Source organism: Saccostrea echinata, unplaced genomic scaffold, assembly GCF_033153115.1.
Source record: "Saccostrea echinata isolate AGI-Se365-2 ecotype Australia unplaced genomic scaffold, CSIRO_AGI_Sech_v1 ptg000058l, whole genome shotgun sequence".
NCBI lineage: Eukaryota > Metazoa > Mollusca > Bivalvia > Ostreida > Ostreidae > Saccostrea > Saccostrea echinata.
This window is the reverse complement of record NW_026889807.1, coordinates 6,261,351-6,333,439: the sequence shown is the minus strand read 5'-3', so window position 1 is coordinate 6,333,439 and position 72,089 is coordinate 6,261,351. Positions and strand designations below refer to the sequence as shown.

The 72,089-nt window shown below is 33.6% G+C and overlaps 1 protein-coding gene across 1 annotated transcript; it reads right to left on the bottom strand.

The window, feature by feature from the left end:
- Positions 1 to 15,291: 15,291 nt before the first annotated feature.
- Positions 15,292 to 53,214, bottom strand: LOC133174662 (NALCN channel auxiliary factor 2-like). The gene is made up of 3 exons (XM_061309752.1): positions 52,244 to 53,214; positions 17,262 to 17,433; positions 15,292 to 16,171 (listed from the first exon to the last, which is right to left on the bottom strand). The coding sequence occupies exons 1-3, from the start codon at positions 52,742 to 52,744 to the stop codon at positions 15,915 to 15,917; spliced, it is 930 nt and encodes a 309-aa protein (XP_061165736.1). The 5' UTR covers positions 52,745 to 53,214; the 3' UTR covers positions 15,292 to 15,914.
- Between the last annotated feature and the right edge of the window lie 18,875 nt (positions 53,215 to 72,089).

Below are 72,089 nucleotides of genomic sequence, written 5' to 3'. Positions count from 1 at the left end.
TTATCATTTGCAATAAAAACAACAGTATCCACTTGCTGAAACTCTTATCCCAAGATTTGTATTTACGATATGGTCTCAGGCCAATTGTGGAAATAACAGTGGGACGGACAACTTCGGAATGGACATTTTTCCGAACTTGCGCACCCTTTTCCTTTAAAGCTATTATCTTAGGATTTTTTTTAAATGGTGGGGTTTTTATATTTAAATTGATTTATGAAATAAAAAATCCAACATTTTTAGCTAGTTTTTGAGATATTAAGTGGCAAAGATAAAAATCCCATGGGGAAACATGTACTTAAAATTACCCCATGAAAAACCCCACAAAAACCCCATGGGGTTTAAAATTTTCCCCATGGGGGAAATAAACCCATATAATCTTTCGTGGGGTTTTTAAACCCATATATGACTAAAAATTACATGTGGGTTTTTTTCCCCCACGTTTTTGTTACTTAGGGTAAAAAAACCCCATGTAATCTTCATTATATATCTTTGATTTCATGAGAATTGGAATGGAGACATTAATTATTGACTTGTCTTATTTTCAAACTTATTTCCAAGATATAATAATTTCAGACATGTCTGCTCCTCATTTTTTTCAATATTTTTGAAACCTTGTTAGTATAGCAAAATCATTTGTTCTTAGAGATAACAAATTCTGTTTATTAATTAATTCATAAATTATCTTGGTATGTCCCACTTCCCTTGGATCCCCAACTCATAAGAAGAGACCGTTGAATCCACCAATAAATTCTTTGAATCTATGTATGATTCATGTTACATAGATATATTTTCTATATGACTTATTCATATAAAGAATACACTTTCTTATCTCCCATACAGAAGAGTACCATTGCTATATATATTTCAATATTTATTTCATATTTCTTTTTTTTCCTTCATATTTCCCCTTGGATCCCCAAATAAACTGGATCCTTGGATCCATCACTTATTTCTATGGAGCTATTTAACTCATTCATGTTAAGCTTAAGTTATGTACGTGTACTTGATATCATTTTGTTGAAATCAAAAAATAATTTATATTATCAGATAAAGGTATGTTCCTCTCACTTTCAATCAACAGCCTGAACATAAAACATTTATTCTTGAGACCTGATTAACATATTAAAATCATTTACTTTAAAATAAATATACTTTTAATATCTCAAACTTTTTAATTCATAAAATATTCCCCACTCCCCTTGGATCCCCCTCTCAAAAGATTAGATTCCTGGATCCACCACAAAATTCTCTGGATCTATATGTTTGAATATTTTTTTCTTCAAATTAAATCAATACATATATGATTAGATAAAGTTCTTCTTCCTTTGGATCCACAACTTAATTAAAATTTAATTGATCCCTATTATTTGTTATCAAATTGTAAGCACATGTAATATCTTTGTTTTCAAATATAAGGATATGCAAATGCTGTTTATAAATTAATTAAAAAATTATGTCCCATTCCCCTTGGATCCCCCAGTCAAAAGAATAGACTCTTGGATCTACCACTAAATTCTTTGAATCTATATATATAATTCAAACCTATATATAATATATGACTCATTCATATAAAGGATAAATTTTCTTATCTCCCATACAGAAGAGTTACATAGCTATATTTCAAATTTTCTTTCATGAATATCTATTTCTTTTTTTTAAATTGAGAAATTATTCCCCACTCCCCTTGGATCCCTCATTCAAAAACCTGGATCCTATGATCCATCACTTAATTCTTTGGATCTATATAACTCACTTATATTGAGCTTAAAGTTATGTAACTTTGACATTATGTTTAAAACAAAACTTCATATTATAAGATAAATCTACATTCCTCTCCCTTTCGATAAAGAGTCATGAACATTAGACATGCCTGATGTTCTCAATTATTCATAGGTTTAACATATATATCAAAAATCATTTCCTCTTTAATACAAATTAAATACTTTTAATATCTCAAACTTTTTAATTCATAATATATTTCCCACTCCCCTTGGATCCCCCTCTAAAAAGATAAGACCCTTGGATCCACCACAAAATTCTCTGGATCTATATTTGAATATTTTTTCTTCAAATTAAATCAATACATACATTGTATGTGATTAGAAAAAGTTCCTCTTCCTTTGGATCCACAACTTAAGATTTTTATCCCTAATACCTGTTATTAAATTGTAAACACATGTAATGTACTTTTGATTTTAAATATTATAAGGAAATAAAATTAGAAATTTAAAAAAGGCAGATGAAAGAATTCATTATCATGTACTCTCATTAATTCCAGCATCTACACTTGTTCGTTATGCACTGACAATAACATAAAATTTGAGAGCAGTATAAAAAAAATTAGGTTAACTTAAAAATCACATCTATAAAGCCAACAGCACTGATTCAGTTGTTTCCTTGGAACCAGCACCTAAAGATTAATTTCTGGTTCTGTCAGTGGAGATGTTCATACATGTACAACTTACAAATAATCCTTCCATTTACATCTCCACCTGATAATATTTTATTAATGCTAACTTTCAAACAATTTATATTATTAAAAAAAAAAAAAATAATTAAAATTAAATCTGCTATCAACGACTGGATCACTCCCAATTACCCAGACTGTTCACAAGTATAATCTGATTGTATGATATAGGTTCTCCTTTCATTGTAAAGAATTAACTTCTGTACAAAATTTAAAAATTGTTTGACTTATCGTGTAAAAACAAAGTGTTGATGGATGGACAATGCGATTCTTACAATGTGATTCTAATTGTTTTCCCGCATTCCATGAAAGGCCCTAAATATCACAAAATAATAAGTATACTACTTCAAAGAAATTAAGGCATATTGACTGAATGCAGTTAAGAGGGCTGGGTGGTTGTGGCCATTTTCAGACTATATTGATCTCCTTTAGAATAAGAGCTCCATATAAAGATATACAAAAATGATCAAATTTTAAAACTAAAATGTATGAAATTTTGTTTGCCAAATGATAGTTGACAGCTTAAGATATCATATCTAAAAAAATTAAGTTATAATTATCTGATGGTCAATTTGTCGACCCCCCAGCCTCCTTAAAAAGTATAGCTGCATGTCAGTTGCTTGATTTCTGAATCTTTTGAGGGTTTGAGATAATGAAGATGACAATCATATCTTTAATTCCAAAAATTGTATGTATTAATCAATTTAAAATATCCCTTGTATATTACATTTTTTTTAACTGACCAAACCTCAACAGCAATCTTTGTACATGTACATAAAAAAACCCCATGAAACCCAACACACCTAATGACAGTTGACCTAACTAGTAAACACCATTAATTTCATTGTATTATAGAGATTGCATGTATCTATTGCTATGTATACATGTGTATAGGACCCAGTCCCAAACAAATCCTTTTAAAATTACCCAAAAATCAAGATGAAAATTCACTGACAAGCACTGTGTAATTCATCAGAAATCTAAATTTTTGTATTGTAATACTTAATTTATAAACTGAGATGTGAATATTAAAAATTAGGATAAACTTTCAATCTATTTTTAGAGTCTTTACTTTGCAGTAGAATGTATATAAGCTTATTCAGGATATAACTTTGGGCAATACAGCCCATCAGTTTACAAAAATAACATATATATTAATAACATACATTACAAAATTTAAGACTCTCAGTGAGCCTAAATTGGGGGGTGAAACTTGCAACTTGTACAAGATGTCAATATTTCTCCATTTGTCAACTTTTTGAATCTAAAATTCTAATTGAAATGGTATAGGATTTAATTTGTACTAAAAATTGTCAATTAAATCTTGGTAAAAAATTAGATCAATATGCAGTTCTTAGTTAATGTAGATACCCAGGTATTATAATAGCAATATCCATGCAATCAAGGAAATTGTCTTGCATGTAGCAGAGTGAGCTGTTGAGTTACTTGATATACCTGCAGTCAAACCTAAATGTTATCTCGAACTTGATAGGACCAAATTAAAATCAAACCTAAAAGTATCCAAAGATTTGAGATAACTAAATGTAAAAAACATTAAGAACATGGTTGGGACAGACAGCTTGATCTGACATATCCCTGGTATTCAAGATATTGGTGTTCGAGATATCAAAGACAACTAAATTAGCCATCTAGACCCTGTTTCTTCTCCTTATTTCAATTTACTTTCACCTATTTTTCTTCTTACTCATCAATTATTTTACTAACAGGTTAATTAGAGTTGTTGAGTTAAGCAGTCAATATTTTTTTTAATAACTTAACTTTTGATACAGAATTATAAGGCTTAATCCATGTGCGACATTATGTGTTAGCTAAAGGACACACAAATCTTTCCTTATACATGTTATAGATGGACTTTTCTTTGAAATCATTTTTATATCTATGAAATCATTTGATAAGTATGAAATTTGCTTTTATTTCAGTAGAATAAATTTCGTCAACAACCCTAAGCCTCTTACCAATGAAAATGACAGTGAATGTCACATAAATCACATTGTCTTGCCCCATGTATTGGTATAATTTCACCATGATATTAATTATTGACCATTTAATCATGTTTAATAATCTGCACTATATAACTGCCTTTAGAAATATATTTTTATAGGTAGGCCCCCTACATTACATGTACTGTCAGTAGGAGCAGTCAATTGACCATATGTCTAAAATCATGTCTGATTTGTACATCCTCTCTCTCTCTCTCTTAAACGGGCCCTTGGCTTTCTTTAAAAGTAGAGGAACCCACGCCTGCGTTCGTTTAACGCAACATGTATGTTAAATTGGTCCATGAATAAACTAATTTTATAGTATACATGTAGATATTTTGTATTTTATAAATATTTACATTTAATAGGTTGTGCGTGACAATGTACTACATGTAATGATCATGTACATGTATGTATATCTGTGACTGAGGACCGCGTGTACGGTTCTACATGTAACAGATAAAGTTTGTTTAATAAATGTGTATATACTCACTGATACTTACATCGTGGACACCTGGTGAATGCGCACGCGAAATATATCTTGGAATGGAACAGCTGATCACTGAACAGTCGCCTATGACGGCGTCGAAGTTAGGACTTAGTTCCCTAGTATACCAACCAATAAAAAGTTCTTAATCACATAAATCACAAGTGAGAGCTTCATATTTAATCCACTGAGAAAACACTAAGCAGTCTAAATTTTGCATGCTTAGTCGCCGATCTTGGTAGTCGGTGCACGTGCTTTTAATTGTCCGATTCCCGGGTGCGTTTGATTTAATGCAATTGTAAGATTACATTTTGAATGAACGATTTATGAATATATGTTACTGTAGACTTCATACTATTTGATGACAGTTCCTAAAATACTGACCAGGTCTATAGAATTTATTGTATACTAGAAAACAAAGCTACTTTATGGATATGCCCCTCATTATATGACAATAATATTACATATATTATTTATTTATTATAAATTTATTCATTTTGCTTCTCGACAAGGTATTTTTGGTCGGTAGTGCCCTGAAAATGTTTGGATTCCCCCCTCTTTTCCAAATTAAAATTGCTTCCTTCGGGCATGAATATATGCGCGGATCCAGGAAATATTTGCAGGCACAGATACAATACCGAACTGAGAAATTATTTTGTCAAGCAAACAACTTTCCTTACTATTTCACAAGGGGTCTGTGTTTTCTATAAGGAGGGGGTTTCCAACAGTTTAATTAGACTGGGTTTCAACATTTCCTTAACCCCCCCCCCCTCTTTAGATCTGCGAAGGCAAACTTCATCATATTATTATAAATTTTACGTTCTTGACGTTGTTTTCAGGTAATATTGAACGTGCTGGAATAAGTTTTTTTTTTAAAAGTCAACTCCCCTCCTCACACAATTGTTCTCTTTTTTTGTAAAATGAGATTTCAGTCTTAGACTAATTAAAATTAGCCCTTACGTTGTTTTTTTTTTTTAATTATTTAACATTTTAATTGTTATGCCACAGTCTAATTAAAATTAGCCCGCCCAATACGTTTTTTTTTTATTGTTGTGCCATAACAAAAATTAAAACGGAGAAAACGGAGGGCTATATTTTAATTCGAGTGAATGAGAGTTATGTATGCCTGTCAGGTATCTAATTACTGAATAAGTGGTGAATATGACAATACATTGTGCTTATTATCATATAATTGCAATTAATTGATTAAGGGCATTTTGGGAGTGCATGATCATAAGATCTTTTTTCGGATTCACCCCCTTGTAAACGTATTTCGAATGACGGGAAATATGTACTGGATCCGCCTCTGTTCGGGCACCTGCAACCGCTAGATACAGTAAATCTGTGTGTTTGTACTATGTATATACCACGGTATACAGTTCCAATCGATAACAATAGAGGGTAGTCTGAAGATGTATACACGGTCCAATTCATTACGGCCGAAACACTGAAAAGGGCAATCATGAACTGAAACTCTCATTCCTTCTTTCAAACAGACACTTTCACATGTTTTAATCGGATGAAAAAGCATACAGATATAAAGTAGTATCTACTACTATATTTATATAAATATGAGCAAATTTGAGTGAGACTGATAATTTTGATAAATTAACGGGGGCAAAGGTGCAGTGCTTGTTTAAAATGCAATTGGAATTAGTTGTATTACTATAATACAACCAGGGACCTATATACTAGTATATAAGTCCCTGATACAACACCATAGTCACCATATTGTTACTCAATGCATTTTTTTGTTAACTTTACCACTTCAACCTTTTTATCACCATGATCAGCACAAGCATTACACCGTGTCACATCTGAAAACAATTCCTAACAAATTAATAAAATAATATTCCATCACACAGGAATAAAAATTATGCGATGTGTATATTTTTTACAAATGTGTGTAATTAACAATTGTCGTTGTTACTTAGCGGACATATTAGCTTAACAGCCTGTATGCGACTAACACCTAACTTTTTTTTTTTTTTTTTAACTTTTGACGTTTGGCCTTTGTGCAGTACAATGACCCGATGACCTCAAGACTGACAGTGAAAACACTGATACAAGTTTGTAATCATTATCATTAACTGGAACATTTGTAGATCACCTGGTCCTAACTGCTCAAAGGAGGCCTACCATTTACTCTGAAAACAATACGATTCTACTATAGATATGTTATTTTAAAAACGTTACGTCACTGCATGCCAATTATCTTATTTACTGTGAAAACAATACGATACTACAACTATGTTATTTTAAAAACGTTACGTCACTGCCAATTATCTTATAATGAAGAAAAAATAATTTTACAAAAAAAAAAACAAAAAAACAAAAAAACAAAACCTCTCGCTTTGAAGACATGCAAGTGATCATTGGATTAAAGAAAACCACAAATATCATGCAATTATTTTAATTCTACTGGCTAAAGCTTTAATCATGTTAATGAAATGATTAAGAGAAACCTATAATTAGATGTTGACCCCCCCCCCCCCACTATTATAGTCTTTCGGTTTGGTAAATTTTCATTCAGATGCTGGTTAGCCCCCCCCCCCCCCCCACACACACACACATACTTCTTGCTGTATAAGCCCAAACAATGGCAAATTTTCAGGATTTGAAAAACAAGGTACCAAGAAGTAAGAGGAAGGTCCAGCCCCCCCCCCCCTCAATAGGATTTAGATTTGGGGGGGTAAGTATTTTTGGGAGGCGCCCCTTTTAAAAAGAAACATTAGTACGGATCCGAAGAATATTTACTACCTTTAAAGAAGTAGTTTTGACATGAACAAAAGGACAATGGCCACCATGCCAAGCCCCTTCAGGGCTTGTCTTCTTTTTCACTTCTGGCATGTCTGCTAGCCGTGAAATTTTTTAATCGGGTTAATGTGTCTCTGATATTAAGGAGTTCGTAAAGGTTCTAAAATCAAATATTAACATTACAGAAAAAAGAGCATTTCGATGACAAATATATATATGCTTCGAACTCAGAAAATTTAATCCAACCATTGATAAGCATGGATAATCATTACTAATTATAAATTATGTGTAAGTTTAATCGTTGGTTATTTTTATGTAGTATGACCGTGATTTTCAAAGTCTGAAATTATACAACATAAATTTTGAGTTCACATGTACTCTCTTATTACACAGCCTTCGTTATTTTTGCAATGCTACCATGCACTTGCATGAATACAGGACTACCAATATCAGGGTTGTCCCCAAGAATTAAAATAGCAGGGAACACTGAAGGGGGTCTCGGGTTCCTCCTCTACATGTATATAACAGGGATTTGAATGGGAATGCCAGATTAACCGCGCGGGACATTATGTCTTTAAAGGCGGGGAAATTCCCCGGCTCCCGGGTCTTAGGGACAACCCTGTCAATATTATGTAATGACAGGTATCGATTGGTGTGAAGCCGAATTCTTGAATAAATTCTTGAATATATGTCTTGGTTTCGATATGCCGCTATTAGCCGGTAATTCTATAAAGTGTGAATTCAGCCCTGCGGGTGAATTTTGCAATCGATTTTCAATCAAAGGTGTGAATTGAAAGATCGATAGCATGCAGTATTTTTAATCACTGATTAATTGTACCCCCTATTACATGATTTCCGTGCATTTGCATGGGATGAAATAGTATTTAACGGTTTCAAGAATAAAATACAAATTAATCTACCGAAATGCCAGTATACTTGTACATACCATGTCATATAGTTTGCATATCCCGTACCACAAAAGATTTGTTTTGAATACATTAAATGGATTGGAAACAAATTTATATAACTTCGTAAGTTCCTCTTAACACAACATTTATTAAAGGCAGATGCCCCCTCCCCCCCCCCCCCCCCCAAAAAAAAAAAATAAAAAAAAAAAAAAAAAGAAATCAATGGCTTTATGTATTAATGAATCAGTTTAGCCATATAGTTTAATTTTTCTAGTTAACAAAAGAAATTAATGTAACTTATTATGAATTATTTAATCATGATTGTAAATCATTGTCAATTCTTAACATTTGTAACCCTGACCTTCTTGGAGAGGACTTATATAGGTCATGCCTGATGTCCAATCCAATTATGTAAACTGACTTTACATAATAAAATACTGATTAAATTAATAGTTTAATTTTTCATTCAAAGTTTCTCGAATAAGAATTTTAAACATAGCTAGATTATTTTTTTTTTAAATATGTACAATTTTGTTTAATGTTTGATGTGTTTAGAAATTTGATATTTCTATCATTTACAAACAATTAAATGATTAAATCCAAAGTCTTTTGGAAGTCCGATTTCCTTGTCTCAAAGTTACAAATAAAATTAATGATCCGATTGGGAAGGGGTGGCGGATCACAGTCACGCTTTCGTGAACTGTGACAATGGCTGATTATCGGGTGTAAACAGAGGTGAACATCGATAGCAGATATATACACATTGTAAGTTCATCGATGTGTAGCGGATGTGTTCATATAGGAAAGGACTATACATGCTATAGGGAAAGGGGTGCTTTATGCGATCTAATGCGTTTGCCATGCTGAATTAATTATTTTTTCTTTATTTTCACATTAATTTTAGTCTTCAGGTTTCTTCGAAAGATATAGATGTCTTGAACAAATGTGTTGTAAAAACAATGATTACAAAAGAATTCACTGATTAAGTTTTTGTTTTTGTGTACTTTGGTTTGCTGAAAGAATAAAAATAAGCAAATATAGACCGGAACTATAAAGGGTCCAGTTTTTCTGTTATATATATAGTCACAGTCTACGATAATATGAAATGGTTAGAAAATATCCGAACCCCTTCTATATTGTTATTCTTGCTAATTGCTAATTGTTCTACATGTAATTAGGAGCTCTCGAGGATTCAACCCCGTACAATAAAAGATTCTGAAAGCAAAAATCTATTTAAGAAAGATAATCAAAAAAGGTTGGGGGGGGGGGGTTAACTTTTTTTGGGCTAAATAGCCATGTATGCGGTACGTGCGTGTAAACATGAATAAATCAAGGTAATTAATTGATAGGAAATGATGTTTGTATAGAAAAAATTGGATGTATCATTTATGTCAAATTAACAACATATAACTTATTTTAGGGGGGAAAAGAGGGAAAAGGAGGGACGGAAATATTTCGATCTAACTATAAACGATATAATTGTTTTCTCGAAACTTATTAATTGCAAATAAAACTAAGAAGTAAAATCAGAGCTACGATAAAACTGTGTTATGAACATGTTAATTCAGTTCTTTATTCCGTGGGACTTTATTCCGTGTTATAAGCAAAGTCACCCAAAACATCATCTTAATAGCCCACGCAGCTACTCAATAATCAGATAATTATGTAGCCATGCAAGACCGCCCAGGTTTTCCACTTATAACATTTCAGCATGTAGCTTTCATTGCGTTTTATTTAGCTAATCAGGCAAAAAAAAAAAAAAAAAAAAAAAAAAAAAAAAAAAAACCACAGAGAACGATTTCGCAAGTATCATATTATAAGTAAAAAACGTACTAAATAATTGTCATTATTCTTAATAAAAAAAAAGGTACCAGAAAAAAAAAAACTTTGGATTCCGATTTAAGATTTCTCTGTGTTGTTCATGTTTTAGTCAACACTTGGTCCAAGTCAGAAGAGCGCTTTATGAACAGAATAGAAACATCACCTGTCCGGCTGTCGGCTATCCCTATCGTAGAAGTCTATTGTAACAAGGATTAATTCATGCAAGTTTTAAATCAATCTATTTGATTTAGCATGTGTGAATTACTCCACTAACATCACCAGTTGACCTGTCCATTCTGCTGTCATTACAGACAAGCGACTTTTGTTTACATGTAACTAATGTAAGTTATTGGCATGCTATAAATCCTGGCAAGTTGAATGGGGACCTATATAACTTTATTTAGGCCTGTATATACCTGAATGGAACATGACAAAAAAATATTTGGTTTATTTTTGACACATGTATGTACAATTTGTTGATATTGATATAGTACATTAGGTTGTGAGCATTTTAAATTAAACTGTAAAACACTTTGTTTATTGTACAGTTGCATGATTGACTCTGATCAGTATTTTATGAGGTGAATATTAGGGGAGGGATGTAATTTATATTAGGTTTCTGTCTTACCCGAGGCAAGTTTAATAGATGATCAAGATCCAGAAATTGATGGTGGATCCAAAGGGAATGGGATTCAAGATTTTGAAGATATTTATTGATTATTTATTTTAAATGTAACCTCAAATATCAAGACTTTAAATCAATATGAATATTTTTAATGAGTGACTGGGATCCAAAATATTGGTAGGTGGATCTTGGGATAATTTCTTTTTCTTTAATAATTATGTCTAATTGACTTCAAAGTCATGTGTGAACAAGATCCAAACTTATGAATGGTGGATCCAAGGGGAGTGGACATTAAAAATTTTAAATATATGTGGTGGATCAAAGGATTTTTATATTTTATTTCAGGATATATAACTGTATAGGTTTAGATATAAAACATTTAGCTTACTAGAAATGGAAGACCATGATCCAAACTTATGAGTGGTGGATGTAAGGGGAGTGGGGATGAAAATTTGCCAACAGCTAGAAATGATTAAAAAGAGTTAACTAATTTCTTGACTGTTTCATATGAAACTTTTTTAAACACGTTCCCATGAAATTAAGGAATAGATACACAAATAAATGAAAATATATATTTGTAATAACTACTAACTATTATAGAAAGACAAAGAAGAAAATGATGCATTTAAAAAGACAGTCTTTAGGAATTATCTTAGAGAAAATAAATATTGATATATGGGTTTTTTAACCCCTTGATGAAGAAATGTGGGGAAAAAAACCCCACATTACAATATAAGCAACACATGGGTTAAAAAAACCCCACACTGAATTGTATGGGTAAATTTTCCCCATGGGGAAAATTTTAAACCCCATGGGGTTTTTGTGGGGTTTTTTATGGGGTAATTTTAAGTACATGTTTCCCCATGGGATTTTTATCTTTGCCACTTAATATCTCAAAAACTAGCTAAAAATGTTGGATTTTTTATTTCATAAATCAATTTAAATATAAAAACCCCACCATTTAAAAAAAATCCTAAGATAATAGCTTTAAAGGAAAAGGGTGCGCAAGTTCGGAAAAATGTCCATTCCGAAGTTGTCCGTCCCACTGTTAAATAATCAATAAACTTTGACAGCGAATTACTTGAAGTTTTATGCAATCAAAACTGTTTATAAAATGATTACAAATTTATAAATTACATTATTTCAATAACATTTACCCCCCCCCCCCTTTTAAAAATTTAAAGAATAACTGTCAGATTTTTTGGATTCATGATGTGATCAATCGAGTGGCTTGCGTGATAATTTGCATAAACGCCGAAGGCGTTTAGCATAAAATTATCACGCAAGCCAATCGATTGATCATCATCATGAATCCAAAAAATCTGACAGTTATTCCTTATATTTACATGCTCCTGATTCTGCAAATTCCCGTGCTAATAGCCCCGCTTCTGTCTCTATTTGTCCCGCCCCGCACGTGATTTTTTTTTAACCGTGCCTATCGATGAACCAGTAGATTTATGTAGAAATAAAGTATTTTTACAATTTGTAATTTTATCTCGGACAAAGACATTGGAAATGTAAATATTTGGATATACATGTACATTGGAATTGTCATAAACTTAGTAAACTAATTTTCTTTCCTCTTTGACCAATTCTTGATGTTGCCTTTACAATTCTGTGGTCTACCTAACCTTGGATACATCCGATGTATTTTTCTAACCAGCCGCACCCTAAGCCTATCAAAAATTTTCTGGATCAATCGGCACACCGAGGTGCACAATTCCAGCTAACAATCACCCCCACCCACCCCTCCACTCTAGAATACACTAACAGTTTTGTGTGCAAGCCCGTAGTAGGCCGGGGAAAGGAGACCGGTTCCTTTCTTTTTTACTGCGAATAGTCTTTTGCACATACCAATCCGTCTCTCCTTCTACAGTCCATTTTTATTTTGCTAATGGTACAAGCACATACGTAAATTACAAAGCCATGATGCTGCGAAAAAGGTGAAAATAACGAACAGTGAACTACAGATAATACAAATCTGTGAACAGGGCATAAAACTAGGACCCTTGAAATTCCAGAGATGGAATCGGGTGCCTCGGAAGAGCAGGTAGCCCCCGTCGACCGGTCACACCTGTGACTGTCCATACATAATTAAGTGGATGAGGACAGGTCCGATGAAACTTCATTCATTTACATGAGTAATTTAACCAGGGTGATTTTATTCGCATAAAGTTTATCTAAAGAGATACTTATAACACAAGTACTTTGAGTTTTTGCTATAATACCAGTGTAAGAAATCTAATTTTATATAAGTCTCATACTTAGTTTATCGATAAATCTTGTGCATATCTTATTTTCCTCCCCTTAGTATTTCTATATTTGAAAGGAAAAAAAAAACTCCCAGATGAATACTTTTTTTTTTTACTTTTAATCAATAAATCTAACCATCTGTCATGAAAAATATGATTGTAATGCTTTAAAACACAAATGACGGTAGATAACCAGTATACAAATGCCATCCTCGTTCAATGTCAAGTTTATTGCTGGTACAATGTGGTACAAGAAACTTATAAATATAAATGAAATGCAAATCCATTTATCAAATAAGTTATAAATTAAAACAAAACAAAACAATTCGAAACATACAAAGAAATTTTCAACAGATATAGTTGGTCAAAATTTAAACCTGAAAGACTAACAGGAAAACCGCAAGGCAAATCAGAGCGTTTACATGAACTAGATACTTTATTAATCATGCATTTTGGAGTTTTGGTTTCTTTGAGAGACGTTCAATATTTCCTTTGTTCAAATGTACCCGTGTCTGTCTGCCAGATACAGTGTATACATTTTTCTTTTCAAAATGTATTTAATGCTGATGTGAATTTATGTATAAAGAAGTTTTGGCAACACGTTTAAGATCAATTTTGTGGAACATTTGATCCGTTGAAACTCTCAGAGCATGCCCACTTGTGATTTTGAAACCTAGCCGGAAGTACAAATACCCTAACTTCCTATTAAGTATATCATTTGATGTTGTTTTTGGAACGTCTTTCAGTGACTGTGTGACTTTTGCTTGAGTTTGAAAGCTCTTCAATAGAAAGTAGTCTAAGAGTAACCTAAGAGTCTACAGATCTTTTTTATTACCATATCATATTTGGTTTTGTCCATACATAAAAAAAGATTTTTCTTTACTTTAGTTATGTCGTCCCGAACGAAATCGGGCGAAATAATGTTTTTGCTAGACCTAAAAGTTTGTTGAACTCGCATATGGCTGGAAGAATCTTAATGAAATTTCACAGAAATGATAATCACAAACTCTTGATGATGTGTCATGAAATTTTCAAAATAACCACCGTTTCCATTGAAACACATGAAATATGTATTGTATGTATTTCATTTTTCTCAGTAACTGCTCAGCCAAACCATTTTGAAACTTAAGATCTCCGAGGATTGTGCATTTCATTCTGTCAATGAACGTGTTTTATATCAAGAGAAGGAAAAAAAATGGAATCGGTTGTACAAAATTAGTCGCTATTTCGTGGAAAGAATTAACGAATTAGTTGACTACTAACAGTTCGCTAGGATATCTCCCGGGAAATGAAATACCCTGGTAGTTAATTTCATGTGGTAGTTGTGTATTGACATTGTTCAGGGACGCTGTCTTGCAAAGTAATGTGCTATTTTTTCCCGCTTTTTTCTGCAAGTTTTTGTTTCGCTTGTTCTTTATAAAAATGTTGATTTGACTTTTAATTTAGATAGTGAAACATTAATTTATCTTAAATAAAAAATGTACCTTAAGGGAGCTCTAAACACTGCTCACCAAAGAGTTCTAATTCTATGGTAGTTTTATGTAGAAAGAGTGATCTGCCCTTTGAAGTAAAAATAATGAACACAATTTGAAATAGAGTGTTTTTAACATCATATTAGTCAAGGATAAAGTAATTGAAAAAGTTATTTGCATGTATTTTCCCAATGTTAGTAAACAAAAGTGATTTTCGTTCTCTATTGCTTCATTGTATTTGAACATTTTTTTTCTGTAGAAATATGTCAGGAAATTAATCTTGAAAATGAAATACATGTATAAAGTTGATATGTAAATCTTTACATGATACAATTTTCTCAAAGTTCAAAAACATTTTTTCAGTGTTTAGAGCTTCCTTTAATATTTTTTATGTTTTTTGCCGAACCGAAAGAAAAACTATTCCGCATCATGAACATTGTACATGTAATATACTTGGAGCGGACAGAGACATGCAGACAGACAACAGATAATTATTGCACCATATCTTCACAAATTTAATCCCTATATAGACTGTCTGTATAGCAAAAAATATTGATTTTGAAGAATGTTCTTTTGTTTTCCATCCATCTGTTATCAAAGCATGTACAATTATATTACAAGTAGAATTTATGCCTTAAGTTTATATTACCATTGAAAATGAGCAGTATTGTGAATCTAGACCCTCTAAATTATGAAAAAAATAAATAAAATAAAAGCACTCTGTCCAGAATGATGCTGATATACAAGCCAAACGAACGTAAGATTTAATATAAAAAAAATAATAAAACAAATTATAGACAGCAAACAGTAAATTAAAAAAATAAAAACAAACAATATACAGAGGCCACTTGTTCCTATTAATAATATAATTTGTTGTAATCAGCACGTGTGTATAAACATTGTTATTGTGCAGATGAACAAACATACTACAAAATAAAATAAAATAACTTTGCCAGTTTGAGGAGCAACTCGGTAAATGCCTTATTGCTCAAAAAAAAACCCACACACAATCATCACGTGAGACCAAAACTATATAAGAAACGCAACACTTCACACAAACAGGCTCACGCACGCGCATTCACTCCCAACTCAGTCACTACAACACCTAAATAAACAACTATTCCATTAAGTTAAACCTATAGAAATAAATAATAACAATGTCCTAACAAGGTATAGACCAATTAGATGCACACATATCCTTGTGAATGAGTTTGTACAAATGGAGCAGCAGGAGTTACTTTCCGTGGTATTTGAATAGAGGGCAGCACTGAAGTTGTGTCGTGACGGAAAATGACGAAGACATTTTGCATTATTTTCGTCTGTTAAATAACACTGTTTGTAACATTGCTCCGAAAGACTTGGCACCATATCCGATGATGGATCTACAGAGAAAAAAATGTATTACTTTTAAAAAATAATAATTGACAAATTCTGTAGAAAATACTGAGTAACTATCAAAATTCAAAACAGTTTACATTTGTACAAAACAATCGAACACTCTGGCAAATTCAAATCATTAAGCAAAACTACCACAGAAGATCGATCCTGTCGGACTGTTCAAACCATGTACTGTATTACAAGACATACAGCCAAAACTTTAAATATGTGCGATTCTATTTACATGTACCAAGCAAACTAAGGTTAAAAAATCAGATAGAAAAAGTACAGCGAGGACAAATTGACAGAGAAAAAGCAGCTTCGACTACTAGTATAAAGAATACTAAAAGTGTATTATATTATTATTTAATGGATGAAAACCGAGAATCCTGGTTTATTCGGGTGAGAATTCTGGGTTTATTTGGCAGCGGGTTCCTGGGTATATCTGGAATGAAAATTCTGCCAGTGGGTATCTACGGGATTAGAATCCAAGGTGTTTAGGATTAGGAGTCAGGGTTTACTTTGGATTAGAATTCAGGGTATGATGAAGAGACATGTAAGATTTTTGGGATTCCAGTATTGAAATGAAATAAGTCATAAAATGATTTATACTAGAGCACTTTATACATAAGAACCCTCTATACACTGCACCAAAGAGTTCCGATTTTTTATTCAGTTAGAGTAATCTACCCTTTGATCTAAAGAATTACTCAATCTGTAATCAATTCAAGCATTGTTCACATTTTATTAGGCAAAGATGAAAAGATTGAACACTTTATTTGCATGTAAATTCCCCAATTTTAAAAGTGAATTAATGACTTTTGTTCATATACAATTCATTGTCTGTGAACATTTTTTTTTTCTGGGGGTAAATTTATACTAGGTAACCTTGGTTGAAAACCAAATAGATAAGTTCATTATTAACACTTTATGAAAGATAAATTTCTCAACGTCAGAATTATTTTTTTTTTAAATTTTTTTTAAGGTATAGATGTCTTTAATATCATTTCTCACTTGATTTAACCATGCTAGCTGTTCCATGGCCAGCCCGCTGGATCGATCACGAGTTGGTAGTGCGTACAGACAGTTACCCACCTTTGCATATAAAACTAGGTTCCCCTGCATAGGTTGACTCGGTCAGAGGCTTGAGAAATGGACACTGTTTTTCTACTCCTGAGCAGAAATCATCACAGGGAGGTAATGAGGAGGGAGAGAGCCGATTATACACGGGAATATTTTGTGAGCACAACCAGAACTTGTAAGCCTCCTGAAATCAGATAGAAAAAAATATTCATTGAAAAAAAAGGACAGATTGCTGGTTTACAAAAATTAGGAATAAAACAGCATAGAAATGCGTCACTTTTATAGCCCCCCCCCCCATTTTTGTTCTCCTTTATTTATTTATTTTTTTTTTTGGCGGAGGGGGGTACACTTATAACATAATGACCCGAGTGAACAAATTTTTATCTGAACAAGCTCTGATTTTTTTCCCTTTAAGGAGAGATGATACTTTCATTTTTAAATCACAAAAATAACAACCACATTTATGATTATATCAGTAAAACGAGTGTTTAAAGTGTCATTTTTCTTTTATAGTTTCTCAGTAATAACCTAATAAGTGGTAAATTTTTTTATAGCTTTAAAAGGGTGCATGCAAAAGTTAGAAATCTAATATCACAGAAAGCTTACAATTTCTTAATATTTTAGAGATCGATTTGATATATGCATCATTTATCACCAAAAGCAAGTACAAAAATGATACCTATATCCATTCATCCATTTTTGGTTTGTATTACGTGCCCTTAAATCATTCCTCAAACTTAAAAGGCAATTATTTTCAGAAAACCTAGAATCAATTGGATATTTTGTAGTCTTATAGATGATCTGAAGGACATTTTCCCTAAAATTTGCAGACTAAAGTAAAACTTGAAATTCTTAGAAAATGCAGGCTTCATAAGGAAGCTGTTAGAAAAAGTTTACACTGCAAAACATCTTAGTGTAGGTATCGGTACCCTTTTTTTCTAACAGATAATCCATGGACTTTTATCTGACCTTATCCTTTTCCTGAACGTCATAATTTGAAGAATTAAACTGAATATTTACTTCTATTTTAATTGTTATACTCATAAAAGAAAGTTTGCATATCGATTTGACGACAGACAGCTGACTTGTTCTAAGAGGAATTTTACAGATTTATATCTTATGTACTGCTTAAAACTTAACAGCTGGTTTCAGGGCCAAATTTTTAATTAGCTTCGCTATCTTCTGAGGATGCTTGCACTTTTATTTGTTTCCGGGTTTTTTTTTTTCAGAAAAAAATTACTTCATTTGTAAGAGTTAAATTCCTATTTCTTGTAAGAACATGGACACCTGGCCGACCTCATCATTGATCAGATTCCATATTTTGTCACTTAAAAACGAAGGTGTTTTAAATGGCCCTATATACTAGTATACATGTGCATAATGTCTTTTACAAATTTACAAATTCAATTGTTAATAAGTACATGACTAATTATAGTTTGTCTTGTACTCATTAACAATTGAAAATTGTAAATTAGTGAAAGACAGTAATGTACCTCATACGTTTTCACACCAATTACATGTACAGTCTGGACGTTTGTGTGCACAAGCAAATCGTCCGGATTAATGAAGCGTCCGGATTACTGAAACACAAATTTCGTCCGGAAGTTGAAGCGTATGGATTATTGGTGTCCGGATTAACGAAGCTCCACTGTTTAAATTTCACCTCAGTGGTAAGCTTCGTCCTTCATGTGAACAGACTTGAAGTCCCTCATCCTCGGATGTTTGCTGAGAAAGGTTTTCATTTTTAAGAAGTCACTAAAATGATCTCGTTTTCAGAACGACAATTGTTTTCGCAAAAGGTGTGATCAAGAGTTACTAAAGAGATTTTCCTAATAAAAGGAACAAAAACAGTTATTAAACCCACATGGGCGGGGTTAAGGGCAACAGGCACCGCTGTGTTATCACAGGCATGTTCGGGGAAATCGGAAAATATGAGAACAGATTTAATAATGATAATTTCACGCAGATATATTACTTCATTGATTTTCAGCGATCCACAGGCATCGACCTGTCCATGTGGACAAACTCCTAATGTAGACTTTACAATATAGGCCTTCAGATTTAAGTTCGGTCAAATCTGAATTCAGTACAAAGATTCGTCATAAAAAAAGAACCATTTAAGATGAATATTTACTTCAAATAAGATATCATTATAAGTGGGTTAAATACAGTATTATTTAGCAAAAAGATTGAAAGCTTGCAGCTACATGTCTATAAGAAAAGTATAGAGACTAAAAATTGTGAACCAGGAGGAGAACAAAAGAAGGCTCAGTCATTGACGACTTTCGGTAAAGCCAGGCGCGGATTCAGACGGGGAAGGGGGGTCTCGGCAAGCGTACCCCTCTAAAACAAAACAAACAAGAGGCCCATGGGCCACAACGCTCACCTGAGTAACGTTGGCTCTGCTGTTCTTCACTAGATTTTCCGATTGTAATGCGTATTGTGGCCCCACCCTATCCCCGGGGGTCATGATTTGAATAATTTAGAATCTTCACTACCCCAGGATGCTTCCTTGTAAGTCTAAGCTTTTCTGGCCCAGTGGTTCTTGAGAAGAAGATTTTTCCGATATATTTCAATGTAAAACTTTGATTCCCCATTGTGGCTCCACCCAATCCACAGGGGTCATGATTTGAACAATTTAGAATCTACACTACCCTAGGATGCTTCCATGCATGTAAGTTTCAGCTTTTCTGGCTCAGTGGTTCTTGAGAAGAAGATTTTTTAATGGCCCCACCCTATTTTTGTCTTTTCCTGATTATATCCCCTTGTAAGAGGGCTTGGCACTTCAGTTTAACAATTTAAACTCCCCTTCACCCAAGAATGCTTTGTACCAATTTTTGTCAAAATTGGCCCAGTGGTTCTTGAGAAGAAGTTGAAAATGTGAAAAGTTTACAGACGGACGGACGGACAACAGGTGATCAGAAAAGCTCACTTGAGCTTTCAGCTCAGGTGAGCTAAAATTAGATATTGTTTACACTGGCATACATCGATGTAATACTGGTAAAATATCAGTCATTTATGTGTCAAATAAGGTTCTCTAATTGCTGATTCCCAGGAGCTTACGGGGGCTTCGCCCGCAAGGCCCTAAGTCTAACACTGTTCTTGACCCAATGGGGACGTCGGTGGTACCGAGACCCCTCGCAATCTAATAGTGCCTCCTTTAATGCAAAATCCTGGATCCGGTCTGATAGGGCAGCTTATTTATGATAGTCATGTAATGAAGGGCACTTCATTAAGGAGGCTGTGTTGTCAAAAAATTATCCACAAATTACCCAACAGAGCAATCTGAACAATATGATTTTTCTAGCCAGAGACTACTACTTGCATGCATCTAGTAAAGAAATATTAAATGGTCGCCCGCGTGGCGCTGTGGTTAGAGCGTTACCGTTTGCTCTAGAGTCGTGGAGTTAGGAGTTCCAAAATTCCACTGCGGGACGCGGAGACCGGTTCCCGTGTCGAAGTAGGTGCTGGCACGAAAAAGATGCCTCACTGCTTAAAGGCAGTAAGGTCTAAATTTACAGCCCTCCACTGGCAAGTGGTGGCGTCTCAATATGAGTGAAAATTTGTCGAAAGGAGTTAAACAAACAAATTATATTAAATGCCATTTACTATATATAATTTTATACAGAGCTCTTCTTTTCCATTAAATAGTCTAAAAATGACCATGACCATCCAGCTTTTTACCCATTAAACACAAAGGAGATGGCATGGGTGAACATGACGAGCGATAAGCCTATAGTGTGACAAACATGAAGATGAAAAATTAAATTTCAATTATATCAAAATTTTCCTTGATATTTCGTCTAACATTAAAATATACTTTATGTAAAATATCTACAATTTGCAAAAATCCCTCAAAGATTGAAATTATTTGCCTGTGAAATATTAGACACACACTAAAGCGGGCAAAAAAGGGCCTTTTCGCATACTATAGCACTATTTTTCGATATGAGTGGTTCTTCGCTCCACCTTTTTGAAAGTTAATCCTCAAAGTTTGCATAAAAATATACATTTTTTGGTTACCAAAAATATGGAGCAATGACCCACTATACCTTAAAAATATACTTTTATGACATAACATTCGCTTCTTTTCGAGAGATACTTGAAGTCCATTAAGGACCCTCTATACACTAGAGGAAAATATTTTTTGGACATTGAGAAAAGTATAGTGTGTAAAGGTGTAAGTATTGAGCTTATCTATCGCATTTTCAACATAGGGTGCCTTGCATTTACCCCCAGGAAAAATGTTCAAAGACAATGAAGTACTGATGAACATAAATCACTGTTGTTTACATAAGTGGGCAAAATACCTGCAAATGAAGTGTTCTATCTATTCATCTTGGCCTATAAAAGTGTTATGAATGCTTGATTTGATCACAAATTAAGTAATAAATTGTACATTTCAATTTATCTTATTCTTGATCAAAGGGCAGCTCACTCTATTTGCATAAAAATACCACAAAATCAGAACTCTTTAGTATGCAGTGTATAGAGGGCTCTTAAGTCAAGGTTCATATCACAAACATGATTTAAATGCCACTCTTCGTCAGGACTTGTGTAGTCTAGTGGTTAGCGTGCTAGTCTCGAAAGAAAATGATACTCAGGATTTTTATTGCTAGGGTTCGAACCCCACGAATACCACATTAATTTTTTTAATAAAAGAATAAATTTTGCCGAGAAAATTTTCCTTAGAAAAGTTTTGTTTATCACAATTTCATAAATTTCAATAATGAGAACTTTATTCTAAATATTAAATTCACAAACTGAACATTATTTTTAATTTCTGAAGCTATAGGCTTTCTGCACGCTATGTTCGCCCATCTCCTTTAGATGAAAAACAAGATTTCTATCGCCCTAATTTTCTTGGACTTCTTTCAAACATGAATATCAGCACTATAGGAATACCGCCATATAACTATTCACACTGTTGCATCAGATGTATAGAGATCCTTTGAGAGATTACTTTGTATTTAACCTAAAGAATATGAAAGAATATCTGGGATCTCGTGTAATGTGTACTTTTTCTCATTTACGTAGGATTATTATACCCACCCACCTCCCTCACACTTACACAAAGTTTTCGTATGACCATGGGGGAGGGGGAGGGGGGTGTCATGACGTTAAATCAAGGTCATTTTGGCAGTCCAAGGTCACTAGTACTTTTAGAAAATAAATGTATAATTCCATATCCTGGCCATATCTTGCTAGTAGTTCTGGAGCCTCATCCATAACACAAAGATTTCACACGACCTGAGACGTTAGGACTTTGATCCAAGTTAATTTGAGCAAGTTCAATTTGACAAGTATCCATATCTTTTTGATAACGAAATATCAGATGAAAGACTTTAAAAAATTGCAGCATATGGTAATTTTTTTATGAGCTCGTTCACAGTACAGTTACCTGTAGTTCATTCACTAACAGAAAATAGTTTATGATGGAATTTCCTTGAATGTTATTTTTGTTCTTTCTCATTGAGACATCTATACAAAGAGTTCAGATGCTAGTAAACACGAGCCTTAAGCTTGAAAATATATAAGCAGGAAAGGGTAGGGCGGTGTTCTCGAAAGCTAAAAATCTTGGAATACAATGAGGGTATTAGGAGGTTCCTTTTGATGCTTTGCCAATAAAGGTCTTTATGAGGCGCCTATTCGAATAGGTGATATCACCTATTCGTGCTGAATAGGTGTTATCACCTATTCGAATAAGTGATATCACCTATTCGAATAGGTGATATCACCTATTCAATTTGAAATTAGTGATATCATCAATTCGAATAAGTGATATCATCTATCTGCATTTCTTACAACAAGAATTAATGAATTCAATGCTCCTTTCCTCAAGACTATCTAGAATTCCATTGGAACCAAGCAAATTCGGGCTGTCCGGTTTTCCCCTGTATTTTAGTCCGAGACATTTTAAATACCTTATGTTATAGATCCCTGTTAAGTTAAATAAATTTAATAAATTATACCCAGCTGGGGTACAACAGAGTGGCATACCTTTTCTCTTTATTATGTGAAGGGGGGCATTTTCCATATGGAACAGTTAATATGCGTTTTTCACGATTTTTCCTATAGTATACATGATAGATGAGTGTAATAAATAAAACTTGTGAGCAAAACATACAACAAGTTCCGGGTGCTTAAAACTAAATGCGAAGCTGTAATTCATTGTCTCCAAGAACACTAAGTTATAAAACGAAAGTGAAAGTAAATAAGACTTAAAGACTATAGTCTTGGGAGCAGTTGTTATTTCATAAATAATTTAAATAAGTGATATTACCTATTCGAATAAGTGATATCTCAAAAATGATTAGGTGATATCATCTATTCGAATAGGTGATATCACCTATTTGAATTGGTGATATCACCTATTTAATTTGAATAGATGATATCACCTATTCGAATAAGTGATATCACCTATTCAAAAGGAATAGGTGATATCACCTATTTGAATAGATGATATCACCTATTCGAATAAGTGATATCACCTATTCGAATAGGTGATATCACCAATTCAAATCAAATAGGTGATATCACTTATTTGAAAAGGTGATATCACCTTTTCAAATAGGTGATATCACCTATTCAGAAACTGAATAGGTGATATCACTTATTCGAATAGTTGATATCACCAATTGAATAGGAGATACCACCTATTTGAATAGGTGATATCACTTTTTGGCTGTAAATAGCAAAACAGCGCCTCATAGGTCTTACTTAAAAACGATACAGTTGCAAAACCAACTGTGGAAAACCTAAGAAGCTATTTAAAATTCGCTCCATAATGGTACTTGTTAACTCGTCATATATGTAGGCCCCTATTAAAATAGTACGCTTGGAGCAAAAGTCCCCCCCCCCCCCCTTACACATGAATACATTGGCAATATATCGTGATGACAAGCAACCTCTGTGAATGACAGGTTTGTTACAGATCACGGAATTATAACAATCCATTACATCTGTCATTAACAGCTGTGTTACTGCAGGAAATCGACGGGTTTGCATGCATTGCAATGCATCTTTTAATATATACTTTTTACACTATAATCTCTTTGGTTTTCTTCTGGTAAATTTTATTTTAAAGAAAGAATGAATAACTATAATTATTATTATTTTTCGGGTTGGGGGGGGGGATCTTCAAAATTATGAAAGTGCTTAGATTAATATTTGTATATAAACTGTGGCATACACGCACAAGCTTAAGCAACTGCTAATTCTAGTAGTCATGAATAGGTGATTTCTAGCTAGAACCCCTGGTTTACAAATGGCCATACAAACTACTTAAATCATTTTCTAGCTGATGTACAATCTATGCCAGCTCTCCAATCACGAAAGGCATTCTTATGACTTGGAAATACTTGTTCAATGTGCAATCTCTTCCCATAACTGAGGTTAAAAATTCTTAATACCTGTATTTCTAGTAGTCATATGCAATAAATCTAATATTTATTTTGCTCAAATACAAGCACTCTTCATGCAGGAAGCAAATACATTCACATTTGAATAAAATGGTTTACTGGCAATGGAATTTTAATTAGTCAATGTACTTTAAATGAAGAGAAAACCACAAGATTTCAAAATTCATTTGCAAAGTAGATAGAATCATACAAATTTTTGCCTACATTCTATTAAATTCATAAATTATCTTTCTTTAAATTTGTATACAGTGTTAGCCCCAGTTTTCGCAGAAAGCCATTTCCCCTCTTATACCTCTCTGTTTTTATTAGACTTTGCATGTGATCTACGACGGATCATTATGCTGCGTCTCACATGTGGCTTATTAATTGGTTATTGCTAACCGGAAACGTTTACGATTGGCAAAATGTGAATTATGAGAGGGACTGATTGGCCGATCGTGACGCCTATAATTATCGGATAGTGTATGCATCATTCTGTGAATTCTGAGAATACTGTAACATGTAGGAAAATCCATAAATCAAATTACGTACCAAAATTAATTTAAAACACAAACACAGTTACAAAACATCAGGGAATAGTTTTACAAAAGGATATTTGACTAAGAATACAGATCTCAGTTGTGCATTTAAAAATCACATTGTTTTTTACTGCAAGTGTCATTTATTAGTGTACAGTAATGTACAATTTAAGCGAATCAATTTTTCCACATTATTATACACAGTCATGTAATTATTAACAAGAGGCCCACGGGCCTTAACGGTCACCTGAGTTATACAGCTCTGTTAAATATCATACATGAATAATCAAAGGGAAAAAACTTCTCAAAGTAGAGTAAAAATCCCTCTGCATATTTAAAAGACCATGCCCAAACCCAAGAACCCAAAACCCAGTGGTTATGAATTTCACAAATTTGGTAAAAACATCTTTGCTTACATGTATTACAACTTTGTACTTAATAAGCCTGCTAGATACCCAGGAGCAGAGAATATTCTTTTAAAATGCATTTTCATTACATGATCAAGACATTTTCATTACATGGTCGAGAGAGCCCTGTCCTAACACCTGAACCTCTGTCTCAGGGGCAATAGGTCACCGGTGTGATTCAGGTAACCTAGAAAGGTACTAAAAAATTTGCAAGATAATAGGATAAACCTCCAGTATTCTCTCGATCTCTTTTTTGTCTTAGCTTTTCAAAAGAGCTTCTTGTTAATTAATACAATTTTAATTGCATAGGGGCATTCAGATATTCATTTTGGTAAAAATACGATAAAAAAAAAGTTCACATTTTTTCCTCAGTTATCATTCTTTTTCAAAAATGGGAAAAAAATATCAATGAAGTTGTAAAATTTTCCTATTTAATCAGACACAAAAAGGCTCGTTTTCAAAAGTTGGTCTTGATCATGGAATTAACTTTCGCTCGAACAATTAAATTCCCACTGTACATTCATAAATCTTTGTCTCTAGAAGAATCAGGTTTTTTTTCTGTCAGAATTCCCAGGGATGTGACAGCCAATCAGGGACCAGAGACACGGGTTTTTACTGTACATAAACCTGGTCGATGGTTTGGCGAAGAACAGCTAGGGGAAGTCAGGTCCGCAAAGAATGCATTTATAATGTAAGAATTTAATTTACGAAACATTTCATCGAAAGGCCGCTACGAAATCAATGAAATAACATTAACCAAGTTACACAACATTCTACTTTGCTTAAATCCTGAAGCATATGTAAACCATGGCATAACACTCCCTATGTATTTACATAAACTGTAGACAAATTCACATCCATCGCCATTGTTTATCGGAGTCCACGGATTATAAAATGTAATACAACGTGAACAATTTCTCCGATCTTTGGCTTAATTTACATTCATATAATGCGATGAATGAAAACCTCTGGGGAAATCCGAATGTTTTTTGACAGTCTTCATATTGATCAATTACAAAAATTGTGTTCACATCAAGGCTTACAGGAAAAAATTCAAGGAATATATTATGTCCATCTGGGAGCTTATTGCTAGATCGGAACTTGATAACCTCCAGATAAGTTTGGTACGGATAGTAAATATTGATTGAAACATTGATTCTCAACAAAAAAAATCTTGATGACATTTAGCTTGTTTGATTAATATTCAACTTTTTTTGGCAAAGAAAACTATAACTATAAAGTACATCATACACAATATACTAATCAATTTAAGATTACTAGCAATCGACAAAGATGATTTTTGAGACGCCCCCTGCCCCCGCCAGATTTCTTGATAACATCCGGAGGGGAGCGTTCTGTCAAGCACGCCGAGAACAACCACAGGAATTCCATTTTCCCTTTCATCTCGAGCTTTGTAACCAATCTGCAGTCAACATGAAGATGTTCTCGGAAGGACGAGCTACATGGGCCTGCTTTTAGAATCTCATTCAGAGTGATTTGATTACTGATCCGAAATAGTAAATTACTATACAGAAGGTGTTTTTACCTTACGCGTGATATTACTTAATGAAAAATACATTTCATGTATTAGTTACAAGAGTATTGAATACCTATACCTCATAAATGAATTCCCATACAAAACCAGTGACAATTAGGGCCAAAAGTGTACACGTACCTCTACACCCTTGTACACTGCAACTACCCCATCACTTTAATAAAAGCAGTTACAACCCTTATACACTTAAATTAGAATCCTGACTTTTTTCTGATGCAAGCAAAACTTTTTAAATTTATAATGTTATAGTATACTATTAGGTTAGAATCAGAGGAATCCCGAATAGAAGAATCAATGTTCGGGAAATCGGTTCCTACTTCACTCACGCAATACATTTTTCATACACATTAAGATATTTCTTATCTGAATGGTTATAGAAAAAAAATACAGTCCTTCTTTGGTGGGAAAGAATTTATTTTAAAAAAATTACTATGATTTGCAATATAAATTGCTAAATTCTTATAGAACTGTAGTGACAAGAGACATGGAAGCGAACTAAAATACAGTCAGAGTTGTAATATCAATCTTTCCATCTCTTCTGTATTTCATCAATATTTTTATGTGGTGCCGAGAATGGTTGTTTTTCCCCGAAAAAAGTCTTTCTTGTCTACCATTTCTTGAATCATAAAAAATTAAGTACATATCACACCACACTGCATTCTCTATATTTGAGCATGTTGACATGGTTTAGTGCGGGCTAAACTTCCGAAACATATGTCAATGTAATAAGGCATTGATGAATTTTCATTAAATAATCATATAAGTGAATTTTTTTGCTGGGGTCGCTTTAACGTTGGCCTTAAAGATAATGACTAACCGACGCATGTAATTCACACAGCGATATGGATCTAAGCATTCGAAGAGGATTACCATGTTATTCAATTCAATAAGTTGGTTGCATAAGATTGCCATCTCTAAGAGACGCTTTATGCATACGAAACGCTGTTTATCGATACAAACCATGAAAGGAATCAATATTCATTATTGTCCCATCGCTCGAGTCCATCCATTGCAAACACAAGCATTTAACCCAAAACTAGCAGGTTTTGTTATCAACATCAGCGTGTGCAGAGAGACCATCCGCTATCAAATTAGAACTATTTATCAACATGATCAAACTAGCTATTTAAAGACAAGTGTCCCGAACGAAACATTTTAGATGCATTGTGGGTTTCACACAAGTATCATTTATTCGTTTAGTGCACTGTTATTTATTATATCTTATTTTTGCGAGATTGTCGTTTGGTATTTCTAAGCGAAACAAAATTTTCAAGAATTTTGGTTATTGTTCTGAATAATTTAGGAATGACTCTAATTCTTGGCCAAATTATTCGAGTATAACATGGTTTGGGTTTACGCTTTATAATCCGCGAAGCGGATTATAAAACAGCGTAAACTGACCCAAACCAGGTTATACTCGAATAATTTGGCCAAGAATTAGAGTCATTCCTTATAATTTAATTTTAAAATCATTAAATAACTATGGGTGTAAAATTTCGTTGCTTTTTATTAGTTCAAATTTGCCGCTCAATAATACAACCGTAGTAACGGAAGTGATGGGAAGCGAGGGGAGGTAAAAAATGATACATAGGCCTAGCGGCCTTGTTGTTTGTTTATATGTTGTAAGATCGAATTATTGTTTGGAGTGAAAGGTACATTTATTAGTCCCCTACCGGTGAAACCGGAGGGGACTATAGGTTTCCTCTGAGTCTGTCCGTCCGTCTGTCTGTCTGTCTGTCCGTCTGTCTGTCTAGCTGTCTGTCTGTCTGTCCCTCTGTCAGTCTGTCCCACTTGGTTTTCCGCACTTTTTTCCTAAACGCTTGCAGATATTGAGCTGATTTTTGGTATGTTAGTGTATCTTGATGAGTTACAGATCAAGTTTGCATTTCGTTCCGCTTCACTGAATTTTGACGGAAATACGACCTTTTCAATTTTTAGGGGTTTTCCGCAATTTTCTTCTTAACGTTTTCAGATATTGAGCTGATTTTTGGTATGTGACTTAACTTTGATTAGTTATAGATCAAGTCTGCATTTCGTCCCGCTTCATTGATTTTTGACGGAATTATGGCATTTTCAACTCTTAACGGGAACCAGATTACACTTGCCGGTAGGGGACTAGTATTGCTAATGCAATACTCTCAGAATGCTTGTTAAATCTGGAATTTTCCACGAATCCCGAGGACTGGAAATGAGAGGATTGTATGGATACAGATGATTCAGCTGGTTGTCCGGGGGGGAGGGGGGGTTGTCCCCATACCAAACCAGGTTATACAGAAATAATTTGTGTTCCTTTTTGGATATTAACCAATCAGAGGCTAGAATACAAACAAAATTAAATTATTCTTTAATAGTAGTTTTATAGGCGAGAATGAAATTTTTGCGAGCAGAGGTCTCGCGTAATTACGCGAAAATAAATTTCTCACGAATAAAGAGTGATTAACAGTATTTTTTCCATGTATAAAATGTATGAAGCGTATGAAGATTTGCAATGATGGAAATATCAAGTTTCCAGGGATTATTCACATTATATAAAGGTTATAAATAAAGTCCTTTTTCTATAGACAAAGTAAAAAATTTATCTTAAAAGACAAAATTTATTAAAAAAAAAAAAAAAAAAAAAAAAAGAAGATATTTCTCTCTTCTTCAAACTTTTTGTTCAATAGTTTATTAGTCCCCTACCGGTGAAACCGGAGGGGACTATAGGTTTTCTCTGAGTCTGTCCGTCCGTCTGTCCGTCCGTCTGTCTGTCTGTCTGTCCGTCTGTCTGTCTGTCTGTCTGTCCCTCTGTCTGTCTGTCAGTCTGTCCCACTTGGTTTTCCGCACTTTTTTCCTAAACGCTTGCAGATATTGAGCTGATTTTTGGTATGTAAGTGTATCTTGATGAGTTACAGATTAAGTTTGCATTTCGTTCCGCTTCATTCATTTTTGACGGAATTACGGCCTTTTCAATTTTTAGGGGTTTTCCGCAATTTTCTTCTAAACGCTTGTACATATTGAGCTGATTTTTGGTATCTGGCTTTACCTTGTTTAGTTATAGATCAAGTTTGCATTTCGTCCCGCTTCATTAATTTTTGACGGAATTATGGCATTTTCAATTCTTAACGGGAACGGAACCAGATTACACTTGCCGGTAGGGGACTAGTATTGCTAATGCAATACTCTCAGAATGCTTGTTTATTTCTGCATCTTGACGGTCTGAAAAAATCTCAACCAGTAAGAAGAATCTCATGGGCTTTGATGGTCACTTGACTATCGGAAGTATTCCTAAATGCTTTTTAAGCTCTGCCACTTGTACAAGGTTTCATAAACACCTGTTACAAACATTTTTTATATGTTGCTCTTCCACAAATTTAGATGTTCAACCAAAAATCACAATTTTCTGTCAGCAAAAAACTTTTAATTTATCTCATTTACTAGGTAATAAAGCAAGACGATGTCATGTTTGTCCTATAAATGACCTTAAATTTGTCCATATTACCTACATGTAGAATTATTGCTTCGACAGAACCTTGATCATGTTTAGCAATTTTATATAAAGTTGTGAGCTTCTAATGATTCTCCATTTATCACACTCGATCAAAGATTGTGTTGGAACGACTTAGTCAAGTAGACCCCTCAATTTTTTAAAATGGTGTTTGGATACTTTAGCATTATAATATATATATATATATATATATATATATATATATATATATATATATATATATATATATATATATATATATATATATATATATATGTATGTATATATATATATATATATATATATATATATATATATATATATATATATATATATATATATATATATATATATATATATATATATATATATATATATATATATATATATTACAATCAATAAACTACAGGATCCAGTTCTAAATTATATTTAAGGTTATGGAATTTTTTCTGAATTCAGTCATCGTGAAAATGAAATATGTTATTTTTAATTAGTCAGCCTCAGTCTGGGGTTTGAAACCCTAAACATAATCTGACTGCAACATGAGCAGTGAGCTGACGGCATAATGTTATTTAAACCCAAATTTCATAGCATTTTGTTCAGTATATCCAGACAAAGATTTCCCTGAGCACATATTTCAAGGATCCATTGTAATGCATAACATATAATCAATTTAAACCATCCTGCATGCACCCTTGATGTCTTAAAATTCACAAATTAGGAAGAAGAGATTTTGCATCTTACATTTATGCATAAAATTAGTTAGATCTTCAGGAGTAAATGCAAAGACTTTCCAAAATATAACCAAGTTTACCAAGGTTACACCATGAATTGAACTAGAAAACTGAATTTAGATACAGTTATAAGCTTTTGTATTATTTAGAGCACGACATCTATAATCGAGTTGAATCTCAACAGTGGTCAAGTTGTCAGATTTTTAACACAAGACTAACAAGACCTTGCTATTTTGCAGAAGATTTTTAAGCTATTTTTCTCTGTGCATTACGTAAATTTTTATCACAAATTATAATCCCAATCTAATGCATAATGCAATCTAATGCCCATGATTTGAAAAAAATGAATCCACACAATTTAAGAATGTTTGCATATTTGTTTGATTTAGTAGGTGCCTGATTATCTTATACGATTTTTTCATATAATTTTCGCTGTAAAACTCTGATCCCTTATAGAAACCAAACCCTACCCCGAGGCCATGATTTGAACAAACTTGAATCTACATCAACTGAGGATGCTTCCTGATTTATGACTAATCATGCTCTGTTATTCGTCAGAAGAAAAATTTTAAAGATTTGTTTCCTATGTATTCCAATATAAATCTTTAATCACCTTATTGTGGCCCCACCCTTCGCGCATGAGTCACCTGAATCTACACTTCTTGATAATACTTACATAGATAATGAAAATATGGAAATAACGAACAGTGTTCAAGCTCAAAAGTCCATTAAACATACAAATCAGGAGCAGAGCAAACACGGACCTCTAAAACATGCATCAGAGGTGGGATTAGGTGCCATGGAGGAGTGAGCATCCCCTGCCGACCGGTCACACAATATGTGTGCTCCTTGTCATGATCGGGAAAAAAGGAAAAATCCGTCGACAATTCAGTATGTAAATAATGGCCTAACAATTAGTATGAAAAACGTCAGTCAGTTTGACTTAATGTTAGATTGTTTTTGCTGGCAAGATCATAGTATCGACCATAGAACTTACGAAATGATGACTTTAAAAGAAACTGCTGATATTCTTCATCAACTTGTTTGGCAATAACCTACCTCGTTTCAGAAATTGATCACACGAAGAGCATGCTCTTGCGTATCGAATCAACTAAGAGATATAAACCCCGTTTGCAGGTGATAAAGGTACATTGCTGCATAAGTAACGGAAGTTGACGACTGAAAAGTTAGTCATCACGTTTATCATAAAGCTTTTTTGTTAGATTACCATTAACGTCTTTTCATGTAAGGGTCTTTTTTCAAGTGTCTTTTCAAGTAACTAATCATGGCCTTGCTGTTTTTCATCTGATTTTTATAAAGAAAAAAGATTTTTTTCCTATGTACAAGTATTCCCATGTAGAAGTTCCTATTGTGGTTCCGACCTACATGTACCCCCAGGGGCCGTGATTTAAACAAAATAGAATCTACTCTGTTTCAAATTAAAAAAAGAAGTTTTCTTATAAGCTTCAGATTTTCTAGCCCAGTGTTTCTTGATTCTCAATTATCTCCCCTTAAAAGAGGACGGGGCTCCTGATTGAATAAATTGAAACTCCATTCACCCAAGAATGGGCTGTGGCAAGTTTGACTGAAATTGGCTCTGTTCTAGAGAGAAAAAGGGTCGAAAGTTAACAGACACACAGAGGGATGGACAAACGGACGCCGGACAAAATGTTAACACCTCTTTTTCAACAGCTAAAAATGGATTTTGTTACCGTGTTTCTTTAGAATGAGTATATATGAATTCTGTTCTGATTGGAAATCTGATTGTATTGGTTTGTGAGACATGTAAATAGTGTAGAAACATTATAAATTTAAAGGAAATACAACGATCCAACAAGACACAATATTTGTTTTACTTTTTTTATTTGCAAATGTTCGCTCCATCAGTCAATAAAACACATCACAGTGCTATTCATGTTTTAATTTAAACCATTGCTCTATTTAGATGAACCTTGAGGTATGATGGTATGCAAACAAAAGTACCTAATAAATGAAGAATGTATGGCCTTTTTTTCATAATTTACACTTCCGCCTCAAAAACTTTGACCTGCAAAGCGAAAATTAATTTTAACCATACCATCATCAGGATCATATGAGTTTAATATATCAAATGGTCAGTTTAGAGTTGCAGAGTTATAATTTCAAAAGCTCCATGAGAAATTGATTCAGAGCCATGATATCATGAAAATTTCAGCAATTAGAACACGTCCAAGGGGATTTCGAAGCAATTTTACTGAACGGGATAAACATACTAATGTAGATCAGAGCAATTTAAACTAAACATTTGTGTCCGAAACATTATTAAAATCGACACATACATTTCTACCGGACATATCCAATGACAATTTGACATAATTTCCTTTCCAGAGTTTCATGATCTAACGGTGGTTTAAGGACTTATTGTCCCCTAATAAAACATATCATTCATTTCTGCTCTATCACAGAATATTAGCAAAATTTCAAATCAAAACATTCTCTATTTCCTTAGCTGTAAGTTAATCGCAAATCACTATCCAGGTCTAGTTGTTCACTATGCTAGCACTTACAACAACATAGTTGTCACCTAAATCACGGGGAAGTCATTATCCCATCCCCAATTCTCCAAAGGATGGAGACTATTTTTTGAAAACTTTTCCGTCTTTCACAAGAACGAGTCTTCGAACATAACTTTGAAGACCTGTCTGGAATGTATTCAAACTGTTGCCTTTAACAATAAGGTCTCTAATTATCTTAACATATTTCAAAGATAAAAGTCTATCATCTCAATGTTATTCCTAAAGGTCAGCGTAACAGAGACTTGAAGAGAGAAAAATTGTTTTTCACCAATGGCCTGAAGGAATGTAATGACCTTGACTCACAGGTGTCAAAAGTCAAGGTCACTAGGCTTGGCATCTTAAATACGAAAATCTTCCCAACATGGCCGTAGGAACCGGGGGGGGGGGCGTGCCACCCCCCCCCCCCCCAATAATTTTGCCGATATATAGATTACTATAGAAAACATAGCTACTACACGCATGTGCCCCCTCAATTAAAACGTCTGATGACCTTTTTTTTCTTTTTTTTGTTTGTTTTTTTTTTGTTTTGTTTTTTTTTTGTTTGTTTTTTTTTTTTTTTTTTGCTTGTCAAGGAATTTTTGGTAGTCGATAGTGCCCCCTCAACTGAAAATGTATGACTGTGCCCCCCCCCCCCCCCCCCCAAACTGAAATTGCTTCCTACGGGCCTGCCCAAGGCAATATTTTGTGACAGTTGATTAATACTTCAACGCTGTTATCCGTTATATAACGAACATTTAAACGTCACTATCTCGATTTAAGAACATTCAGATGTCATCAGGATTACATACTTATGTCCAAGGGTACGACATATTCTATAGATGTCATAGTAAGTTGGGACAATCGTGTGTGCCTTAACATCAACATGTCTAGTTATATATTTCCCCAGGGAGATCTAGCTTACCATCTGGATCTCCTCTATCAAAGAAGGTTTTGTTATGAATTTATTTTGATGCTGTTGATCTTCAGTAGGTTCAGTGGTTTTGGAGAAATCAAGAGTGAAAAAAGAGAACAGAGGGAAATAGACTCTGAGTTAACATTTGAACAGAAAGCATACATGGTCCTCTTACATTAAGTCGAATGTTGACTGACGTTTTTCATATACTAGTAAATTGTAAGGCCATTATTTCAACTGAATTGTCTACGAATTTTTTCCGTTTGCCCGATCATGACTAGAAGCACACGGCGGGTACGACAGGTCGACAGGGGATGCTGACTCCTCCTTGGCAGTTGATCCCACCTCTGATATTTTTAGAGATCCGTGTTTGCTCTGCTCCAAATTTGTTTTGTTTCAATGGACTTTTGAACTTGATTACTGTTCGTTATCTTCAGATTTCATGTAACCCTGACTCAAGCAGGGAATGAATACCGGACCCAGGAGGCATCAGTTTTATAATTTTGGTAAAGTACTACTTGTAAATATGAAAACAATCATGTCCATAAGTAAAAAAAAAAGGATTTTCAAATTTGTAAAGTATTTTTTTTCAAAATATGTCCATTTGAGTACCACCATGGGATCTTAACCAGGGGTCCATGAATTTAACAATTTTGGCACAGGTTTCAGTGGTCATAATAATCTTGAAAACAATTTTTTGTTAGCCATTCATGTGTAAAGAAGAAGATTCTCACGAAAATATTAACAGCAGTGAAGGAGAAACTTCAAGAGTACTGTATAACAACATATCCGAGAAGTGGTGCAAATCAGATGTGGATACTTAAAAACTCCAAGGAATTAGAAAATTTGATATTCATAAAATTTTACCAAAATCAATAGCATCAAAACGTACGACTTTTCAACACATTATACAACCATTCCCCATGATAAATTAAAGACCAGACATTTTGACATCGTAGACAACTGCTTTTTCAATAAAAACGACGACGTTCTAGCAATTAACAATATTCAGTTTCATTCCTACATTGATTCGATATATCCCATTTGAACTCGAAGTAAAAGACACCACAGAGTCTGACACATCTGTTTCATATTTGGATATTTACTAGAGAAAGCCATTGATGGCAAGCTGACAACTTAACTTTATGATAAACGTGGTGACTTCAACTTTTCTATTGTCAACTTCTCTTATTTATGAAGCAATATAACATTGTCATTTGCATATAGAATTTATGTCTCCAAGTTGATTTGATACGCAAGAGCATTTTCTACGAACGAACAATTTCTAAAAGGAGGCAGGTTATAGCAAATAAGTTGAAGTCAACATTTCGCAAATTCTAAGGTTGATACAATGACCTTCTTTGCAAATACAATCGGTCGTTAAGTTGAATGTTGATTACCGTTTTTCATTAAAAAAAAAAACAGTTAGGCCATTACTTTCATGAATTATCTACGTTTTGGTTCGTTTACCCGATCATGACAAGGATCACACGGCGACAGGGGATGCTAATACTTCCATGGTACCTGATCTGACCTATTTTCAGAGGTACGTGTTGGCTCGATTTGCTCCAGTTTGTATTTTTATATTGACTTTTGGAAGTGATCACTGCTCGTTATATTTAAATAACATTTTTAAAGGTATTATGTATTTTCAATATACTGTATGACCAACTTAGCCTCACCTTATGGTCTAAATACTGGAGAGACAACGGGTCAATAAATCTAGTATATGTATTTGGTAAAGGTTTATACAGTCATTGAAATTATTTAATTTTTTTTGTCCACTAGATCTTCTTTTCAAAGGAACAATATTTTTCAAAAATGTGATGAATTTTTAATCTTTACCCAACTATGCCCTACCCTATAGCCTGAACAAGGTGGGTATGAGTTTTTAATTTTGATAAAGGTTGAATACTCCTTTAAATCATCTAAACAGTTTGTCTACTTAATGTCTAGGCGTTAAGAAGATTTTTCAATATATGCCCCACCATGAGCCATGAATTTCATAATTTTTATAATCTGAGGATTAATTGCTGTTTATAATCATCCTAACAGTTTGACTGCTTGCTGTTTAGAAGAAAAGACAATTTTTGAATTTCCATTAATTTTGATGGTCTTGGTCCCATCCCTCAGGTCCCCGAGAAGCAGAGACCATATTTTTTGTCCTCTTTACCCATAAGCACCGGTGATGTGAATACACTTCACAAAGAGGATTTTAAAGGCTCCAATATTTAGGGAACCCCGTTTTTTCAACAAGCAACAAAAATTTTATGAGTATTATGAATTTTGTCGAAAATTACTTCACACAATGGGTCAAGACATTGACACTTTGTCGGAATGGATAAAAAGTATAAGATGTTTATTTAAATCTCGTATTTAATAGTTGAATGACAAAAAAAAAATGCAGACCATGTATCCCTCTGTCTTCAATTAAAAAGATTATATGATCAGTATGCACTAGTTTTAGCTGATAAACATGAAACAACATAGTCTTTGTTTATAAGGCTCATTAATACAAATGCATTTCAGAACTCTGATTTAATTCTACCAGTGGCAATCCCACGTATACCCATAGATCATTATAATTATGATTATATGTCAATTTTAAATATGTTTGATATTCCAAAAACACAAATTGAGTAACCATACCTATACTGGATTCCAAAACATAATAACAACCCTTACAGAGACTAGTAAATGCTCCACCAAGCCTCTTTCATTACTCTTTGTGAAAATATTAACATCAGAGAAGGGAGACCTTAAGAAGTATTGTGCAACAACATATTCAAAGGCGGTTTAATAAAATTTGAATGCTAAAAAAAACCCAAAGAACTTTTTGAACTCACAAAATTTTGCCAAAATCAATAGCATCAAAACGTAAAACATTACACTTTATACGACCATTCCCGATGGTAAATGAATTAAGAGCAGACTCTTTGACATCATAGACAACTGTTCCTTCAGTAAAAAGGGAACTACATGCAAGATATGTTCATATCTTGTGACTGGTCATTTTACTTTGTTAAATATTATTCTGAATTCACACACAAACACTCTGTATTTGATATTTAAAATCATCATTGACAATATATATATGTGTAGTCTATGGAGACCAGGTGTTCCAACAATTGTTGGAATTGGTACTAAATGTCCCCATTGTTAGCCTGTTTTTTGTATTCTAATTTCAGAAAAGCAAAATTTATCCAAAAAATTCTACATGAAAAGAGGAAAACAACTGCCGTTGCCTTCCATTCGAAATTTACATACATGTACTTAAGGATAAATAACACAAACATTTTTTTCTTCCAGAATTCAAATTCTTTGCTTAAATAGGTGCCTGTCTTACTAAAGAAGTGATATATGTTTAGTTTAACTTCATGTTTGACCAAGCGGTGAAAAGTTGAAAAATGTAACTTTACAATTCAGTACAATTTTTGAAAAGATTTAGAATGTAAGTTTTGTTCCTGTAAAGTTTCTGGGAACATTTTCAAGTTAAATTTCCAAATTAGATTTCCATTGAAAGAAATATTTTAAAAATAAAACATATTAACTCTTCTGTGTTGAAGATAAGAAAATTCGTTTGTGTTTGTATGAATCTTTAAGACATAACAGACACTGACACATCCGTTTCATATTTTAAGTTTAGCTAGTATATAGCTTATTTATATAATATATAGTATATAGTTTAATTAGATAGAGTAAGACACTGATAGCAAACTAAGAACTAAACTTTATGATAAATATGTGATGATCTCAATTTTCTCTAGTCAACTTCCTTTATACAAGTATATGTGGCAATAAACGTATATCACCTGCGTAAGGTGTTTGTGTCTCGCAGTTGATTCGATAGGCAAGAACAATTTCTAAACAGACGCGGACTACTGACACATAACTTGATGTTACATGGGTTGGGGTCAACAGTTTCCAATACTTTGCAAATTCAATGGCCGATTCAATGACCTTCTTCGCACTTTCGAATGTTGACTGACGTATTCAATACCGATTGTTAGGCCATTTTTATACTAAATTGTCTACAGTGTATTCTTTTTACCTGATCAAGGCAAAGGGTTCAAGGCGGGTGTGATTGACAGGAAATACCTTTACCTCTATATCATGACATCTGATCCATCTCTAATGTTTTCAGAGGTTCTTGTTTGCTCTGCTGTCAATTTGTATTGTTAAACTGGACTTTTGAGCACGATTAATGTTCTTCATGCTATATATCAAAATTGGTTGAAATAATTTCAACTGATCAAGATGAGAAGCTAAAAATGTTCAAAAGTTTATGACTGACACGCGACGAACAAGTACAGACAAAAAACAAGTTTACTCATACTTGGTGGAGGTAAGTTGAAAATTTACAACATAAGTTTATGATATCAAATAACTAAAAATGTCGATATCTTTTTTTTAATGTTGAATAATTTTTATTATATTGTCAACTTCTACAAATCGTACTGTCTATAAAAATATGTCTGTGCTTGTGGGATAATATGTTAAAGCAGCACAATTGTTATATTGATGAATACTGCAAAAAGTTTTTTAGGATTCTATACAGCAGGTGGACGCTTAAATGCCAAACGAGATATTGCGCGAAAAGTGCATCCTGTTATTTTTATGCTCCTGTACAAGAAGATAAATGGTGAAGTCATAGTGTACACAGATCAGCGCATGATGTGTATGTTGTCGGGCTTATACATGTAAAGCAACTAAATGTCAGTCTGTGCATCTGATATAAGAATTTCCCGAATTCCTCAAATAGCTACAGGGATTAGGTCAGCTATTAACGACTTGTTACATAACATATTCTAGAACCAGCATCCCCCACAAAAGACATATAGTCTATATACTTCCACTAAAGAATCATTTACATCTCGAAATATCGAAATACTCTACTGTCTACACGAAATACTCTACTTGTAGTGAAAGTTGATATAGAAATGGAGGGAAAATGTCCAAATGTGACGATCTATTTAATTAATTCTCTTCCAAATGTTTATGAATAAAGTTTTACTGTCCATGGAATGGCAGATCGATATCATACCTGTGACAGGTGATTGAAACAGGGATGCTCGTGTACTTGCACTGTTAGAACAGGTATAAATTCGCTAGATACACGGGACGGTTGTCAATCTGTTGTAATTAGTGTAGCTTAATTGAAATAGCACGGTAGATAACAGTCTCTTTCAATCCCAGTTGTTACATCAGGGACCTAGGATCAATACTGAATGTACAGTGTGCGTGCAACAGGTTTTTACAAATCTGTTTCGCGATCGAATCGCTTTATCACCTCACAATAAACCCGTGCTGACACGATAATTGTCACTTCCTTTGTTTGTATACTACAAGATAAAATTAATATACAGTCTGTCCTAACCTTGTGGATCATGCGTGTTCGAGGTAGTGATGAATCTGATGACGTATTTTATATACTGAAAATACCAGATGTCACACAGAACAAAACTGTACTTCTTTTGATGTTGTGGGCAATTTTTTCATCATATTAAGTGATCATTATCTAACACTGCAATTGATTCTCTCCCCTAAATCTCTGAATAGCAAAAGGGTGTTCCCCTAGGAATACCAGTGCCCTCACCAATAGAACCATGTTGGTGAATACTCTGTCTGACCTTGCAGATGTGAAAGATACAACTCATTTATAAACATGTCAGAAAATTCCCCGTTATCGGAATTTTTAAGCTTATCTCTCGGTCTTTCGTTAGGGTTTTTTGTTACCGTTTTTCAACAGATATTCTATCTCGGTGTTTTCAAGGTCATTCGATGAACAAGTGTGCATGTGTGTGTGTTTGAGCACAAAATAACATTATTTCCTGTTGGGTTTTTGATTTTCACCCAATAAATTATTTGTTCATTACATAGACAATGCTTTAATGAAACAATGAAGGACAATCCTGTGCGGAGTTAAAACCAGTGTCATAAAAATTAACGGAAAAAAACACAATATTTTTTATGCAAATCTTTAAACTGTTATTTATTTAAATTAAGTAAATAATTAGTATGACTTCAACCCATGTCAAAAAAGAAAGTTACATAATTTCCTACAATTCAACTGGTTGTAACTTCTTTCTGAAACTACTTTTTATTTATTTAAACCTTGACTATCAGTTCTTTTCAAAACTTAGCTTTCGGAATTCAATTTTAGTTCTTGAAAACCCCCGATTCTTTACTAAGTATTTCAAATACATGTAAGGTCAACATGTGAATACCATAGTTCCTCGGTAAAGCTTGTCATCATACTATAACTTTACTAACTTTTTAGTCTAAATTTGGTTAAAAATTTTCCTCGTGACCTCTAGTTTTCCTAACCTTGTTAAGATCCAGTATCATCCAGATAGAATCTTTGGTCCTATGTGTTCAGAAATCAGTACGATATTTGTCAGCTGAGAGCAGCAAGCCGCCACCAATAATAGCTTCTTCCCCCTTCTGTCATTTCGATTTATCATCAATGCTCGAGATATTCTCTTATCCAAGTTCGAATACATAAGCTAAGAGCGATATATACTTAATGTAAGCGTTTTTCCAATACTTGGCCATTGTCATTTTACGCATAAAATTAATGTGATTGTTAAGTAATGCACATATTAAGTAACCAATACATTGCATAAACATTTGATTCACTAATTAAACTTATCTTTCCAGGAGAAATCGGTAACACATTTTTTTGTGAATTCTGTTGATAAGAGGCAACATCCCAATTAATTAGTTGAAAAGCTTAATTAAGGAAAGGGCCTATTAAACAGCTGCTTTTGCGATAAATTTATTTTGCATGAATGTGCTTATAACCCGTAATGGTACTACTTCCAGATATGATGAGTTGAAGAATGCAAATGCAGAAACCGAGAGCAAGAAGAAGTGACAATTCCAGATTGTCAGATCGGCCGGTGTAGCGAGGGTATAGGAAGTCGGTCACACATACATAAATCAGCCGTGATATGGGTAACCTACATCCTTAAACAAGATGCGCTATAATGTAATTTATATAGTGTACCCTTTGGCAACCGTAAAACTGCGCCAATAGAATTATCAAAGAAAAGATGAAATGTGTTGACTGTCACCCGATATCCCTATCACATAGGAAGTAATGTGTGAGGAAATGAGAGCTTATTATTTATATATTACAGGATTTATATATAAATGTATCAGATAGAGAAAAAAAATGTTTACACTATATATGTTATAATAGGAGAGTTGTTAGACATTATTGGAGAAATATATTTAAGAATTAAATGATATTTTAATGGGTGTCCATTTATCAGAAGAGGCACGCATTGAATAATATAAGTTTAATGAATATAAGTTTAATTTATTTGTTTAAATATTTACATTTGCAAATGTTTTCTTTTATATAACACTATTAAAAGCAACGCGTATCTATATCCGTATGATTTAATTCTGGTTGAAACGCCGTTTTTGATTGGATAAAAAATTTACTTTATATTGTATAAATTGGGTTGCCTACGTCACAATGACTTTCGTCAAAATCGTATCGATCCGCCTGACGTTACATTCAAATTTCGAATAAATTGAAGTCATAATCAAGGGCAATCATCTTTTTTTCTTACACTTAATGAATGAAAATTAAATTATAAGGAATGAAATTAATAGCTACCCAATTTATACGGTATAAACTGGGTTGGAACAGTTTACGCTTTTTTATAAACCGCTTCGCGTCATAAACGTTCGACGTAATTTCTCAGTGACGTCACAAAGGGTCGACGCGCAATCAGAGGATCAAACACGTGCCGTTGGGTTTGAAAAATAAAACGTTTCACGCGTTAAAGATTATAATCAGGCGAATATAAAATATTAATAAGTCACAAATGTAAATATAAGTAATAAGGTATCATTTTAAAACATCTATCGGGCTATAAATACAGGTTGGTACGAGATCAAATTTACCATAAAGCCCTTCGGGCTTTATGGAATTTGATCTCGTGACCAACCCGTATTTATAGCCCGATAGATGTTTAAAAATGATACCTTATTTCTTAAATATAGCAGAAAGTACACCTTATAAATACAATTTAAAGTACCGTTTTACAAATAAAATAAAATCGTTTATTACATACTTATTTAGCTTTGCAAATGTTTTCTTTTATATAACACTATTAAAAGCAACGCGTATCTATATCCGTATAAACACGGGTTCCTCGCGTCATAAACGTTCGACAAAATTTCTCTGTGACGTCATAAAGGGTCGACGCGCAATCAATGCATCAAATACGTGCCGTTGAGTTTAAAAATAAAACATTTCAAGCGTTAAAGATTATAATCAGGAAAATGTAAAATATCATAAAAATCATAAATGTAAATATAAGTAATAATGTATCATTTTAAAACATCTATCGGGATATAAATACGGGTTGGTACGAGATCAAATTTACCATAAAGCTCTTTATGGTAAATTTGATCTCGTACCAACCCGTATTTATATCCCGATAGATGTTTAAAAATGATACATTATTTCTCAAATTTAGTAATAAATACAGGTTTGTTTGCATATATACAATATGCCTGACGTCACAGTAGCTTTATCAGCACCCATGCATTACGAAACCACAATGCATGCCTACGTCAAAATAAGGCTGGTTTGATATGAAAATTTTGACATACACGTGTGTTTTAGCGGCAATAAAGACAGTTCAAACAATTTTAAAATTCTTATAAATATTTTTGAGCATCCTATGCTCTGAACAAAGCTACTTTCTCAGAAAATTTCGAGGTTGAATGAAGTCAGAGAAAATTAGAACTGACCTTTTTTTCCCAATAAATAACAGCATGTATATATTTATTATCATTAAATAATTTAATTTTGTTTGTATTCTAGCCTCTGATTGGTTAATATCCAAAAAGGAACACAAATTATTTCTGTATAACCTGGTTTGGTATGGGGACACCCCCCCCCCCTGACAACCAGCTGAATCGTCTGTATCCATGCAATGCTCTCATTTCCAGTCCTCGGGATTCATGGAAAATTCCAGATTTAATAAATGTACCTTTAGCTTCAAACAGTAACTCGGATCTAACCACATGCAAACAAAAAACATGGCTGCTAGGACTATGTATCAGTTTTTACCTCCCCTTGCTTCCCATCACTTCCGTTACTAGGGTTGTATTATTGAGCGGCAAATTTGAACTAATAAAAAGCAACGAAATTTTACACTCACATTTGTTTAATGATTTTAGAATTAAATTTTAAGGAATGACTCTAATTCTTGGCCAAATTATTCGAGTATAACCTGGTTTGGGTCAGTTTACGCTGTTTTATAATCCGCTTCGCGGATTATAAAGCGTAAACTGACCCAAACCAGGTTATACTCGAATAATTTGGCCAAGAATTAGAGTCATTCCTAAAATGATTAAGTACATATCATATAATCATTGACCGCAGTTTTTCGCCACTCTTTCGGAGAATTATCACATTATTAGCTTGAGTTTCCTCTGCATCAATTCTGAACGCATTAAACAACCGGGGGCCTTGTACAATGTGCACACTAAAAATACCTCTGTTGATAATTTTAAACAAGTTCTGTACAAATTGTCAGATTTACGTATAAGTTTTGCTCTTTATCTTCAGTTAAAAATTCTATTTTTACTATTTATTAACAAACTTTAAATATCTTTATTTTGGGAAAATAATGTGGTTTCTATAGTAAACAAGACGATAATATTGAGGACCCTATAAAATTCTTATTGCATACCATTCTAATGAGGGTTATATATATATATATATATATATATATATATATATATATATATATATATATATATATATATATATATATATATATATATATATATATAAGAAATAAATAACAAGTTTAAAAACTTCAATGGGAATTGAAGTGGGTCGGTCACGTGATCAAATCCTGTGAAGGCCGAAGGCCTTCTCAGAAGATTTGATCACGTACCGACCCACTTCAATTCCCATTGAAGTTTTTAAACTTGTTATTTATTACTTATATATACATTTGAGACGGACAATCGAATGTAATCGAATATAAATATTGCACTAACTGTACGTCGTAGATTTTGACAAATTACGCTAGGTGTAAATCGGCTTGAAAAGCGGTTACGCTTCAAATTCATCAGGCAAAGGATTCTGTTTTGAAGGGAATATTCTGTGAAAGGCTACTTGTGATCAATTATAGTGAGCATATTGGTGTCTGGGAATTTTTGTATTCGTGAGAACCCATATTCGATGTTAAAATACACAAGAAACACGTCCGATGTTTGATAATAAAAAGTTGGAGGAATTTCGGTCGGAAAGGGATGGATGGAGACACTTGTCCGGACCAGATAACTTGAAATCAAGTACAAAATTTGATCAAAAACATAAAATCTACGATTTCAGTAAGGCATATTTATTAATTTATGATGTTGACGTGGAGACACTGGCGACAGCTTACATTGTTAAGACAACGTCACAACGATCTCGATGATGGAGGTGTGCCTACCGAACTTCCAAAGTGCAGTGTTTGTCAGCTGTTTGTGGCGTGATTGCATTACTTTGATATTTTTCAACAGATTTTCAAATTTATTGTGAGTAAAGTTTAATGAAAAAAAATTATAGCATTCAGAGGTCTGCGAGAAAAATAAGGGTAAACGTTGAGACAGGGACATGGAACTAATAACATGTAGTTTTCTATTCTCTATGTAAAACCGATCAAAAACTGTATTAAATACTCGTTTACATTGTAAATAAAATGATTATTATTTTACTTGCGTATTTTGTACATTTTTATGCATGAAAAACATTAGTGGAGTAAGTCTTTTTATGTAGATATTACTGCGCTGTGTGATTAGGTCACGTAATGACCTATGACCTTCGAAAAACTTCATACAGGTATGAAGATATTTGCTCTCTGCATGTTTATATAATAGAGAGATACCACAAATGTATATATTAGAGAGAGAGAGAGAGTTAAAATGCTTTCTAATTAGAAAAGATTTAATTTACAACGTTACAAAGCACTGTAGCAATTCTTGTTATTTTATTATTAAAGCTTATAGAAAACACGTATATTATCAAACTTTTTGGTGTTGTCTCTGATTCTTATTCTTTAGTCCCCACTTGGTGCAGTGGTTAGAGAGTTTGCTCTAGAGTCGCGGAGTAAGGAGTTGATCCTTACGTCGCAGGGTCGAATCCCCACTGCAGAACGTGGTCCCTTGGATCAAACCGTATAAACTAAGGTTCGGTGTCGCAGTTGGTGCTGGCACGAAAAAGATCCCTCACTGCTCAAAGGCTGTATGTAGTGCATGAGTATAGGTCTTAGTTTGCAGCCCTCCAACAGCAAGTGGTGGCGTCTCTGTGCGAGTGAAAAATTCTCGAAGAGACGTTAAACAAACAAACAAATCATTCTTTAAAAATCTTCGTTAACAAACAAAAAGTCGTATTCTTCATAGATGGTAAACCAACCACGTTAACCGCTTACCTTCACTATTAGCTATTTTCATATAATTTCCTTTTAAATGTAAAGCAACGGCTTATAAATTACTAGTCAAATCAACATGAAAAGCTTTTTTCTTTATTTTGAAAATCAATCTTAATGTTATCTAGAGAGAGATGCATGTTACTACAAATCTTTATTTTTGCAATAATACTGCAGAGAATGCATTCCCTTTCCAAAATCCTATGTACTACATGTATATGCTCAGTATATTTGGCCCTTGAACATGTTCCAATGTGGATGAAATATTTTGCACATTTTACTCGAAGAAATAAAACGTGAAATTCTATTTATGGGACCAAATCACTGTCAAGGTAGTCTTAATACTGAGTAATATTATTATAATATAAGTTAAGTATATTATAATATATGGAATAAAATTAGTGGACAAGACCTATCCTAACTTGTTCAGCTTGGAAGTTCATGTATCAATTAAATTGATTGATTGATTATTTCTTGTTTAACGCCGAATCGATAGTATTTCAGCCATATTTCGGCAGCTACATGTAAGTATCAATAAGAAGAATAAAATGGCATTTTATTATATGCGGTCATTACTTGTTTTGCCATTTTTTTCAATATACAACTTCAAGTGCGACTCTCTTGAATGTGCGTTATTGATACATTTATCATAAGTTTTTTTGTATTTCAGCTTTTATCAATGTTTTGGACACCATTAGAACCAGTCTTTAAGGTCAAGATCTAGTAAATAAAAGGAGCCTACAGATTTCTCAAATTTGAGAAATAAATTCCTTTAATGAAGCTTTATAAGTATAGCTTGGTCAAATAAGATGGTTCGGGGCATAATTTGTAGATAAACAAGACGAAAAATCATATTTTAAACTGTCATTTTCAATGAAAAATTGAGAAAATGAGCCATGAATTTGGGAGTTTTTTTCCATATCAGACAAATTAATGTATCCAGATTGCCTACAGTCTCTCAGAAAACGGTAATTTGTATGTTCTTAGCCTTTTCTGTAAAATAATATTAAATTGAATATAGGTTTCGGGATTACTTTTCACATATTTCAAATTGAATTCCAGGAAAATACTATATTTTCTACATAATTCTATTACAGCCATAAAGTACGGGAAAAGGAAAGTATAAATTTGATTATGACGTCATAATGGATCAAGCATCAAAAAGGCAGTCTAAAATCATTTACTAGATCTTGACCTTAAAGCAGTCCTTTCTTTTGGTCATGGTGTTCAAATAGAGTCTACGGTACAAAGGTTACCTTTACTAACAATGATCTGATGAAAGCAAATGAAATATTTTCACACGGTTTTCATTCACATACAAAACTCTAGACACTTTACAGTGTCAATAAGCCATATCCTGATTCTCCATTTCTGGATAAGAATTTGTTTTCAGAACAGATTACTTTATGAAAATGACAATCTCTGGCCCCATAAAAGCCATAACGACGGCCGATACAAGACTTTGTGATGGAAAACAAACAATTTTCCTTCAAATAGGAAGGCCCTAAACCCAAAGGAGACTCTATAATGATAATATTTCCAAATCATGCTTTATCACTAAAGAGAGTCAACACAGAGAGACAGATGGGCCTCTATCGTCCTGTCGGACTCTGAATCCCAGAGGCGGGTGTGGGTCCGCCGGATCAATACTCCGTAACTAGAGCTATGCCACGTTTACGAGGTATCGTCCCAAGTCCGCAGTCGAACGATCAATGGAAGTCTGGAGGTAATAATATATATAAACTTGTATGTACATGTATAACTGCTCCATTCAGTGAGTAGTTTTTAGTTTCAAAGGCTTTTCTGTTTTTTGCATTTATCGCTGTGTGAGTCACGGATTTTTAATTAAATTGTTATACCTGTATGCAAATATTTCCGTTTCAGCAAAAAAGAGAATGCTAAACAAAGATGAATTACACGCCTGAAGACAGAGTAAATCATAATGAATTTACAGCACTTGGAAATAAATTCAATATGGAGGAATGACTCTTCGGTAAATGAACACGGATGTGACGTAGAATCTCATTTATATTAGCAACTTCCCACCGAACACATTCAGTTTTATATTAAACAAAATGATGGCAATTAAATTTTTTATCTGTTCAAGGTCTCTGTTGATATAAATTTTTCAAACTTTTATGAATGTTTCAATTAAATTGTTTAACTTTCACTAGCCATCACTACATGTGACTCAGACATATGGACAAGCAGGCATATGGACAAACAAATATAATTTAAAGCCAAAAAAGGGGGGGGGGAATTCAAAATTGATCCAATTTTTTAAAATTCTAAATTCACTTTTAAAAATATGTATTTTCACTTGAAGATCAATTTCAAGAAAAAGCTCGACTACATGATCCCATAATTCTTCAATCATTCAATTTCAATTTATTACTAAAAATTACATGTAGTATATGAAATAGTTAATTTTGCCCATTATAAATCATCAAATAAAAGAAAAAAAAACTGAATAAATGTAATTGTATTCATACACTGGACGGCACAGTATACTTGTAGTGAAGTGATACATTGGAAATATTCATCAACATTCAGAATCTCTCTCTCTCTCTCTCTCTCTCTCTCTCTCTCTCTCTCTCTCTCAGAGAAAGAAAGAGAAAAAATATTCGTCTATATTTAATATTTAATTTGCATGTTAAACAGGAAGTAGAAATCATCTTTTTAAATCGTATCTTAATCAATGGTTCGTGACTTCAAAGAAGACAACAGAGGAGTGTTATTTAAAAAAAGGGGATTTATATATGAACTCCTCAATGAAGAATCCCTTACCACAATTCCATTGTTTAACTCCGAATCACCGGATTACACTATTGACGGGAAACACAATCGATTTTAGCAATGCCTTTATTACATTATACAATGTTAATGAAGCGCTTAAAAAACGAAGAAGACTATTGCTTCAAAAACTATAGGATTGCCTCACCTAAGAGTCATCATAGAGAAAAAGCGCGTCATGAAGTTTATTTGTTTATTTCCCAATAAAAACTAGTTAGCACACACGATTTCATCATGATAAAGTAACATTTTATTATAGCAAAGAATATACAGCTGTGATTAATGGAAGGTTGTGTGGCGCATATTGTTTTCAGACGGAATACAGCATTAATGAAAATCTACAACTGACAATATGTTGAAGACTCTGGGCCGTTATCCTCCCGGGAAAGACTCTGTCCCAGTTCTTGGTTTTAATTTAAAATCGATACCCCCTCTCATTGGTGTTTAATTTTCCTCGGGACTGACTTCTATTAACCGCCGGCAGTACCACAACAAGGAATGGTCACTTTATCATAAAATTCCCGGAATACATACATTTTAACCTCTCAGATAATGAATTGGTCGCAAAGCTTAAGTGTGATTTATTGTCAAACGTTTACTTTCTAAACGTCCAGCAGGGTTCTATTTCTATACGATTAAATGCATTCTGAGTAAGGTAATTAACTCTGTGATTTTTACTGAATTCAAACAAAACTTAACATTATCAAAGGTGCAGTAAAAGCCATGTGGCTCTACTTAAATCATTCAAATCAATGACAAGGAAGAGAAATGATCATAATCGTGAAGATCCTTAAAATAATTTGAACAATTTTAAAGAATACTTCAATCTTTTATACAACAAATTCGAAACTTGTTAAATTACACGCTACATGTATACGAGTACTTAAAATTACTATTATTAACCATATAGTTTACTGCAGTAACCTGTTAGTTTGAAACATTCTAAAAGGAACGCATTTAACGCTTACTTTATGAACCATGCTGCATTACATCGAAATTTTGTTTCATTTCTAATAATACAAAATCTTATAAAAGTTATATAATATTAAATTAAATAAGATAGAGGAATCGAAAATTAATTAGCATTTTGGCTAATTCCCCACCCCAAATTTTTGAACTATCACAAATTCAGTACAGGCGTTTCAGAAAATGAATAATTATTGTAGGCCAAAAGCTAAATTTAGATAGTACAAAAACAATAACGTTTTCTCCCGATTACAGACGTAGTGTATCAAACACTTATCGCATTATATGCCAAAAATCATGAGCTATATCAATAAACTTAGTGTATCGGATTCATTATAGTAGTTAAAGAGCCACCATTATCAATTACAGAAAACATCAAAACAGATAATACTATATAGTAATCATTATCCTATATACTACAGACACAGGGATTTAGTAAATAGAAAAAAAAAGACACGAAGAACGGAATTTAAATAACATTTTTAATTACTTCTACGTGTATGGGAATCTTAGCGTACTTATATGGTCATTTAATCATATTTTACGTAAAAAACACTATCTTAACTGCTTCCTGTGTAGATCTAGTGCATTTGTTAAATTCTTAAATTCATTTTTTTTTCTTTATGAGGACATCTTAATAAAATGCTATTTTTCCAATGCATAATGAATCCATAAAGTTCTGAAATTGCCCCCCCCCTCCCCCCCGACATCCTAATATGCAGAAATATTTACCTCTACTCTTCATAAACAAAGTGTTTCTGTAAAGTACACAATGACTTTTGTCCCCAGTCATTTGATTAAAAACCTTTCAGTTTGTCAAGGAAAGGAAGAAAATGGCCTTAGTTTCAGAGGCAATAACAAATTATCACCCAAATATGGCACATGGCAGCACTCCTCGACGGCTTTCTGTCAAGGACATGATAGAATGGCATTTATTGGTCTATTTAATCAGCCAATAATTATACAGCGGGGAACTACTAATTCTCTAATTACCGAGGAATAAGTCTTCAGTTAATTTGTTATGTAGTCGAGACCAAAGGGAAGCATATAAAAGGAACCTCCGCGTGTTGAAATATCTAAGTCCAAACGTACTCAAATTACAAAAACATTTCGGAAAATCAAAATTACCTCTATAATCCCTCTACTATTGAAGGTAGATTGTAAACTTACTGAATCAAGTTAATAAATTTACAGATCGTTTGACAGCTGTTATAAGAAGCAATTTTAAATGTGTTTAAGGCCTAAATAATCCTCTTACGAAGCTTGTCAAAATAATAATGAAACTGCAGGGAATATCCAATAAATGTTTTAGCCATGTTTTTGAAGGGATGTGGTGCATCATTACGTGCATGTATCACCCTTTCTGTACGGATTTTGTTTGAGCTGCAAATCAGGCTAACTACATGGAAATGTTGTATTTGATGCACATACATGACGTGCATGTATCAACTTTTCTGTACGGATTTCGTTTGAACTTCAAATCAAGCGAAATATAGGCTGTATTTGATGCACATACATGTACCAGTTTTTATTTTATTTTCAAATGCTACTAGTATTATAAAATACTTATAGGTTGAAGAACTAAAAGGTCTCTCAGGAAAAAAACCCCAGAGGTACTCTGTTAATTTTTTTTATCAAGCTCATTAATTTTTAACTCTACACTGCATATAGAGAAGGGGGGTTGAAAGCATTATAGGTAGATATAATAATTATTATAAGCTAACATCAGCCTTTCTTTCATTTTTTAGGGAAAAAACCTTGAAGTATCATGATAAATCTGATAAGGGCATGCGGGCTTCCATGTAGACAGGGAATGATAAACACATGATCGGGAAGGCTTGGGCTATTATCATTTTATACTCACTTTTAACTGAGAGAGCGCACGTGTTCCACGAATTCCAACATTATGATACACTGTACATATACTCAGCAGTGAAATAGGTCGATCATATTATAGCGGTATAACATGCAGTTATTAAACCCCTGTTAATGTCAGTCAGTGCTCACAGCTATCAGATTATTTGACTCCTGAGACGAGCCCTCGAGGAGATAAAGTGCTATTTAGAATAATTTGGCTACATTGCCAGATGTTATGCTACTGATTTGATGGTCAGCTGGATTTTCTCGAGGCAAGTAAACCCCGATTTATGTAAATAAATGAATTGGCGGATCCAGTTACAGTTGTAGATATCTAACCAGGATGTTTTCAAGAAGAAAAAAAATTGGCTGAGACTCACCCTACAGACGCTGCAGCTCCACCTAACGGAGTATGCAGTATCACAGTCGACTCTCTCCAACAAACTGGCAAACAGTTGAAACTCCTCAAAAGCACTGTTATCGCTTCTCATCAGGTCTACCAGAGTTTGGTTACATTCAATTTTGCCCATCCATCTCTCGGATTCATTTTGAGGTATTATATGGTTGAGAGTGTACATATTGCAAAATTTTAAGTGTATCTCGGGAGGCCTGAGCGTCCTTTTATCGACACAAATATCTTGTATTAATTGTTTATCAAGAAAAAGGCACTGATTCTTGATTTTAGAAGGTACATTCGAATGATACACTGGTCCGCAAACGGAGAGCTCAGGAAAACCCGAGCCAAGACACGCTTTTGTAAACACCATGACGGTTGTTACAAGGATAACACACTGTGTGTATGTGCACCTTGTCCAGATGGTCGGTTTGTGAATGTTCGGCTTAACATATGACGTATTCCCATCTTCATAGCTTAATATCATAGTTCAGAAAAAGAGCACACTTTCAGAAAATTTAGGAAAAGCATGAAAGATATTTTTTTCTGTACCTGACTACATTTATCCAAAAGAATTTGTTTTTGCCTTTTTAAATAACACACTTTCTTCACTATTTGGCATTACCTTTCTTAAATGGCCGCTGTTTTGTTGGCCAGAATAGCCTCCACCGATAGATTGAATAAAAAATCCTCTTGCGAGTTGGTGAAAACCGATTGCATTCCAATAAAACAAGGACAGACGGGGAATAAACGACATAACTATCTCACTCAACACTTGTTTGATAATTTCCAATCATTAATACACTTTTAGAAGTAATATTCCACTGAACACTACAAATTTAACACATGTTGAATATCGAAATATAAGTAAGTCACCGCCATCTTAACATTCCCAGCAATTACTCGCATCAGCAGCGCATGCGCGCTTCAAAGAACTTGTTGATCTATCTCTTCTGTTTATTTTCTGACTGAAGAAACTTGCCAGTCGAGTTTCCAGCGAGATCTTATGGAGTGGCCATGCGTATATCCAAATGTTTATTCTTTTCAGATTTCTGGAAATAAATATTTTAACCCATTGACTAAATTTCCATGTATTTTTATTTCCTTTCACATCCGTGAATGTCTTTCACTGCAATCCCGAAGTAACATCTGTGACATATTTTCGGGGCTTTTTATTTCAATTACACTCGTATATTTATGTAAATAAACTGCATCACTTGTGGCTGTTGATCGATAAGTTTGAATTTCGGAACAGCAATATATGATTGTAATTCAATAGAAGAAGGATTTTAACGTCTCTCCTCACAAGTAATAAAGCAAAACATGCTATTGATTGCTGGACTTTATCTTGGATGGCAAACAAGTCCGATTCTCCGGTCAGTGGAATTACTTTGCTTCACTCTAGGCAATCCCAGCAGCCTTGCTTGGAGAGATAAGTTTTCAAACTCCGGCACTGAATCCGGGCTTTCAATCCATATTAATTACTTTTTACGAAGAGCTCCGCAGTCTGGGCAGGTCGGCATAGCGAGTCGTAGTAAATGTCCAATAACTGTTACGTGTCAATTAGACGACGCTTTACGGCGCTAGCGGCCTCGCGTTGTCGCACCATAGACATGTAGTTTGCTTATGGACAATTATCACGGAAAAGAAGTGTTTGTGGTTGGCATTAATGAAATAACAAAGAGGAATTGAAGCCATTTTTAACTCAGGCGCTGCATATAGAAGTCTACACTTAAGACCGTGATTCTAAAAATCTTGATTTAAAGTAAGCAGTTTGATCTTAATTTAAAAGGAAAAAAGTTGTGATTCATATATTTGACAAACGCACAATTTGTAATTGACAAATGAATTCAGAAGTTTAGATCTAAATTTGATATTAACTACATGATTTTCACATGGAAGATTTGCAAACACGATAACAAGATTAATATTTGATTTTCTATAAATTTGGATCCCCATACAGGTACAACAAAAATCAATGCAGTTAGCCCATCAATAAATTATGTTTAGTTAATAATATCTCATAAAATAAAAATTACTATTCAATGATACAGCGAACACTGATCGTATCTATCTGTTGTGTTTCTCTCATTGACAACATTTTAGTGTGTATTTATTTCCTCCTCTGAAATAACATCTGTTTGTGTTGATGTTTCACAAAATGAAAATTAATTCATTACACCAACCACAGAACAGTAATGGTCAGTCTTTTGTTGTTTCACCAAATTTAACAAAAAGAGTAAGTCTATTTACCCTTATAAAACAAGCACCAGACGTATTTCTCCAAAATGAAATGAACAACATCACTCTGTGTTGTTATTTTCTCACCAACAACATAAGTCTTTGTTGTTATTTTCTCACCAACAACATAAGTCTGTGTTGTTATTTCCTCAAATCTCACCAACAACATCAGCCTGCATTGTTATTTCCTAAAATCTCTCAGACTCAGTCTTTGTTGTATGTGTTGTTATTTCCTCAAATCTCAGCAACAATATCAGTCTGCGTTGTTATTTCCTCAAATCTCACAGACAACGTCAGTTTGTGTTGGTCTCTCACCCGGCCCCAACACCGATCAGTGGTGTAGATTCCACAAATCTAGCAAACAAAATTGATCATTGTTGCTGGATAATTCCCCAAATCTAACAAACAAAAAAATAACACCAATCTATGTTGTTTAATTCTCCAAATATTACAAACAACATCACACTTTTTTGTTATTTCCTCAAATTAATGTCCTTAAATCGTAAAAAAAAAAATCAAAATCAGTCTGTTTTGTTTTTCTTCTAATATTGGCAAACAAATTTTTTCCCAAAATTTGATATGTACCCTTTGATAGCAATTAGTTTTAAATTAGAGTATGTTTGTGTTTCAAAGGATTTTGACCCTTCAGATCAGGAAAATGGTTCATTGTTTATTGCACATTAATGAACATTCTGTTTTCAAAATGAAATTTTGGAAAATTGGATAAAGAAATGTAATTTTGGAATCATTATAATTCGTCGTGGAGGTACGTTTTTGTTGATTGCTTATTAAAGTTAAAATGTTCTTTAAGATATAATTTAGCGGTCTTTCATACATGTAAAAGAATAATTATATATTCCGATATTCGCTGAAATTGCAGATTGCAGAAAGGAGTACAAAGTCAATAAAAATTAATATCACGTTACCAACTGCAGTAAAATGTTGATCACAGAAAAGCCGCAGATCTAGATGAATTGAATTGCGTCCCTTTGGCGAAAGATTTAGCCCTTTACTCACGACAAATTCTTTTCTGTACCTTTTTCGTTTTTCTTTTTTCGTTTTTCTTTTTTTTTTCTTTTTTTTTTTCATTTTTCTTTTTTTTCTAATTTTTTTTTATTTAATCTTCAACCGATTAAAGATTCGCTGGACAAAGATGTTGAAATATTACAACTGAATTGATTGTCTGAGGCCGTGGCTTCCATTATGTACAGGATATGGTTGAATAAAAAAGTTGGTCCATCGCTCTGTTCTTTCGATAAAATCTTTAAATTTGCTATAATTAAAACATTGCCATAAAGTATTCATTTGTTTTTGCAGTCTAAAAAATTTCCTTTGACTTTCCGATACAAACATATACATGTATAACAGTCTGGTATTAAGTTTTATTTCATATTATCTTAGTACTGATATATTTTAAACTTAGACTGTTTCTTGAACAAAAGAAATAAAACGAGATTATTTTTTATTAAACCAAAAAGATAAGTTTATTTTTTATCCATATATATGCATGTGCAATAACTATTTTGAAACAGAGTACTATAAATCATATAGAACTGAAAAAAATGATATTAAACTGAATTATTGAAATTATCTATTACAAATGCAATCTTTTGTTTAACATAATAGTTATCAACATTGACTATGTTTCTCTAATTTAAATTAAAACACAAACCTAGACTTTTCTTTTAAACATGTACCCGCAGGGGCTACTTTACTTTCTGGGCTTGTGAAGGACATATCATCAATTCACATCTGCATATTCCCTTTCCTTTATAAAAAAAAAAAATCATTCCCTGTTTCATACACTGATACATTGCTTTCATTCAACTCTATACATGTTTAATGCAAGGAAAATGTCGTCCCCACTCTACCTTTCAAACTTTTCCAACTAGTTCAAATACCTCCTACTACGTAACCAACATACTGAGCAGTTTTCATTCAACCTTGCAGTTTTAATAGCTATAAACACTATTGTCTTTTATTTTAATATTGTCTTAGGTAAATCAACAAATATATGCTTCATATGCTTCTGTATGACTTGACCCTAACATGCCTCAAGCTCTCTGATATTTTTAGCCGGGCTCATTACTCATAGAAGCCGGCTTTTCTCACGGTGTTCAACCGGAAATGCTTCTTCCCTACCGCCAAATCAACTTTACGAGTAAAAATATAGTGCGTATGTTCAACCGCCTTCGATTTTTTTATTGAAAGCAGTATTCTGCATAATTTACGTTCAGTATTCATTATATCTTTCATATATAAATCTAGACACATAGCACTGTAATCATATTAAAAATATGCCAACATTTCAAAACACAATAACATAGAAAACTCCTTTCTGTAAACATGTACTGTATTTGAATTTGAATTTTTTTTTTATTTTCAAAAGAAAGTACAAGTACCAGTAAATCATGATCATGTCATACACTGTACGTAAAATGAAATAAACATCATAGTAAATTATTATATACTTTACATCCAATATTACAGGTGTAAGGTATCTGGAACTCTGTCAGATTAATTTGTTTTGTCATTTGATCTTCACAACACGAGTACCTTACCGTGTTCATACATGTAATACGAATAAGGAATTTATAAACCGCATCATATTAAAGGGTCGTAGTTTACTTCTATGTACATACATGTAATTTGTTAGAAAATTAGAGAAGATGTTATTAACAAGCTCTTTAATGTATGAGTAATTATTATTTTAATTCAAGTTTTTCTTGTGTTAGAGTTGTTGTGTAGAGGCATATACGAGTACTTGCTGCTTGGTTTGTTTAAAATGGACATTCAAATAGAGGTTTCTATATTGCTGCGGGCTAGAAGTTATAATTCCTTAACTAGGAGTAAGGGTCAAATCGAAGGGAAATCAATTAACCAATCGGAAGTAAAGCAGAAATCGATAACCAATCGGGGGTGAGGAGGAAATCGATAACCAATTGGGACTGAGGATGAAATAGATAATCAATGGGGAGTGAGGAGGAAATCGATGAATTAATAGTTTTCTTGTAGTGTGAATTCGTTTCCTGTTGTACAAACCTTTATGCAGCTTTCGAACGTTAGGAAGCAAGATGCTCCTGGAGCGCATAACTCTTTAATATTAATTTTCACCTGAATAAATCTATTAAACGTAAATTTTAATTGTCAATGTGTAGTATTGCTGGTAATATCAATGCACTTTGGGAAATAAAAACTTGTTTTTAGTTAAAACAACTTACTTGTATATGCCGTCTTCAATTTACCGCATGGAGCTTAGATAAACCTTCAAAACATCCTAATTGTTTTTCTATAGCCACTATTTGTTTTGGATATAATTTTCATCCAATATAAATGTTTAAACTGTAAAGGTTTTTTGCTATGAAGTCATCTGCTATTGGTTGGAATTTCAACCAATGTATCTTATTTGGCTTGTGTTTTATTTGTTATTTTGATAGAATATAAACTATAAAATGGCACTAATTATTTTTTTTTAATTGTATATTAATTTTATATAGATACATATAAAGCACTACAATGACTAGCGACAATAAAAATTGGCAAATTTTCTGTACGCGCTGTCCCTTTCTCAGGACAAGGAAAAGACTGAAAAGATTTTTAAAAAACATAAAATCAAAGGAAATAGAGAAACAAAAATAATATGCACTACATGTAAAAATTCAACCCTAAATATTTACAATTTTACATGTTTTATTTGAAAATAGAAAACAAATTGATCTGAAATAATCCGGACCTCTATGAATTAATACGTCCGGTCTGTCTGGTGACTCTAGTAAAGTGTAGTTTACATAATTATTGAAGGAAAATAATTTGTAAGATAATATTATAACGATATCAAGTACATCAAAGTGATAACTACATACTAATAATTCAAATTATCAAAGTTTCACTATAGTAAATCAAGTTTACAAAGTAATAACTACACAGTAAATCAAAGTATCAAAGTTATCACTATAGTTAACTGTATCTCTATTGTGTTAAAGTTATCACTATAGTATAATCTATTATCAATAGTACACTATACTTTAGAATATTTGGGGGGGGGGGGGGGGGGGAGGGGTGCTTACTCCTACTAGGCACCTGATCGATTACTTTCCCCGATCACGTTTTGTATTGTTTACAGGATTTTTGAGAAAGAACACAGATATTTCCTCCTTTTTTTTATCCACTCCAAATGACAGGAAGAGATCTTGTAATTGAACAATAAGGCCTAACTCAAACAAACAAAAAAATTCTTAAGAGGACATTCATGTTTGTTCATGAAAATTAACCTGTGAGAAAAATAAAATCAGACGTATAAATATGTTTTGCATATTTGTTGGATTCATAAAAAGAAGACACATCAATTATCAACTTACAAGTGAGTAAATTAAATTGAATAAATGTCTGTCCATTTTTTTCTTTTGACAGCAAAGAAAATGGACAGTGATGAATACGAGTCGGAGACTTTAAAAACTGAGTATGAACAGATTACTGAGGCAAAATAACAGTAATATTATCATCATTGAAAGCAAATTTCGAAAGCTATTAGGATCAAACTACGGGAAAAAATATTATAAGGCGTTACTTAACAAAAAGGCGTAATATTGCCAAAAAAGGCGTAATGACGCAAAGAAAAAAGGTGAAATAATCCCCAAAAAAGCGTTATTATGCCTTTCAAAAACTTTATAACGCCTTTTCTAAATGCCTTTACATTTCGTTTAAGGATATTTAGTAGGAGTTATATAAAACCTTTTGATTTCGTGTTATAACGCTTTTTGGAAGGCATACATGTAATAATGCCATTTGATTCGCTTTAATACGACTTTCTACGGAAACGTACGAAGGCATCGTCGCAAGCCACGGGTTTGTGTCCATTCTATTTCCACAAATTGTGTTATGTCTCAAAATGGCAAAATAAAATTAGTGTCATATGCCAGTAAAATATATATAACGTAAAAATCATGTGGAGTTGTACAAGGAGATCAGAAAAATACGATATATATACATGTACAATGTACTTTGGATGATTTATCCGCCCTGTTAAAGCTTTGCCTTATAACTCCGAGTTATGACGCCTTTTTGAAAGGCGCAATAACGCCTTAAAACTTTGTGTTATTACGCCTTATAAAAGGCATAATGCCTTTTTCGCGTTAAAACGCCTTTTTACTTTGTGTTAATTTGCCCTTTTTTCAGTTTTCAATTACATGTAAGTTATAAAGCCTTTCAAAATTTTCTAATAGGTTTTCGTTTTGATTAAATGTTTTTAAATATATGGTAAAGATCTAATATATCATATATTCAAATCAGCCATCGGGCTTAATAATGTAATAAGCAACAACAAAACAAAGATGGGTACTTCAGTGGTTACATACATGTACAGTACAAGAATTAACATATACATGTGTACACTGTGGCATTTGAACAATTTTCAAAATTACCCGATCAACTTAGATACAACACTTTAACAGTTTAATTAAAACATTCTCAAAATATTGTAATGAAATACGGAGATAACGAACAGTATTCAAGCTCAAAGTCCATTAAAACAATACAAATCGGGAGCAGAGCAAACACGGACCTCAAAAAACATCAGAGGTGGGATCAGGTGCCATGGAGGAGTGAGCATCCCCAGCCGACCGGTCACAACCGCCGTGTGCTCCTTGTCATGATCGGTAAATAACGGAAAAATCCGTCGACAATTCAATGTGTAGATAATAGCCTAACAATTGGTATGAATATTTTTTAATAGTCCACTACCGGTGAAACCGGGGGGGGGGGGAGGGGGGACTATAGGTTTCCTCTGAGTCTGTCCGTCCGTCTGTCTAGCTGTCTGTCTGTCCGTCTGTCCTTCTGTCTGTCTGTCAGTCTGTCCCACTTGGTTTTCCGCACTTTTTTTCTAAACGCTTGCAGATATTGAGCTGATTTTTGGTATGTGAGTGAAACTTGATGAGTTACAGATCAAGTTTGCATTTTGTTCCGCTTCAATGATTTTGACGGAATTATGACCTTTTCAATTTTTCAGGGTTTTCCGCAATTTTTTTCTAAACGCTTGCAGATTTTGAGCTGATTTTTGGTATGTGACTTTACCTTGATGAGTTATAGATCAAGTTTGCATTTCGTTTTGCTTCACTGATTTTTGACGGATTTATGACATTTTCAATTTTTAACGGGAACCAGATTACACTTGCCGGTAGGGGACTAGTATTGCTAATGCAATACTCTCAGAATGCTTGTTTGATGAATAATTTCATGCAAATACGCAGAATATGTACTCGCACTTTTACATTATTAAAATAGCACTCTTTAATTACTACAGCGTTTGATTTTTACATGAATAAATTGTAATTAACTAAAGAATAATAATGATAACCTACTTTACTTAATGTTAACTCTTTTTGCTTGTACAATATTGCGCTTTGAAGAGTCATCGAACTAAGATCAAGAAAAACATGAACCTTTAATGGTTGTTTACTGAAGAAATGCTTGACGATGCTTGTTAGTTACAGTTAATACTGATTCTTTGCTGTTTTAATTAGATTAATGCTAACGGAAGTATAGCGTTTGTGCTAGCGATGCTATAGTTGGTAGATTTTTGAATTTCAGCAACTCCATATACATATATGTAATTAATTCAATGTGGTTTACAAGTATAGCTTTTTTCAAAAGCTTGCCGTCTCTATCAACAACCTTAAACAGTTTACTGAAAATCATATATCAGGTCGTTTTATTTTTGAGTAGTTCTCGGCTTAATATTTCTTTAACAGATTTTTACAGACAATAGCCCAACCATATAAGAGACAAGCAAAACAAAGTTAGGGGAAAAAAGAGTTAACACAAATTTTAATGTTTGCATTCAATTTCTGTTAATCATGAAAATAAGAAAAAAAAACAATTTTTGAATAGTTGCTAAACAATTTTAAAAATTAAAAATAAATAAATAAATAAAGTGTGTGTCAGATTCATTTATAACAATTTTCTTTTGTTCGTTTTGTCTTTTTTTTTAAAGATTGGAAATATACAAATATTGTTAAGTCGTAGGAAAATTAGTTCGACAGAAATTATCTCGCTTGCCTTGAAAAGAATTTCAACCAATGAAATAATTGAAGATTTTCACTTCATACATTTTCTACCAATTACAACAGAGAGAAAGTGCATATACTTCAACTCTGTATACAAGGAAAATGGTAAATACGTAATATACACCAAAATCCCGACTTTTATTTCCTATAGGCCATAATAAAAGAAAGTTCTAGATACTCATCCCTGCCAGCACCGATTTTTACCCGGCCTCCATTTGTTTCTCATTTATTATGCTTTACAAACAATAAAATCCGGAAATTCGTTTTGATTCTGATCGGGATCGGTATTCAACTTACCATTAACTTTCGTTTTAAATCTCGCGTGATTTTGACAGCAATCGCAACTTTTGGGCCTTTCTGACAAGCGCAAAAACAATCTGGAAGGAATTAGGCGATCATGACAACCCCCTTTTCATAAACATTGAAATAAATTTAGGAGGACCTCCTATCTGTAGAGCCTGGGGCTTAACTTCATGTTAATGTAAAAATATAATCTAAAATAAACTATAGAAGGGACTCAACTCTGTCTCTTTAAGGACCCTCTCTACACTGCACCCTGTTTTCACAGTACATTTGTGTAATTAGGCTGACCCACCATTTGACATATATTAAATAGAATAAATTGTAATCTGAACTGTATCACATAATTGAAAATAAATCCAAGTATTCTAAACATTGTATTAGATCAAGATAGAGTATTTGAAAACTTTATTTGCATGTATTTTATCCATTTGAGTAAGCGAACTTCAAGGCAATTTTTCTATTCTATTACTTCATTGTCTTTGAAGATTTTTCCTGAATAAAAAAAGCACGCTCCCTATATTAAAAATGAGTTAGATAGTTTCAAAATATCCTCCTTTATGTTATATAATTTTCTCAAAGTCCAAAAAACATTTTTCATCAGTGTATAGAGGGTCCTTAATATTTTGATAAATAGAAAGCGACTCCATTTTGTATAACATTTTAACATCCGGTTATGTAAAATCAATCGAGATTTTTCCGAGCTGGCCGGAAAGACCCGATAAGATGCGATTGTTTTGAGAGTTGACAAGACGGTATTTGCTGTAATATGTAGAAAAGTTATGAAAGATTGGTGAAGGTGTAAGAGATATGCACATTCAAATGGAGCTCTACAATGACTTTTCGGGGGGGGGGGGGTATAATAGATAAATATGTACCGATTGATGAGGTCAACAAAAATATCTGTACAATGAAATAAATAAAAATTAAATTAAACAAGAATCATGGGCTTACAATTATATATACTTTTCTACCAAGTTTTATAGACAAATTGCTGCATTTTGAAGAATTTCAAAGCATTAAAATCTTTGTAAATATAAATAACTGTTTAATCATATTAATCAAATTTATTACTTTACAAATGTCTTTTATATTGAGGCGATATATTACCAGTGGCTATGCCTGTACCTTGGCTGTCCTTGACCTTGTATGGCAGATGGACCTCAACTTCCCCCTAAATCACTATGGACAAATGCTAACAATTAAACCAATAGTGAGACGGAACGCAAGTAGAACCTGGGAGCGGAACCCTCTACTTAACTGACAACGCTTAATTTAGCTGTCAATTACAAGACAACTCATAACGAGATTCCCAACAATGCCATCAACAGAGGGAACATATGAATAATGATTACATTGTAATGATTATATTGTAATGTCTACCCTATTCTGTGATTATGATGATGTTTGGGAGCGAATATTTTTTGCATATATTTCGATCGCCGTGCATGCGGAGGACAACAGCAAAGAAATCGCGCGTTGTCATGGCTCGGTTACATTTCTTCTTTTTGTATTTAAATGAAATGCAAATGGCATGAGAGCATCGATTGTGATGGCGTCTCTATCGACTTTGTGTCAGAAGACATCGCCTGAAATCACATGTAAACTAGCAGCCTGTATGTAGCACCGCTCAGATTCTGAAGATTTAGTTATCACACGCGAGCTTTGCCGTGACTTGGAAGTACTTATGTTACACACCATAACTATCATTTACACGACAATTCTTATTTTAAACGGAGGTACTTATGTTACACGACAAAACTTAAGTTACATAGCAGTCCTTATGCTACATGGCAGTAATTATGCTACACGTCAGTACTTTGTTACATGGCAGTACTTTTGTTACATGACACTACCTAATTTACTTGACAGTACTTTTGTTTAACAAAATACCTAATTTTTTACAAGACAATTCTTGTTATATTACACGACAATACTTAAGTTACATGAAGTAAATAATATACTTATGTTTCATGACAGTACTTATATTACACATCAGTACTTATAACTTATTATGTTTATTATGTTACATTACAATACTTATTTTACATAACAGTACTTATGTTACATGACAGTACTTATATAATATGGCAGGACTTATGATACATGACAGTACATATTTTACATATCAATGCTTATGTAACATGGTAGTATTTATGTTTCACTGCAGTACTTATTTTACATGACAATACTTACATGTATTTTACACGCCAGTAATTATGTTACATGACTGAACTTATGTTACATGGTCATACTTATGTTACATGGTCATACTTATGTTAAGTGGCTGTACTTATGTTCCTTGGCTGTGCTTATCTAACACGCCAATACTTATGTTACATGGCCGTACTTATTTTACTTGGCAGTACTTATATAACACGTCAGTACTTATGTTACATGGCAGTACTTATTTTACATAGCAGATTTTATGTACATGGCAGTACTTATTTTAAATAGCAGTACATGTACTTATGTCATATGGCAGTACTTATGTAACATGGTAGTACTTATTTTACATGTCAGTACTTAGGCTACATTGGAATAGACGGAGGGAGGCTGTATTGGTTATGTTGTAAAATGCATTAATTATTCTAAAAATCCTCCTCTGCTCGCTCCTGGGTACAGTGTATTTACCAAACAAACCAAAGGTATACTTATGATAAACAAGGTTTCTTCTTCAAAAATCGGGAATTTCATGGGCCCTGGATAAGGGGTTCTGATGTTAATCAAAAGTGCATATGATGAGCAAGGGCACCTTTTCCAAACGTGTGAATTTCATCGCCCTAGAGTCTGAGGATCTGGGGTTAGGCCAAGGCTCTATTAATTATATAGTAAAGATACATTATTTCTTTGAAAATCCTTTTCTCTGCTCCTGGGTATTAAGCATACAAACCTAATGTATTGTTATGATGATCAAGAACATCTTCCAAAACTGTGCAATTTCTTTCCCCTAGATCAGGGATTCTGGTTGGGGGGTGTATTGATTATATAGTCAAAATGCACTTATTCTTTGAAAATCCTCTTCCCTGCCCCTGGATATTAAGCAAACAAATTAAGTGTAAAGTTATGGTGAGCAAGGGTGCTTCCAAAAATTTTAATTTCTTGACCCCTGGATTAGGATTTCCGGTGTTTGATCGGGGCTATGTTGATTATATAGTGAAAATACATTGATTCTTTGAAAATCCTCGTTTCTGCTCATGGGTATTAAGCAAACAAAGTACAGTGTATCAATGTATAGTTATAATGAGCAAGTATGCCTCTTCCAAACGTGTGAATTTCTTAGCCCTTGGATCAGGAGCTCTGGGGTTAGGGCGGCCTCTATTGATTAAATAGTAAAAATGCATTATTTCTTTGAAAATCCACTTCTCCGCTCCTAGGTACTTAGCAAACAAATCAATAGTTACCATGAGCATAAGTGTCTCTTCAAAAATATTGAATTACATAGTCCCGCCCTCCTCCCCAGGGACCTGAGGGGTGGGGCTAGAACCATCAAAATTGGTGCTATCTTTAAAAGACTTTCTTAACTCCAGGATATCAAGCAGTCAATCTATTGGCATGATTGTACCCAAAAATGAGTCCTCTACCAAAATTGTGATGGCCCTAGGATCAAGGGTTCTGGAGTTAGGGTGGGACTCTTATGATCATGTACTATGAATGCAAAAATTCTTCAAAAATCTTCTTCTCTTCCCTGCATAATTAGCAGATAAACTAGAAATCATGGTCATGATAAGCACGGTTGTCTCTTGCAAAATTGTGAAATTTGTGGCATTCTTTGAAAATCCTCTTCTCTGCACCTGGTTATTAAACAAATAAACAAAGTCCATAGTTATGATGAGCAAGGGCGCCTCTTCCAGACGTGTGAATTTCATGGCCCCTAGATCAGGGGTTCCGGTGTTTGGTCGGGACTACATGTATATTGATTATATAGTTATAATGCATCAATTCTTCGAAAATCTTCTTTTCTGTTCCAGGGTATGAAGCAAACAAACTAAGAGCATAGTTATGGTGAGCACGTGTGCCTCTTTCAAACATGTGAATTTCATGGCCCCTCCGTCAGGGGCTCTGTGGCAAGGGTGGGCCTCTATTCATTATATAGTGAAGATGCATTGCTTCTTTGAAAATCTTATTCTCTACTCCTGGTTATTAAGCAAACAAACTTAATGTACAGGTATATTGATCAAGAGCCTTCTCCAAACTTGTGAAATTTGTGGCCCCTGGGGCATGGTTTCTGGTTGGGAGGGGGGCTGTATTGATTACACAGTGAAAATGCACTGATTCTCTGAAAATCTTCTATGCTCCTGGATTTTAACAGGTAAAGTAAGTGCATGTTTAGGATAAGCAAGCGTGCTTCTTTCAGAATTACAAATTTCATGGTCACTTGGTCAGGTATTCTTTTTTTTTTGGGGGGGGGGGGTGTTCTCTGCTCCTGGGTATATAGCAGATAAACTACATACAAAGTTATGATGAGCATGCGTGCCTCTTCCAAAATTGTGAATTTCGTGGCCCCTCTGTCATGCGTTTCAGTGGTTTTGGTGTTATGGAATGGCCGTGTTGAACGTATAGTGAGAATGCATTATTTCTTTGGAAATCTTCTTTGCTCCTGGACATGTAGGAGGCAGGTAGTCATAAGCAGGGGTATTTTTACCATTAATACTTAAATACAGCTGACTATGGTGAACTAAAGTTAAATATACACTTTAAAACTTTGATTTACACTGTGTACCATGATACATTAAAACTTTACTAAATAAAATTGATTTACTCTGAAGCTTTTTTTTAAATTTGAAAATTAGAAGTTTATCTCTCTAATTCCATATCAATGATGGCACATTTGGTAAAATAATATTATTTTGAATAAAATTAATTAATATCAGAAAGTTGCATTTAAAAATTGTGTAGAAAATTAAGAATTTTAAACAAATCCCGATCGTCAACAAACTCGTAAATGACTAAAGGCAAAACAGCTAATGCAAGTATTTTAACGATCTACCCTACAAACCAAAGGAGAAGCCGGAAGGAAGTAAAATGTTAATTCCTAACTTAATTTTTTTAAAATTGTGGCCAAGTCAGGTAGACACTAACTGATAATTATACAAGTAGAGCTTTTTCCAAAAGCTTTCAAGTTGCCTTCTTTAGCAACAACCTTAAACAGTATAAACTGACCTATACCTATGAGGAAATATTATTCTTGAGCATTTCTTGACTTTGTATTTCTTCATCAGCTTTTTTGACATTAGTCCTACTATGTGAAAGTTCAGCCAGATGCTCGGATTTCTCCGTAAACTCCGATTCTGCTGCTGGTCGGAGTTAACGGAGAAAGCCGAGCGTCTGGTAAGACAGTGCAAAACAAAGAAAAAAGAGGAAATACGAGCTGAAAAGCTGGCGTGCAAAAAAGAACATTTCTGTTTACAATGAAAATATAGAAACACTTTTTAGTAATTGCTATAAAAAATTATAAAGTGTTATAATTTAGATTTACATGTATATATAGCCAATTTTTTTAAAGATTGAAAATCTTGAAAAATTGTTAATTCACGAGTACGAAAATTAGATCACCAGAAAATTATCTCCCTTGCCTTGAATAGCATTTCAACCTATGAAATAAAAGAAAAATCATGCAATTTTTACCAATCAAAGAGAGGAAGTGCACAGTCCCAAGGATGTAAAATTATACTTTAACTCTGTATACCGTCTTCCAAGGAAGGAACTATATACATGTCAGTATTTTAAATAACCGTGTATACTTCTGTACCTCTATAGTACCATCTGTGACCGAAAAAAATCATCAAGTTGCAAAGAAGGAATTGTAGGTAAGAAGACGGACGGAATAATAATCTTTCATCACACATGTTTATTTAGTCTTGGATACTATAATGTTAACTTTCCTTCAGACGTGGGTTGTGATATAAAGGTCAAAGTCGTCCTAGATTGAAAATAAAATTGGACTCTTTGTTAGAATCCACATGCACAGTCAGCAAATTACTGACCTGATTGTACATCCGAATGATGTTTCAACTCACTATCCTATGGCAAGCGCCATAAAACCGCAGACGACAGAAAGTCAAGGTCGTCACAGATCTGGAACATATACCGGAAGATGATTAACTACGCGTTCGGGTGGGGAGGAATTTACATGAAAGCCCCATTGGCATCGAGCTTGCCGAACAGTTTAATCAATACATCAAAATCAAAGCTTTGATTAAAAAATCTTCCAAACTTGAGCGAAGGAAATCATTAATATCAAGTTATTTCCAAAAATAGCTTTGTTTAAATAGCGAGCTCTGTCAATACCGTTATTAATCTCAATCACGCTAGAAATCCAAAAATAGGAACTCCGAATCCAGTATTGGTGAAGTCGCTCTGATATGTTTACATGGACTTGTAATTTTATTCAGTATAGTTTCTGTCATGTTTGTAAATTTTGAATTTACGGGGTAGCAGTAAATCCAAATCTACTGCCTCCCAGTATTTTCAAAATTTCTATCACGGTATTTAACCAGATAAATAGATAGAGCATGTTATATGTATGGTTGTGCCCACCCCCCCCCCCCCCACCCACCACCACCACCACCAACCTACGTGCCTGATTAATCAATAACTGTACTTATGTGTACCTTTCAAAATTTTGAACATTTTTATTGGGTTAAGCTCGGCGATTCTGGGATAAAACAAAAAGATTGAGGATTATTTTATAGTAAGTCTTGTATGATTCATGTCTGTATGAACCATTGGGTCTTGGGGGTCTATGCCCCCTCCCCATCCATCCCAATGATTTCGCCATTTTATACTAAACAAAAGAGAATCGATGCTAATTTACCATTGTGTCCACTAAATAATAATGTTGGATGACCAGTTTTACATTATTTGCTTGTCATGTATTCATATTTGTTTGTACAGGGTTGGTAAATACAAAATTCACACCCTGACAATACGATCAGCCCTTCTTTTTTCTGAGAGAAACATTTATACATGCAGTAGACACATTCTGAGATAGAAAATGATAGATAAACCATAATTCTTGTCGGGGTTGGTACCGTAACAGATTAAGAGAAAACGAAAGGGGTGAGGCAGCAGAGGGTTGTTTAAAATAATATTTTTAAACTCGATGATGTTAAATGATTTAATATGAGGAACCAATATTGACATGAAAACTTGTTAAAGGCGTCGAGAAAGGTTGAAGAAATGGAGGAAATGTCTATACTCAATCCAAACTTGGTAATTAGCAGTCACCTGCTTGAAGTAGTAGTTGCAGTTACTAACAGAGTAAATCTATTAATCAACATCTGAAATGTGTTATCATCCAATCTCACAGGTTTCCATTCATAAAATGTCACGCAAATATTTCTTTAATGACCGTTCCCGTTATATCGATTTTAATGCAAGCTCTAAACCTACTAGAGAGCCACATTCAGCACGATTTGTCGGAAATCTTGTGACAATCGGGCGATTTACCTTTTGACTTACCGCTAAAGAATAAACGGAGAATTCACCTGTTGACTTCGCACGAAAGGACATTGCCATCTGTCCAATATACGAAGAAAATAATTTCGTATTGTAACGTCTTCGGTTGAAAAAGAGAAAAATAGGAACGAAGAAAAGAAGGGACACATGCAGTCAGGTTATCCATTATCTTACGATACTCTGATAAGTATGTTGAAAATAAAAATAAATTCATATACTAGTAACCCCATTTGAGATTTCTTAAATGATGATGAACATTTTTTATCATGTTCTTTAATGTTAAAACAAATTTACGATTTTGTATGTTTATTTCTCTAACAAATCTACAGAAAAGACTTTTTTCGCACAAAATAGAACAGTTTCATTCATTTCACTATATTGGTGTAAAATATTTAGATGATATATTTCTTTACTAAACCGTACTGCGCTTCCTTTCGACTCCAAAAATATTTTATCACCTGTTCTTTCGTATTGCGTAAATAATATACCTATTCCAATTCTTTTTCTTGAGTAAACCAATCGCATCTTCTCGGTCCTTTCCGGCAAGCTCGGAAAATCACGTTTTTTCGCTTGACGGAAAAACCCGAGAAGTTGCGATTATGAGTATATAAAACATACACATGAAAAAGGCATCTATTTTTTTTTTTTTATAAATGTGAAGTGTTTTTATCGTAAAATGTAAAAAAGTTTCACATATGAATATGCTAACTTAGGATGTCACGTGACTTGTTATATGACAGCTTAACTAAGGGCTAAAGGCAATGAATTTCTATATTTTGAAGAAAAAAAACTTTAAGGATGTGTTACAAAGAAATATTAACATTGCCAACTTTCTCTTTGATAACTCTTTAAAAGATATGGGTGTTAATTCCTCAATATTTACAATTGAATGTAAATTTCGCCAAGTGAAAGTTCAAGTGCCTAATATGCATCGGATGTCATTGTGTCTAACGTCAGTAGGCGGAAACTTTAACATGGAACGTGGAAATTAACATGGAATGCTTCAATTCTGTTAGACAGCATTTTTGATTTATACATGTACTACTTATATTTTTATTTCACATTTAAATGTAATATAAGGAATCACTGTCTAGTTTGTTGGGTAAGCCAGGGACATTAACGACAAAACTTTGGAAACGTGGGATATATAATTTATGTATAAGGGGCTTCGTCCACTATGCAAATTATCCCACTATTCCAACTGTCTTTAATGCCCTGGCTACTCGACAGTGATTCCCTAAGAAGACAGTGAATATGACGTAAATATTAACAATGACGAGTCTTTTTATTGTCATCGTAGAAGATATATGACGGTTCTCATCTGTGTAGGATAATTTTTAAGACGTTCTCGCGTCATTCAATTTTCCAGCTATGCTGGCAACCGACATATTCCACGATGACAATATAAACGCACTAACTTTATTACTTAATTAATAAACAGCAACAGGCAAGTGTTACATGAAGTTTGAAGTGTCATTATGTGGGACTTGCTTCACTCTTTACTGCATTTATAAGGGGTTCGATGGTTCGTTGCAGTGAAACCTTTTGTCCAATTTCATTCATTCAGTGCACTTTAATCAATTCTCAAGATGCTTTCAAAAGAAGTTAGCCTGTTATACCAATATCAGCTACTTTCCCCGTAATGTTTTATTTAAAAGATAAAACTTAGCCCTAATTAATCTCCCTAGAAATGTTCTTGACTCATCAAATCATTCAGGGTTCTGGCATTAACACAAACTTTTGTTCAAATCAATAACTAGGTCTTTTCAGGGTTTTTTTTTCTTTCCCCTAAATGAAATGCTTTGCGAGACCGGTCGCGCTCCGACACTGTAAAAAGAAGCTCGTGATACGATCACGGCAGAGGGAAGCGCGTCTTTTCTATGCTTTTTCATTCGCGTTTTCTGTTTGCCACTGTCCAATTTATACAACTAATCGATCGCCTGTTGTCCACGCCATGACGAGGATGTTTTTAAAACTCGGCTACCATTAAGTTTCCCAATACCAATATTGTCACGATTTCTTTATTAATTACAGTCTTGTCTAGTTTGAGATTTATAAGAACACATGTGAAGAACCATTATATAGCTGACACGAATACTTAACGAGTGTCGGAGCTGCTCTCGGAATTGACGAGAGAGAGAGAGAGAGTCCAGTGATTTATTTCTGAAGCTTTTATTCTATCTGAAAACTACGATTTGTTTTAAATTTAAATTCTCATAAAAATTCTCATAAAAATTATCTTAGTTTTGCATTTATGACCATGTTTGATCTATTTACCTTATACATATTTTGTTCAGCAGAATCTCTCTCTCTCTCTCTCTCTCTCTCTCTCTCTCTCTCTCTCTCAGCTAAACACGCACTAAATTTATCGATATACATTTCTCTCTAGACCATCCCACCCTTTGCTTGTCTAATCGACTTGCCATTCATTAATATACCTCAGGGAAGTCAAAAGTTTGGCTACTCAAGCTGAGACGTACGAGGCAGTTGTATTTTTTCCAGTAGCGAGATAATTATAAGTAGGATGAAATTGACAGCCCTCATCATGTCAGCCACCGAACCTTTTGTCGAAATTTGCATGTAAATAGGCCTAGTAACTCCTACGCGCCCTTGTACTTCATGTTAAAATCTTGCTGATCTCATAAAATTTTGCTCAATCATTTTAATGTTTAAAAAGATGATTATATTATATGAAAAATTGTTCACATGTATTTGTGTATACTTGTTTAAAAAGATCAATTTTTAAGAATAAGAAAAAAGTGTGTGTTT

What these genes read in the sequence shown, in the direction of transcription:
- LOC133174662 (XM_061309752.1), bottom strand. Translation starts at nt 52,744, where the DNA reads ATGATATTAAGCTATGAAGATGGGAATACGTCATATGTTAAGCCGAAC. An exon ending in GGAGCTGCAGCGTCTGTAGG is followed by an intron (nt 17,434 to 52,243) that starts GTGAGTCTCAGC and finishes ATCTGATTTCAG; the next exon opens with GAGGCTTACAAGTTCTGGTT. An exon ending in ACCTAGTTTTATATGCAAAG is followed by an intron (nt 16,172 to 17,261) that starts GTGGGTAACTGT and finishes TTTTCTCTGTAG; the next exon opens with ATCCATCATCGGATATGGTG.